The 71,885-nt window shown below is 45.9% G+C and overlaps 4 protein-coding genes across 4 annotated transcripts; 2 read left to right on the forward strand and 2 right to left on the reverse strand.

Moving 5' to 3' along the window:
• Nucleotides 1-20,471: 20,471 nt before the first annotated feature.
• Nucleotides 20,472-33,041, forward strand: LOC136551104 (cysteine-rich receptor-like protein kinase 5). The gene is made up of 6 exons (XM_066542688.1): nucleotides 20,472-21,416; nucleotides 24,844-25,608; nucleotides 26,735-26,955; nucleotides 28,368-28,599; nucleotides 28,753-28,990; nucleotides 32,451-33,041. Exons 1-6 carry the CDS (start codon nucleotides 20,594-20,596, stop codon nucleotides 32,863-32,865), a joined length of 2,694 nt encoding a protein of 897 aa, XP_066398785.1. The 5' UTR covers nucleotides 20,472-20,593; the 3' UTR covers nucleotides 32,866-33,041.
• Nucleotides 33,042-33,446: 405 nt separating this feature from the next.
• Nucleotides 33,447-35,755, reverse strand: LOC136551105 (F-box protein At3g07870-like). Its single transcript, XM_066542689.1, has 2 exons — nucleotides 35,640-35,755; nucleotides 33,447-35,534 (listed from the first exon to the last, which is right to left on the reverse strand). Exon 2 carries the CDS (start codon nucleotides 35,501-35,503, stop codon nucleotides 34,283-34,285), a length of 1,221 nt encoding a protein of 406 aa, XP_066398786.1. The 5' UTR covers nucleotides 35,504-35,534; nucleotides 35,640-35,755; the 3' UTR covers nucleotides 33,447-34,282.
• Nucleotides 35,756-44,369: 8,614 nt separating this feature from the next.
• Nucleotides 44,370-56,453, forward strand: LOC136548207 (cysteine-rich receptor-like protein kinase 5). The gene is made up of 6 exons (XM_066539814.1): nucleotides 44,370-45,030; nucleotides 48,456-49,220; nucleotides 50,346-50,566; nucleotides 51,981-52,212; nucleotides 52,366-52,603; nucleotides 55,863-56,453. Exons 1-6 carry the CDS (start codon nucleotides 44,370-44,372, stop codon nucleotides 56,275-56,277), a joined length of 2,532 nt encoding a protein of 843 aa, XP_066395911.1. The 3' UTR covers nucleotides 56,278-56,453.
• Nucleotides 56,454-57,596: 1,143 nt separating this feature from the next.
• Nucleotides 57,597-59,160, reverse strand: LOC136551106 (F-box protein At3g07870-like). The gene is made up of 2 exons (XM_066542690.1): nucleotides 59,035-59,160; nucleotides 57,597-58,929 (listed from the first exon to the last, which is right to left on the reverse strand). The coding sequence occupies exon 2, from the start codon at nucleotides 58,896-58,898 to the stop codon at nucleotides 57,678-57,680; it is 1,221 nt and encodes a 406-aa protein (XP_066398787.1). The 5' UTR covers nucleotides 58,899-58,929; nucleotides 59,035-59,160; the 3' UTR covers nucleotides 57,597-57,677.
• Between the last annotated feature and the right edge of the window lie 12,725 nt (nucleotides 59,161-71,885).

Consider the following 71,885-nt stretch of genomic DNA (forward strand, 5'->3'; position numbering starts at 1 on the left):
GGGAAAAGAGTCATCGTGGGAATTGAGGACAAGTCGGACATGTCAGAAGAATATGAAAAGGATGACCGAATTCCACCCTTCAAAGTGAACAAAGACCCTAGCATCTTGGTAAATGATGAGGACACTCCATGGTTACGAAGCGATCATAACCAAGGGACATACGTAAAGAAGAAGTTCACTTCTGTGCCCACTTGATGATATAGTGATTTAATATAGTGTGTGTTTGAGATATTATGTAATAATTGTGAATTCAGATGTTTATTATGTCATGTTTCAAATTAAATCAATGTTTGATTTGGTGGGATTTCTCTCTCAAAAAGGTAAATTAGGATACTGAGTGACGAAAAATTAAAATATTAACGTTAAAATGATGTGAAAACAAATTTCCTGTCCAAAACCAATAGTTTTAATAATTTTAATTAAACACTACATTTTTCATTAACGAAATAATAAATATTAGTTACATTATGTTTTATAATTCTAACAAAAAATAAAAAAAGTTAGGTTATAGATTTTTCCTATGTGCAATAAACAAAAACAAAATTCATATTTTTAACAAAATAATTTTATGCCTTTTATTTAATTTACTATGTATTTAACAAAAACTATTGCATTTCTATTATATTTAACAAGACTATTGCTTAAAACAGGCGGGAAACGAAACTGCAGCCCACCTTTACTCCCGGGTGGGAAGCCCACCCGGGAGTAAAGGTGGGCTGCAGTTTCGTGGCCCGCCAAAAATAACCCTTTACTCCCGGTTGATAATACGCACCGGGAGTAAAGGGTTTTTACTCCCGGTTGGTGGCTGGCACCGGGAGTAATTCTCTCTGATATATAACCTCCAGCGCCTGGCGCAGATCGATCCGCTCGTCTTCTTCCTCGTCGAACACCGCCGCCCTCTTCTTCCTCGCGCCGCGTCCGTTCGCCTTCCGTGACACCGGCGCCGCCCTCTTCTTCCTTGTGCGGCCTCCACCGCGCGCGCCCGTGCCCCTCCTCCGCGTGCACCCGTGGCCCTCCACCGCGCCCTCCTCCGCGCCCGAGGCCCTCCACCGCGCCCGTGGCCCTCCACCGCGCCCGGCCCTCCACTACCGAGCTCGAGGTGAATCTAGAACACTGCCTTTGCTCAATAGAAGAATTTTTTCTATCTTCATAGATCAATGTTTATTAACGAAATGTTATCCAAATATATTCATGTACAAATAGGAACTTTTTTTTATCCAAATAAATTTTATCCAAATATATTCATGTACAAATATATCCAAATAAATTTTTTTGAAGGATTTGTTGTAGGATATATAATGGTCAAATAGGAACTCAATTTGGATACCCAGTTTGTAAACTAAGCGTTTTTTAGTTTATAAAAAATATCACATGTGATGATGTAAGCAGTTTTGGTTGGACTTGCATGCATGGCTACAGACAAATGAAGGAAAACTTCAACGTTTCTTCATTTGTGAACTTTGAATATACAGATATAATATATTAATGTTGCTAAAGTAATATGAGCATTACATATTTTTTCCGGGAAGACTATCTTCAAACTTTATATCATAGCATCAGAGATCGCCTGTAGAAGAAGAAAATAAATTCTTATCATTTCGGAAATAGTAATGGTTATATTAGCAATAAGACACATATACTTACATTTCATAATGACTTATACTTACATTATCAACATAGAATTTTCTCATATGATGAATGACTACATGGTTCACATGGTACATAGGATCACAACATCACGCACCGACACCGCCCCGACCCGCCTCACGTCGTCGTCGTCGTCAGCACGCCGGCCCGCCTCACGTTGTCGTCGTCAGCACACCGGCCACCACGCCGACACGTATATATAAGTCATTTGTATTCATATGCATGTATACATACGTCGCGGAGCACCGCCGCCCTCGTTCGCCCATGCGTTTCTATGTATACGGCGGAGCACCGCCGCCCTCGTTCACCCTTGTGTACAGACATATATACGGTGGAGTGGAGCACCGCCACTATTGTCACACCGCCCTTTCTCGTGGCCTAGTTGATCAACATTCGTATTATCGTTATCGTTAATGCTAAACAATCACACCAGGGCGAACCGCGCTGTTGATGTCACCGACATGGTTCGCCCTAGTCACCGACGCAATTTGCCCTCGGCCGTTTATGTATAGCCCTAATTCGCCCTAGTACCGACGTAGTTCGCCCTAGTGTGGCGAATTGCGTCCGTGACCGAGGGGCAAGATTTAATAATGCATATTGTTCGTAGATTTTACGCATGTAAGCAAAGATTTGACGTACTATATATTGGTTTTGTTTTTTGAAGCTAGATGGCCGACCCGAGAAACATGGATGAGGAGGAGTTGATGATGAATTTGATCAACACTGGCACTCAAGTTGCCGGCGATGATGGTGCTAAAAATAACGTGCAAGAGGATGCAGATGACAGAAGTCAGTACTTAGCTCTTGAACAAAATGAGCAACAACATATTGGCCAAGTATATATTTTTTATTATTAGCTATATATATTATCATCATATGTCTTATGTGTGCTCATGACATTAAAAATAATGTTTATGTTTTGTAGCCCTCTGGATCGACATCAACAACTACAACGAAGAGTAAAAATGTTCGAGGTCCCAAAAAGCCATTGGAGGGCCGCTTCATCATCTCGGAGTTCAATGTGGATATAGGCGAACCGGGGGGGCCGAATAAAATGAAATTTGTGCACCACTGTGGTTACCTTGTACGGGACCGGCTCCCGATTAGTACCCGTGAATGGAAGAAGAAGACCAATGCTCCTCATATCAGTTTTGTCTCCGATTGTGACAAGGCGTTAATTTGGAAAGATGTCTTGGTACATTTCACGCTTCAAACAGATGGTTATGATGATATAATAGATGGTGATGAATTGAAGGAGCGAGTTAGGGATTGGGCAATGAAGAAGATGGCCACCCAGTTTCAGACTTGGAAGAAACACCTATACACGACGTATGTCAAGAAGAACATAGCACCAGATTTTACTGTCCCAGGCCCGATCTCAAAGCAGAGGCCCTATTGGGATGAGTTTGTACAATACAAGACTTCGGAAGAGGGTGTGAGTCGGGTGATAAAGAACCAACGTAATGCCCAACAAAAGACATACCACCATACCTTGGGATCAGGTGGCTACCCGACTACCATTAAGAAGTGGAACAAAATGGAAGCAGACCTTCTTGCCAAGGGTATCAGACCAGAATCACTCGAGTGGGGAGAACGTGCAAAGAATTGGTTTTTCGGTCATGGGGGAACACTAGACCAGGAGATAGGGAAGTGCGTTTATGGCGCAAGACTGCAAGAAGCAGCAGAAAGATTGTTTTATGCTCAGAGAGCTAATGCTAGTGGTGCGTTCAGGCCCAACAGAGAGAAGGATGAGCTGACATACGCCATCGGGACTATTGAACATGGTGGCCGAACTAGAGGCAAAGGAAGTGTCTTGTGGGAGCATGGATTCCCTCAGGACAGACCTTCCTACAGAAGTCGCCAGAGAAAGAAGGAAGAAGAGGCACAGCGGCTCCAGAGGTTGGAGGAAGCGGTGCGTGAAGCACAGGAGCGGGAAAAAAAACCTTGAAGCGAGAATGTAGGAGGAAATCAGAAGGCAAGTGCAAATAGCAGTGAGTGCAAGCAAGCAGGCATCAGAGCCAGGAATCAACATTAGCCAATCTGTTCAGTTGAAAAGTAGATGCGCTTCCACGGAGATACCAAATCAAGGGGACACAGGACTGCGCTTCCCTATGGATGACGTCACTGAACCTTGTACAACGTGTGAGCTACACATTCCGAAGGAGAATTCCACAATCAAGGTGGCTATCGGTCTTGTTAATCCTATCAACCAAACCAAGACACCAAGGATTCATGGGAATATAATCCAAGAAGGATATGCTACCATCTCGGTAGATAAAGCTGAAAAAGGTTTTAGTGATTTGCCTCTTGACATTCCTGGAGGTGATGGTGAGAAGACTCTAGGAGAAGCGGAGAAGACATTCATTCTATGGCGCAAGCGCTACATCATCATTCCAGGGATGTCAGCTCCACCTCCTCCTGAACTACCTCACCATAGGTACGTGCGGATGAAAACACTACATCATTAATTTGTATTGGCTTAAATAATTAATAATCTGCTCATAATAATATGTCATTCCTTTTTTTTGTAGCAGATCCTCCCCCAACCTAAATCCAATTGTTCAATTGCCAGATCATCATAGTGCTCTGTACGATGACATTGTGTTGGAAGGCAAGGCTGCATCCACACCATCTCCAAGGAGGTCTCCAACGCCGCAGCCGCCACCTCCAAGGAGGTCTCCAACGCCGCTGCCAACACCTCCAAGGAGGTCTCCAACACCTCCCCTGCCCCCGCCTACCAAGAAGCCTAGCAAGAGGCCAGCCCCTCAAATGAAGAACCAGTCCCCGCCTGCAAAGAAAGCCACCGTGAAACCAAGGGCTATTCCCAAAATAATATCTGAAGAGAAGGAAGAAGGAACTGATGCATATAAAAAAGACATGTCTAGATTCTATGACAAACTTAAAATGAATCAAGAAGCAAGGAGAAACCCGAAGAAACCGTACTTCTTCGTTGCTCCAGATATTCTAAGAAAAAAGGTGACTTCTTACCAGCAACAACAGCGGGAATCTCGTAAGCCGTCCAAATCAACGTTATCGGACTATGACCGCACTCTCACCAAGTCAATTGAAGCGACACAGAAAAAGAAGCGGGCAGGGAAAGGAGTTGCCCAACTCGGACAACAAGCGCACCAATCAATCCCCCCGCTAGTTGTTGGTAATGAATATGGTTCGAATTTAGGATTAATGCATCAGGCAAACATACCTCCGGATGTCGATTTGGATCACCTTGGTGAATTTCTTGATGAGACTGGTCTCGACCTTTACCAGATGTTTGGTGATGGAAACATTGAGAGTGCGGCGGAGGTTGATATTTGGAAGAAAAAATTTGTACTAGGCCAGAGTCTATACAACCCTCAAGCCTTATCTGATCTGGGGACGCAAATGTACCTGCTAAACAAGTGGTACATACAGGCGTCTACCAGTAGAGACTTCTGCGTTGGTGTCAGAATTAGAGACGAACATTGGTTCCGTGGCGATGATGTTATGTATGTTGACTTTGCAGAATTTCATCAACTATGCCACCTGACCTCTCTGGACAAAGTTATCATTAGTTGCTATTGCCTGTAAGTAATAATTCTTTCGATCTATTATTAAACTCATCATATGTGTGTATATGCTTATAAATTATCCTAACAAGTACTATATATATGCAGATTTACAATGACAGAGCTCAGAAAGGAAGGCTGCAATGAAATTGGTTTTGTTGATCCCCATATAGTATTCAAAGACCCAATTACTCCAAAGACTAATTGGAAGTCTGAGTCAGAGAGTAACCTCATGAACTTCTTAGTGAACCAACGCCACAAGAAGGATATACTCTTTCCCTATAACTTCAAGTGAGTGTTAATCATGTCGATCATATCCTTAATGGCTCATATGTTGATTCTAGTTAATTAATGAGTGTTATGCGTTATATCCTACAAACACATGCAGCAATCACTGGATATTGATGGACATCGATCTGGTGAAAAGTCACTTGATAATCTATGACTCGATGAGAAAACCACAACAAGACTACTAAGATATGATAGATATTATCCAGAGGTAATTTCGGGATCTCTAGCAACTATATACACACACAAACATGATGATTAACTATATCTGATGACGTGGCAAATTTTTTATTGGGCAGTGTTTGGAAAACCTTTATTGAGAAGCAACACATGGAAAAATGCAAAGCGCCACTGAATGTAATCCCTTTGAAAGTAAGTCCCCTGAATCGCATCATCTTTATTAATTAAACATATAGCTTTCATCGGATCACCAGATTGGATGACAAATCTTTTTCTCGTAAAGTGGTGTCTGAGGCAGGAACAGGGGAACAACTACTGTGGTTACTATGTTTGCAAGTTTATCAAGGTGCTTTCCCAAAGAACTCCTACAGAGAGACTCAAAGTACGTTAAAAATACACTATATATTCATTTAATTATTATTATTGATTGTGTTACTATGTCTTTATATATATATATATGTACATATATTAATTTATTTTCCTTTAATTCAAACCTGTAGACTCGATGGTTGGAGGAAAAGGTCATACGGCAAGACCAAATCAAAGCAATTCAAGAGTCTATAGCCAGATTTTTTAATGAGCAGGTCATCGATTCCAAGGGCGAGTTCTACTTCGACCCAACACTGCCATTGAAGCCAAGCTAGAGGATGAGAGGAAACTTGTTATGTCACAACAATTGTAATGCAATCTTTTGTAATATATGCACATGAAATAATATAATGTAAAATACACATATGCATGCATGCATGTAAATATATATATGATGCATGCATGCATATATATATATATATATATATATATATATATATATATATATATATATATATATATATATATATATATATATTTCTATGCTTGAATTGTGTGATTTAATATGTTCATTGTGCTTAACATACTATACGCGCGTATAAATGTATAATTAGCAGCGTACAATACGACTTCGAAAACCTATTTTGAAAAGAAAACAAAAAAATGAAAAGAAAACAAAAAGGAAAAAACCTTTAGTCCCGGTTCGTATTACCAACCGGGACTAAAGGTGCCGGCCATCGTGGCATGTCAGGAGGCACCTTTAGTCCCGGTTGGTGTTACCCATCGGGACTAAAGGTCCTCCTTTAGTCCCGGTTCCTGACCCGGGACTAAAGGACCCCCCCTTTAGTCCCGGATGCTTGCTCCCGGGTGGGGAACCGGGACTAGAGGGGGTTCCCCACCGGGAGTAAAGCTCGGTTCTCTACCAGTGACCACACTCTAGATGACTTAGGCTGTCTGCACTCATCGACCTCTATTTCCATCTCTTAAAAGAAATATTATATTCTAGTCATCAAGATTCTCTACTCTATACTCATTTCTCCCGCACCCGTGTTATCTCTATCTTATACTCTATACCACTATTCCATATTTTATTCTCCTCCCTCCCCCTTTCTCTCTCTCTCTCCAACTCTCTCTCTCGCTACAGTGTTTTAGCGTGCCCCCGCACGGCCGCCGGAAGTAGCGTTTCTCTGTTCGGCCGGTACGGTACCGGCTGCTTTACAGGCCTACGGTGCAGGCGCGCGGAACGGTACCACGTGCTGCAGGCCGGCTTCACAACTGCAGACGCCCTCTTTGCCGAGTGCTGGGGGCACTCGGCAAAGCCAGCCAAGCACTCGGCAAAGGCTTTGCCGAGTGCCGCACTCGGCAAAGGCCTCTCGGCAAAGACTTTGTCGGCAAAAATTTCTTTGCCGAGTGCCAAAAATCGACACTCGGCAAAGTCTTTGCCGAGTGCCAAGCCCGCACTCAGCAAAAAAATAACTGCCGTCAACATTTGACGTCGGCTTTGCCGAGTGCCTAGGGACTGGCACTCGGCAAAATTTGAATGTTTGCCGAGAGCCAGGGCTGAGCACTCGGCAAAGAAACAAATTTTTTTATAAAAAAAATATTTTTAAAAATAGTCTTTGCCGAGTGGTACCATCTGGCACTCGGCAAAATTGACCTCTTTGCCGAGTGCCAGGCTGTGGCACTCGGCAAAATTGACCTCTTTGCCGAGTGCCAGGCTGTGGCACTCGGCAAAACTGGGGAAGTGGCTGTTTTTTGCGGCATTTTTTCTCAGCTTTGCCGAGTGCCACACCCCTGGCACTTGGCAAAAATTCTTTGCCGAGTGTTGGCACTCGGCAAAGCTGGGAAATTTGCAATTTTTGTTTGTTTGTTGCTTTCCTTCGAAAGCAAACACGCAAAACTCATATATAATACATGAGACAGCACACAGGCATTTAGCATCACACAAAACGCATACATAATCCATAATACATCACAAGCACATCCTCCTGCATAATCCATCACACGCACATCCAATGTGCAAATCCATGACAACATCTAAGAAGTCTTCATCCAACACAAGTCCTAGATCAAGAAAAGTCAATGAAACATGAAGGGGCACCACCTATTGCCACTGATCCCAATGGGAGCCTGAAGGGGCACCTCCGTGCGGTGGTGGACCTGTCCAGCCGGGGTGTGTGTGCTGAGGCGAAGGAGTCGGGTTTGAACCCAACGACTGTTGCACAAAGGAGAATTGAATTCATTAGTATCTACACAAGCTAAAGGACTTGATCAACCATATATATATACTCACCGGAGTGCCTAGAGCCGGAGGAGTAGGAGGCACAACTGGAGCGAGCAGCGACTAGGGCACCACCACACCCGGGAGAGTGGTGCCGAGGCTCGACATGAATGAGAACATGTCCTGCATCCTCTGCGCCTCGGCCACCCTCTGGGCCCTCAGGACCTCCCACTCGGCCCTCTCGGCCTCCCTCTGGGCCCTCTCCCTCTCCCTCTCGACCCTCTCGGCCTCCATCCTCTCCACAGTGGCCTGCAATATTCAATCACCAATGTTTAAACAATGCAAATGCAAGGTACATGTGTAAAAGTAATGAACGGCGAATGAAATAGAACTAACCTGGAGTGCCGCCATCTGCTGCAGTGTGCTCGCCTACCGAGGTCGAATGGGGACGGAGGAGCTCGTGCTCTGTGCTCGGATATGGGCGAGGTTGGGCACAGAGGTCGAGTCGACCATGTTGGAGGCCATCCAGTACCGGCCGTGCTGCTTCCCTCCTCCGAGCCTCATCATGAGGTCGGTATCAAGGGGCTAGGTGGCGGGGTCGAAGTCCTCCCCATGCCGCTCGCGGGCCGCCGAGGCGTAGTCGGTGAGCTTGTTGTGGACGCTCGTGTTGCTGTACGCCTTGGGGCCGTCCTCCGGGTTGTAGACGGTGTCCGGGGCTGTCGCCTTGCCCTTGTGTGCCATGGCGTACGCCATGAACTCGTTGCATTCCTGGCCATCATGCGACTGGGACTGCGAGGAAAACACAAAGACGATTAGAAGTAATGAGAATTGAGTGTTAGAACAAATAAATAAATAAGTGCGTAGCGTGTACCCAGGCCTGGGCGTACGAACTGAGGGGCTGGTTGCCTTGGTGGTGCGCCGGCCCACCCATCTGCAGGCGGCACTCCCGATGGAGGGCGTGCCTCTCCGTCCACTCATCAGAGACCCACTTGTCCACGATGGCCGCCCAACAGTCTCTGTGCCTGGCGCACCAAGAAGGACACATCTGCATGCCATCAAGTATTGTATTAGAAATGTTAGAATATAAAATGAAGGCTACCTATTCTTCATGGAATGAGTCAGTAACAATGTTTTATAACTTACTGCAAGGTACTGCTCCCTGGTGAGTGTCATGGTCCTGGCCTCGTTCTTCCTCGGGTACCGACCAAGGACGTCGCACGAGTGGTTGATGTGGCACTGTAGCCTCGCCTCGTAGTACAGGTCCGTGACTCGGCCCCTGCATGCCCTATCCTGCACCTTCGTCACCCAGGCGGGGTCATGCCCCTCCTCCAACATGAAGAAGTCCTGCATACAGACATCATGTGTCCTTTCATTATTTCAAGAACATCTAATGATTCCATAGTATTGAGCAATGTAGTGTGATGTAGACTCACCCAGAACTCACGCCTGATCCGCTCCTGTACGGTGCCGTACACGGCGTCCACGGCGGAGTTGAAGTGGTCCCACGTCTAGGGAGGCGACTCAACCTGGGCGTGGGTGACCAAACCAGGGTAGTGTAGGCGGATTAGGCCGCCGAGGATCCCATTGCACTGCTGATGATCACCCTCGGACACAAGTTCCCAGTTCCTATAGGAGTCAGTAAGAAGAATTGTTAGTCCGCAGTTCGGTTTTCAGCATATGAACAAGACGAGATGCAAAATGAACGGATACTTACTTGTCGCCCTTGGGACGAATCAGCGTCCTCCTCTGAAACGGGATCGGCCGCGTCGGGAGCTGCGAGGACCCGCGCAAGTATGGTGCCGATGAGGTGCTCGAAGTGGAACCCCCCGCCACCCCCCCAGAGGAAGTGTCACCCCCCGCCTCCCCCCCAGAGGAAGTGTCACCCCCTCCTGTCTGGGGGGCCAGCTGCTGGTCCTCGTCGTCAGTGGTCGTCGTCCGGTCCTCCTCGGGCGGGGGGACGGCAGACGACTGCACCGCCCTCCTCGGGCGGCCGCGGGGGCGGTGGGTCGGACGGCTCCTCGCCTCCGCCTCCGCCTCCTGAGTCGTCCTCGCATAGAGCGAGTTGCAGGTCCGGGTCCGCCTACTGCCCGGCATTTTGTCGAGTGCCTGCAAATACAAAGAGTAAACCAGTTAGCACAATATAGACAAATATAGAGATGCAAAATGAACGAAACATAACTAGAAAATAATAATAATATAGTATTACATGAATTAGAAATAATCTTCAGGATTGGCAGCGGCCGGATCATAAGTGTCGTCATCGCTAACAATATTGTCTAACATTTCTGCCTCATCTCCATCGTTGTCATCAATGGCAACGCCAAACCGTAATCGCTCAAGCAGTGCTAAGTCTTTGGCATTTTGCACCTCTTCTCCATCGTCCTCATCTCCATCGTCCTCATCAATGTCATTGTCTACTTCCATGCCCATCAGCAAAAACATGTCTATGTGAAACATGCCATCTAGCCCCTCGGGTTGATAGAACTCTCCTGTATATGTGTTTGGGTCAAAGTTGTAATCCTCATCGTTTGGGACAGGCACTTTGCCATGCGGTGATACCAACTGCGCAAGGTACCAACCCTCAAGAGTGGGATCTTTTTGGCACGCCCATGGAAGATAATAAACTTGCGTGGCCTGTTGAGCCACAATATAGACATCGTCTCCTTGATAGAGGGAATCTTGTCGAATTTCAACTTGTCCAATCTCAGGGGCTCTTCTCGTGACATTGGGATCGAACCAATGGCATTTGAATACGACTGGCTTATGACCTCCGCGAAGCTCAAAGTTGAGCTCGTATATTTCTTCGACTATGCCGTAGTAGTTGCGGTCATCGGTGCCGGGCGTACGAACTCCAGTATTCATGGTTTTTCGATTGGGCCGACTGAGCTCGTGGCTTCTTGTGTGGAAGCGATAGCCATTCACATCATATACGGTGAATGACTTGACCCTATACGGGAAGCCTTTGACAACCTGTTTCAACTCTTCATCCATTTCCGCATCCGTGCGTGCCTGTAAGGTGAGGGCGGATAGATCATTACTCGCTCATAGGAGCAAAGTGGGATGTCATGGATGGAACGATGTAAATTGGATGGTACCTTCTTTTCGAACCATGAAATGAAATCGGGCACACCACCTTTGAGAAGACTATCTTGTTCTTGAGGGGAAGGATCCCTATTTCCTGTCCAGTATGTATTCAGAAATTCCCTGAAAAAGCAAGAGACAAGGGGGTTGGATAGATAGACGATAGTGACGGCATATGTAACAAGCTCATTGAGAACTTACTGCACATAAGGGTTCACTTCATCAAGGTTCAACAACACATACAACATGATAGTGCGCCACTCATCATTCCGCAAGGTCTTGGTGCTCGAAGCGCTTGCCCTGCCAAGTTGACCTTTGAAAAGGCTGAGATTTGATGACCTCTCGTCGGTGTTGTAACGAGGGATTGGATTGTGCACGCTGGGAAGGCTATCCTTATAGTATGATGTTGTGAAGTTTGACACATCCTCAAGAATGAATGCCTCTGCCATGGATGCCTCAATTCTGGCTTTATTTCTACACTTTTTCCAAAGAACCTTTAGACATCTCTCGATTGGATAGCACCAACGGGCTTGCACGGGCCCCCCCATTCGTGCCTCGTGAGGCAGGTGCAAAATTAGATGCTGCATTGAGAGGAAGAAGCCGAGTGGGAAGATCTTCTCCATCTTACAGAGCAACACAGGTGCCACTTTCTCTAAGTCATCAATCACGGCCTGAGATAGCTCTTTGGCACAAAGCTGGTGGAAGAAATAGCTCAACTCTGCCAGGACGCGCCACACATGCTCGGGGACGAAACCTCTGGTCATCGCTGGAAGGAGCCGCTCAATTCATATGTGGAAGTCATGACTCTTCATCCCTAACACTCGGCAAGTGGACACGTTCACTCCCCTCCTCAGATTCGCCGCATACCCATCAGGGAACATTAACGACTGAACCCACTGACATACTTCCCTCCTTTGGTCCTTCTTCAAAACGAAATCGACCAAAGTCCTTTTCCATTTCTTGCTAGGCGCGGGAGTCTTCATCACTTGCTTTGGTCTATCGCACAGTGCTGCCAGGTCCACTCTTGCCTTAACATTGTCCTTTGACTTTTCTGTGTCCATGAGTGTTCCCCAAAGTGCCTCGGCGATATTCTTCTCTGTGTGCATTAAATCAATGTTGTGTGGAAGAAGAAGATCGTTGAAATAGGGAAGCCTAGTCAAGCCCGATTTATGAGTCCACATGTGGTACTGACCATATCCATCAAAACGACCTTTCTCTTTATCAACTTTGAGAGCCTCTATCTCAGCGCGGATCTCAGCAGCGGTCATCATCTGAGGTGCAGGATCGGTGACTTCAACACCTTTCGTGAAGTTCTTGATGTCTCGTCTGAATGGATGGTCAAGGGGGAGGAACTGACGATGTTGGTTGAACGAAGAAAACTTTCCACCACTCTTCAGCCAAGTGAACCTCACACTTGCCTTGCATATTGGGCATGGGAACTTCCCGTGAACACACCACCCGTAGAATAGGCCATACGCTAGGAAGTCATGCAGGGAGTAGTGGTACCACACATGCATTGTGAAGTTTCTCTTTGTAGCTCGGTCATATGTCAGTACCCCCTTTTCCCAAGCATCGATCAAATCATCGAACACAGGCTCCATGAACACACCCATATTATTCCCCGGATGTCCAGGAATTATCAGCGACAAAAATATGTTCTTGGGTTGAAAGATGACACCAGGGGGGAGATTCAGGGGTATCACGAACACGGGCCAACAAGTGTATGGGGCCGCGGACAATCCATACGGGTTGAACCCATCTGTTGCCAACGCTACATGTACATTGCGAGCCTCCTCAGCTTTAACATGATGTATGCCATCGAAATGGGTCCAGGCGTCGCCATCCGATGGGTGTACCATCTTGTCCGGATTGTACCTTTTGCCATTTTTGTGCCATGTCATCTGTTTCGCGGACTCCTCTATCATGTACAGCCATTGGATCCTCAGTATGAAAGGAAGGTACCGTAGGACCTTCGTAGGGATACTCAGTTGTTCCTTCTTGCCATCACTAGTGTCGACCTCCAGGTACCTAGAGGATTTGCACTTTGGACAGTGCGTTGCTCCCTCGTGATCTTTCCTAAAAAGGACGCATCCATTCGGATAAGCATGGATCTGCTCATACGGCATCTTAAGTGCACGAAGAAGTTTCTGTGACTCGTACAAGTTCTTCGGCAAGATGTGATCCTCCGGAAGCAGGGATCCAAAAACTGCCAACATACCATCGAAGTTGTCCTGACTCATGCTAAACTGCGACTTCAACCCCATGATGCGTCCAATTGCATCCAGCTGCGATACCGTTGTCTTTTCGTGCAAGGGCTTCTGTGCTGAAGACAGCATATCATAGAACGTCTTTGCGCTTTCCTCTGGCTTCTCCTCTAATCCTTCACCGAACCGTGCCTGCTGAATGTCATCCATCCAGTCTGCTACCCCGCCATCTCCATCATAATCCTCGAGACGCTGTCTCACCACCTCCTCTCTAATACGATCGGCTTCACCATGGTGGATCCAGCGGGTATAGTTTGCCGTGAATCCATACTTGATAAGATCTTCCCCCACGAGCCTCTTAATTTTTCTTTTCTTGTTCCCACATCTGCTGCACGGACACGGCATCCGGGCTGACCCTTTAGCAGCCTCACCAAATGCATGCTCCAGGAAAGCATTGGTCTTGGTCATCCATTCTGGGGTCATACTTGCGTGGTCCGTGTACATCCACTCACGGTTATCCATCCTCTGGCACATGCATATGTAAGCGAGTAATAAAAACTACAGGTAAATCCACAAGGCGTTCCTACTATACATCTAATAGGTGAAGGATAGGTCCTAATCCCACCCGAGGATGCGTAGATGAGGTTGGCTTCCATGGTCCACTCCTATCCAAGACAGAATTTCGGCAGCACCTCCCCGCTGTTCTCCCGATACACGTCCTGACAGGGAGATTGTGTATCAGGAGAACAACGAGGAGGTGGTGCCGAAACTCTGTCTTGGACAGGAGCGGGCCACGGAAACCAACCCATCTACGTATCCATGGGCTGTCCAAAAAATATGGACAATCCAAAACAGGTACAGAATTTGGTATGCAAAGATCTGCATACCAACGACCGTATCTCTTTCGGACAAGAGACGCCTAACTAGGGTTACACGAGATGCAAGTATGCAAGATGGGTTATACCTAGGGTGTCGGTGAGGTCAGGCTAGTGGGGCGGTGGTGAGTCGCTGCAGTGGTGAGGCGATGCGGTGCAGGCAGAACCGCAACGCCAACGCAGACGATCGGGGTCACCGAGTGCCTCCCAACGGTCCTCGTCCTGCAAAGAAAAGGCAAATGGTTAGACTCCATTGAAAATTTCGGCAGCACCTCCCCTGCACGGAGAGGTTCCCAAAACCTGCAGAAAACATTGGCACGAAGGCCAACAACCACATGTATACCAAACATAGGCACGAAGGCCATCAACCACATACATACAACAATAACTACTACTAACACTAAAACTATGAACAACAACTACAACTACTACGGTCACTACGACTTACTAACTAATACTAACACTACTAATTAACTACTACTACTAACACTACTACTTACTAACTAATACTAACATTAGGGCATACCTTGCCAGCGAGAATGCGAAGACCGAGGGCCGGCGACGACAACGGGGATGACCACTACGGCGTGAGGGTCGACGAACTGAGGCGGCACCTTTCTTCTCCTCTTCTCCTCTTCTCCCCTTCTCCTTCTCTCCTCCCTTCTCTTTCTTCTTCTTCCTCCTCCCCTTCTTCTCCTTCCTGCTTTCCTTCCTCCTCTTCCTCCAACCTCCTCCTCCTTCCTACAGCGGGCGCGCGGGCGCACGGGCGCGGGGCCGGAGGCGCACGGGCGCGGCGGGCGCGGGGCCGGCGGCGCGCGGGCACGGCGGGCACGGGGCCGGAGGCGCGCGGGCGCGTGGGCCGGGGAGCCGACGGGGCGGGCACGCGGGGAGCCGACGGCTGTGTCGCGGCAGCTCTGGCGGCGGCGGCGCAGCGGCGGCTACGGCGCGGCGGCGGGCGGCTACGGCGCGCGTGTGTGTGCGTGTCTGGTGTGTGCGTGGTGTGTGTTGTGTCCGGTTTTTTTTATATATTTCAAACCTCTTTGCCGAGTGCCAGATCCGGGGCACTCGGCAAAGAAAGTATTTTGCCGAGTGCCCCCGATCTGGCACTCGGCGAAATAAAAAATTAAAAAAAAATCCTGTCCTGGCTTTGCCGAGAGCCTAGGGCTAGCACTCGGCAAAATATTCACTTTGCCGAGTGCCAAACCTTGGCACTCGGCAAAATAAAAAAATTTTGTTTTTTGCCACCAACTTTTTTTCTTAGATTTGTATTTGTACCATGAACAACATGTTCAAATTTGGCACAATTTCATTGCTGTTTGCTATATTTCTTAACTTTATTTCGTTTTCTTGCAATTTTCCAGAAAATGTAGGTTTGAACTGCAGGTGCATCGAATAATAGTTTTGATCCATTCCAAAAATGTAAGAAAATGTAGTTTTTGATCCATTCCAAATTTGAACATGTTGTTCATGGTACAAATACAAATCTAAGAAAAAAAGTTGGTGGCAAAAAACAAAAAAAAAATTATTTTGCCGAGTGCTAAGGTTTGGCACTCGGCAAAGTGAATATTTTGCCGAGTGCTAGCCCTAGGCACTCGGCAAAGCCAATATTTTGCCGAGTGCCAAACAGAAGGCACTCGGCAAAGAGGCCAGCGTCGGGTACCGTTATCCCGGGCGCCTCTTTGCCGAGTGCCCAACTTTGCCGAGTGTCTGGCACTGGGCAAAGTTTGGCTTTGCCAAGTGCCTTATTTTGCCGAGTGCCAGACACTCGGCAAAGCCCTATTTGCCGAGTGCCAAGTTTCGCCGAGTGCGGCACTCGGCAAAGGTGGCCTTTGCCGAGTGCCCGATATTTGGCACTCGGCAAAGATTCCAGCACTAGGCAAAATCCCGGTTTCCTGTAGTGCTTCCAGGTGCGCGGTGCGGTTAGTGCTTGTTTAGTTCCCAAAAAGTTTCCCAAAAAGTGCTACAGTAGCCATCACATCGAATCTTGCGATACGTGCATGGAGCATTAAATGTAGACGAAAAAAAACTAATTGCACAGTTTGGTTGGAAATTGCGAGACGAATGTTTTGAGCCTAAGGGCAGTCCCAATGGTGCATTGATGATGGTTTCTATCCTCATTAAATGACTTACCACGTAGGCAAAACGCTGACATGGCAACGTAATTAATGAAGAAAGAGAGCAAAAATCATAGAAATGGTTTCTTCATGAAGAAATCAGGTCTACTCTTGACCCAATGCACCAAGAAACCATGAAATCGCCATTAGGGAGAAACCACCAGTTTATAGGGAGCTTGTGTCGCACTCCCATTGGAGAAAGAAGATAGAGTTGGGAGAGAGAAAGAGAAAATAATTATTACTCATAGAAACCATAGGTTGGAAAGCAGTATTTTTTGGTGTGGTATCCTATGTTATAGAAACTACTAGTTTCTTTCATTGGGACTGCCCTAATTAATCTATGATTAAACACTAATTGTTAAATAAAAATAAAAGTGCTATAGTAGCCAAATTCTCAAAATTCGCGAACTAAACACAGCCTTAGTCTCATAGTCTGGACGCCTACATAGATACTGGGCAGTAAGCCACCGTATTGCGTTGAGGAAGCCCTTGACTAGTAGACTGCTGGAGGAGGGGACATGACTACAACGCATTCACATGCCCTTGTACTGTGACAAAGGATACGCCAAGCCTTCACATGCGAGGGAATCTGAGTATACCTGGAGGTGGGAACATGACTTCAACGCGTCAATCTTGTCCCATGCGATGGGTTTAATTAAATTAATCGTCCTGTTCATTTGGCGGCTGATAAGTCATAACTAAAAGTATTATTGACTGATTTGTTATGAAAAAAAAATATATTATTTATTCGTTAAAAAAATATGGATTATAAGCAACGAACTGGACGAATACTCCCTCCGGACAGATTTGAGCTCAGTTTTCATGCATGCCGCCATGCAGCCTTAACTTTAGCCCACTACTCAGCGGCGCGCTTCGTCCTATTTCACGTGTCACGTCCCATAAAACTGCCAAAATGAAAAATAGAAAAGCGCCCTGCAAAGCTGTCCGGAGGTAGTGACCAGCTTTCGCTTGACAGGAGTAGTGTACTACTACTACTGGAGGTGGGAACACAAGCTTCAACGCGTCAATCTTTTTTCCACGCGATGGGCTTAATTAATTAATTAATTAATTAATAGTACTAGTTTCCCATACCAGTAGACGTATTATTATGTGGTACTACGAGACAATTACGGAGCTCATGTGAACTCACGACTCCCGGGGGTGCATATGCGCATGAATTATGCCCAGCTTGCCCGGCAGCCGCGGCGATCGAAATAGCCAAGAACTTGCCTATTAGGCAAAGCACAATATTGCTAAAGGCATATTTGGGTCGATTAGTCCTAATAACTAGCTTGCTAAGGGAAATCGCAAATGGAAGACACTAAACATCGTGTCCAAAGAACACATGTCAATATCAAACACTCATAGAAAACACTCTCCAATGCATGGTTTCTATGATAAAAAAATAAATATTTTATTATACTGCTTCTTCACTAGTACTTTGTAATAAATATTTAACTTTCAGGTAGTTTTTTTTTTCGACAAACTTTCCAGTAGTTGACGCTGTCAGTTACTCCTACGAGTAGGACATTTTATGCATTTGTATTTTATGTTATATGGTTGGTTTTTGCGGAAGTATGTTAAATTAATTATACAAGAAACCATGAAATCGCCATTAGGGAGAAACCACCAGTTTCTAGGGAGCTCGTGTCGCACTCCCATTGGAGAAAGAAGATAGAGTTGGGAGATAAAGAGAAAATAATTATTACTCATAGAAACCATGGGTTGGAAAGCAGTATTTTTTGGTGTGGTATCCTATGTTATAGAAACTACTAGTTTCTTTCATTGGGACTGCCCTAATTAGTCTATGATTAAACACTAATTGTTAAATAAAAATAAAGATGCTATAGTAGCCAAATTCTCAAAATTCATGAACTAAACACAGCCTTAGTCTCAGAGTCTGGACGCCTACATAGATACTGGGCAGTAAGCCACCGTATTGCGTTGAGGAAGCCCTTGACTAGTAGACTGCTGGAGGAGGGGACATGACTACAACGCATTCACATGCCCTTGTACTGTGACAAAGGATACGCCAAGCCTTCACATGCGAGGGAATCTGAGTATACCTGGAGGTGGGAACATGACTTCAACGCGTCAATCTTGTCCCATGCGATGGGTTTAATTAAATTAATCGTCCTGTTTGTTTGGCGGCTGATAAGTCATAACTAAAAGTATTCAGCCTGTTCGCTTGCTCGTAAACGATCGTAAATTTCCAGCCAGAAACAGTGTTTTTCTTTCACACCAAACCAGCCAGCAGTAAATAATCCACGATCGTTTACGGCCTCCCGAACAGGCTGATTGTTGACTGATTTGTTATGAAAAAAAATATATTATTTATTCGTTTAAAAAATATGGATTATAAGCAACGAACTGGACGAATACTCCCTCCGGACAGATTTGAGCTCAGTTTTCATGCATGCCGCCATGCAGCCTTAACTTTAGCCCACTACTCAGCGGCGCGCTTCGTCCTATTTCACGTGTCACGTCCCATAAAACTGCCAAAATGAAAAATAGAAAAGCGCCCTGCAAAGCTGTCCGGAGGTAGTGACCAGCTTTCGCTTGACAGGAGTAGTGTACTACTACTACTGGAGGTGGGAACACAGCTTCAACGCGTCAATCTTTTTTCCACGCGATGGGCTTAATTAATTAATTAATTAATTAATAGTACTAGTTTCCCATACCAGTAGACGTATTATTATGTGGTACTACGAGACAATTACGGAGCTCATGTGAACTCACGACTCCCGGGGGTGCATATGCGCATGAATTATGCCCAGCTTGCCCGGCAGCCGCGGCGATCGAAATAGCCAAGAACTTGCCTATTAGGCAAAGCACAATATTGCTAAAGGCATATTTGGGTCGATTAGTCCTAATAACTAGCTTGCTAAGGGAAATCGCAAATGGAAGACACTAAACATCGTGTCCAAAGAACACATGTCAATATCAAACACTCATAGAAAACACTCTCCAATGCATGGTTTCTATGATAAAAAAATAAATATTTTATTATACTGCTTCTTCACTAGTACTTTGTAATAAATATTTAACTTTCAGGTAGTTTTTTTTTCGACAAACTTTCCAGTAGTTGACGCTGTCAGTTACTCCTACGAGTAGGACATTTTATGCATTTGTATTTTATGTTATATGGTTGGTTTTTGCGGAAGTATGTTAAATTAATTATATATGATTGGGGACCCGATCATATATAATATATACATATGGCTCGTGATGTGAAATAGCCACAATTAAATACGAGTATGTAAACGAACCAACATCTAGTGCACGGTACGTTCTTTTATTTAAGATCCTTTGAAACGCACTTGCGTTTTAGCTAGTACACAATAGAAAAAAAACTACTAGTACATCTCATTGCTAGCACGCTTTCTTATTACTGCCAATCACTGATTACTCGTTATCCTCAAGTGTATACAGAGAGTATTAGGCTTTGAACAGCATCTATGAAGAAAGGAAAACTACAAAAACAGGATGAACCAATATTGAGTACAAACCAAACTGAGCCCATGTGCAATATATATATATATATATATATATATAGAACTACTATTCTGTAGCTGGCCATAGAATAACTTATTCTGTAGCCACTTTGAGTTACGATAATTACTATGTTAATTTACGAGATTTACAGTAACTCCTTACTAAGTGGTTTACTATAATGTTATGGTAAATATTCCCATGTGTTATAGTAACCCAACTATCGTAAATATGTATTGACATTATGGTAAATTAGTATATAAAATTATGATAAATAGAGGTGGCTACAGAATAACTTATTTTGTAGCCGGCTGCTGAATAGTCTCTCCCTATATATATATATATATATATATATATATATATATATATATATATATATATATATATATATATATATATATATATATATATATATATATATAGAGTCGAATTGTTCAAAGCCAATCCCAGGTCAACTCGTTATAGTCATCACACAGCAGATATGCCGTGGTCTACTCTTAAAATAGGGGCTCACTTATGCTTGCCTTCTCATCCCAAAGTACCGCGCGCCGAATGCTTCATGCAAGCAACTCAACACAGCTAGCTAGCTCCCAGCTGCCTTCCCCTCCAGTTTGGTAAACTAAAACCCACTGTAGCCATGCCGGGTTCCATTGTAGCCTCTCTCATCTTCCTTCTCATCCCGCTAACACTTCTCCAGAGGTGTGGCGCTGCCGACAGCATCTCGGACTATCATCAAAACTACACGCAATGCTCCAACTCCGTAAACTTCAGCAGCGGCGGAGGCTTCATCGACTACGTGATGAACCTCCGCCGGTTCCTCGCCACGCTCCCGTCAAATGTCATCAACAACGGTGGATTCTTCAACGGCTCGGTGGGATCCACGAACGCCGTGTTCGGGATGGCCATGTGCCAAGCCGACTTGCGGTGGCCAGACCGCTGCGAGGGCTGTCTCCAAGCGGCCACCGCCCAGGCGCCCAAGGCCTGTCCATCGAGCTACAACGCAATTGTCGCGTACCGGGGCTGCGTGCTCCGGTACTGGGACACGCCCGTTCACGCCGATGCCATTGACAACATCTTCGGCGACACCATTGGGCTATGCCATCTCAACGCCGTCCGGGTTCCTGATTCCACTGCCCTTAATCAGACGCGGACGGATCTGTTGAAAGATCTGAGCAGCGAAGTTGCTACCTCGCCCTTGATGATTGCATCGGACAACCGCAAGTTCAACAGCACGCACAACCTCTATGGTCTGGCGCAGTGCTACAGGGACTTGCCAAAGGAATTATGTTCCTCGTACATTTGGGGGGTCGTCCCCGATTATATTCCGAAGTTAGCACCTGATGCACAATCGTCGTCGGGGCTGACTATGATAGGGCCTGCCTTCTACGTCAGGTACGACTTGACGCCCTTCCAAGTTTACGTGCCAGACAACAGCAGTGAGCCTACGGAAACAGCAAAAGGTAAACATTCAGTGTTCATTGCTATACTATTAATATCACTCGATCACTTCATTGGCAACTACTCCTCTAGTCCTCATCTCCAAGAGTACCTAATATTTTCCTCCTAAAAACAGTGGTTTTCAGCTCCTAAAAAAGTTTTAGGAGGAATAAATAGTACATACAATGTCTAGCGTAAACCATAGCAAGAGACATTTATAGATCCTGTGATATATAAACACCGAAATCCAGAAGTTTCAAATTATAGTTTGGATTTGTTTTTTCTATCTCCCAAGTAAGCTAGGGCTCTTACCATCAGCTGCCATCTTTGCATGTCTGAAAGATTATTATTTAGTTTTGGTACGTTTCCCTATATCTTTGACCTCCTTATATATTATCAGTATATGCAAATAGGAGTATAGACAGGTTCACAAATAGAAATGTCATTATTAATTGATGAGTAACTTCCGCAAAAACTACGGATAGATTAGTGAAACCCTTTTTTTTCTTTTTTCTTTTTTTTTTTTGCCAAAACTGATACAATGAAGGACACTCACAAATACCCTTGCACAGTCACCTTCTATGAACACAAGCAAGAACATCCAAACCCTATGAGCACCTCTTAAAGGTTGGACTCATGGATCTCAATATTGATGGAGAGGGGGTCTCATTGTTGACGGGCACATCCTCTACTACTACAAAAATAATTAATATATAGTGCCACCAATTCCTAGCTTAAATGAATGAAGATGCTAGCATCCATGTTGAGTAGAGTACTCCCTCCGTATCAGTAAATAATGATATATACTCATGGATAGGATTAACGACCTTGATCAACACCAAGGAGTGTTACTAGACCCGTCTTGGTAGATGGACCTACATGCCACCATGGTAACAAATGCTAACAAAATCAATAAAATAATTTGACACACCATCATTGCGAATTTCTCTTTATGACATGGCAACTATTGTCACAATATATATTTGGACTAGCTTTAAGACATTTTTTGTGACATACATTCATTTATGTCACTAAATTGAGAGGCCTCTAGAAAAAACGTCATAAAGTAGCTGATGCAGTGATATTTTAATTAACCTAATGTCATGCCACAAACGTCATAAACCGGCACATTTCTTGTAGTTAAGGGTGCGACATCGTTTGCGCAAATGAAGTCGCTTTAGTTGCGCTAAGCTAGTTTTGGACGCCCCTGACTCTTCGTTTCCTAATGCGCTCATTCATTCACGGGAGTAAATTACGCCGCGGTCCCTTCCGCGTCCCCTTCCTTCCTTGCTCGCTCGCACGCACGGGGTCCGGGAGTGGACGGACGCGCTCAACGGCTGCCATCAGCTCCGCGCCCGCCATCGTCGGACTAGCCGCGCTGCTTCCTTCCTTGCCTACGCTCGCTCGCTCGCCTCCGCTTCCTTCGTTGCCTCCACTCGCTGCACGCATGGACGCCAGGCAATAAGCCAATAAATCGCACGTCCGTCGAATGAAGTCTCGGCGGAGGCCGTCGCGTCGAACGAAGTCTCGGCGGAGGCCGTCGACGTCGTGCCCGAGTCCGTCGAGCCGAACTCTGTCGCGTCCATGCAATCGCTGCATATACTCCGGCACTAGGAACACATTGGTACTATTTCTTCGATCTATGAAACGCACATATGAAAAAGAAAGAAGATGCAAAGATCACGCATCAAGCCCTGTAAAAACAAAATCACACGTAGCAACTCGGCACGTACAGAGCCATGCAAAATCATGCGGCAAGCCCTGTCAAAAAAAAAATCACACGTCATGCAAAAATACAGCTCCAGCAATGGATCGAACCGTGCCCTCCTGCATCTGGCCCGGGCGCGCTAGCCACTAAAGCTATGAAACGTTTGCTGCACAGGACATACCCAAAGACCTATTTTATAAGGGCGAACGGGGGAAAATTCACCCTAATTAATCACTCCTTGGGTATTCTAAATGTTGTCCAAAACGACCTTAATTACCGGTATGGAGGGAGTATAAAACATGGAACTGCATGGATAGAACCACCAAAAGAAACCTAATTAACAAACAGAGGTAGCCATGGTTCACAGTGAAACAATTATTATCGGGTTCATAAACCCAGGGTCCCCGATGGGCCCGGTTCCGAGCAAAAGCTCGGCCCAGCAGACGGCGTTACAACAACGCGCGACTCCTGGACCGGCCCAGATACCTAACGACAGGCCGGAAGAGCGATCTAGTCTTCGACCGGAAGGCCTGGCCAAGGAGGGAACGACGCTCGCTTCCGACTCCGACCCACTTTTCCGACCGGGAATACGCCGAACCTCTGCTTACAGCTCTCCTCCGACCGACGTGGTCGGAGCCGACTGGAAACGACCGACCGGGGACGCCCGCTCGGTGAGGACCCAAGAATCAGGCAGAGCAGATAAGGCAAGGCGCTCAAGTCAACCGTAATTCCGAAGACCATACCATGCATACCTGCAGGACAGTACCGCCAGGGCATACCAGAAGGGTGTTTTCAACCTTTCAGGCATATCAGAACCCAAACAGTGTTGTGGGCGTCGATATTTGCCTTACAGTGTTGTGGGTGCCGTCATTTGCCATACCAAGCGAACACGGTAAAGCTGCCACATGCGTCTGACATAAACAGTATTATGGGCGCCAATGACCGTCTTGTACCCGGCGGCGTGGGCAACAAGACTACGTGCACACTCTCTCTCCCTCTCTTTCACTTGTAAGGCCATCCCCTTTATCTATAAAAGGGGATGCGCTCTCTTCCAACGGAGGACGGTCATTCTGACTCTCTCTCTCTCTCTCTCTCTCTCTCTCTCTCTCTCTCTCTCTCTCTCTCCGCTAAGCTTTAGACATTCTGAGCACTCGAACAGCTCCACAGCTCTAGAACTCCAAAGCTACACGGAGCATATGTTTCAATACTTAGCGCACGTTTGAGCTCCCGTCACTCTTGGCCCTTCGGTTCAGAGTCTGACCGGACCTCTAACACCCCCTTCTTACTATCACTCGTTTGTAACACAAAGCAAACTTCGAGCACCTGGGTTCAGGAATAAAGTCACCGACCGACTAGAACTGGACGTAGGGCACGTTGCCTGAACCAGTATAAACCCTGTGTCATTGAGTGTTAGGCCACATCCGATTACAACGCACGGCAAAACTATAAATATTTACTTGTTGGTCACTTTTTGCACCGACAATTATTAAATATACTCCATGTTTTATCACGCAAAAAATCATTTGGTACTTGGGTAGCTAGGCATAAATCGAAAAAGGTAATCCCTACATCCCAAATAGGTCATCAGTTTATTTATTTCGTGATATGTCATCATCGGCATTAGTTTATTTCGTGATATGTCATCACCAGCCGACTACGAAATGAACATGAACATCATATGAAAATGCATGCTTTCCAATGTGAATCTAATGTTGACACGTACTCCCTAAAATTTGGAACAGATGTGGTACAATACAAGGATTGCTCCGGAAACGTCAGCACCAGCAGCGACCCCTACCAGTTGAACCTCCACCAGTTTCTCGACGCACTCCCCTCGAATGCCATCAACAACAGCGGGTTCTTCAACGGCACGACGGGGTCGGCGAACAAGGTGTTTGTGACGGCCATGTGCCACGCCGACATACCATTGTCGGACCAGTGCAAGAACTGCCTCCAGGCGGCATCCGCCGGGGCGCCCAAGGCCTGCCCGGAGAGCAACAGCGCAAGCGTCGCGTACCAGGGCTGCGTGCTCCGGTACTCGGACATACCCATTCTCGCCGCCGCAGACGACGACGAAGCTTCCAATAGCATTGCCTTCTACACGCAGAACCACGCGGCCAGCGTGCCTGATACCATTGCCTTTCAGCAAACCCGCCAGGATCTGCTGACGGATCTGGCCGGCGCAGCTGTGAGCTCGCCCATGATGATTGGGTGGGGCAACCGCACGTTCAACAGCACGCACAAGCTCTACGGTCTGGCGCAGTGCAACAGGGACTTGCCGAGGGAATTATGCTCCAGCTACATTAAATCGGTCGCGCAGAAATTAGCGGCCGAGGTACAGTGGTCGGAGGGGGTGTCCATCACTGGGTTTAGCTTCTACATCAGGTACGACCTGACGCCCTTTGAAGTCTACGTGCCCCCCACCGGTACCTGCTGTTTGCGACCGGAAGCAGCAAAAGACGTGCCCCCCACCGGTACCGGCCCTTGGCAACAGGAAACAGTAAAAGGTACTCAAATGTAACCTTCGCTTTTCCTTTTTTTTTTTTGTTCTTTCCTTGTTATTAGTCAATTCTGCACCAATATTATTCTAGTAAATCAACTTTATGCATGCACTTGATTAATTTATTCTTACATACTGGATTTCACTATATATAATTGATGCCATAGATAAAAACTACACAAGTTTCATAATGCTTATTGCTTCAATATATTATGTACCAAATGTAATTTCTAGTAAAGCATCTTCAGTGGGGTTTCTGTTCACTTTTGAGGTCCAAGAAAATAAAGAAAGGTTTAGCACGGGTCCATCCTAACATGCGAAATAGAAATGCTCTCTGATTCCCTATCCCCACAAGCGACGCATCCCACCCCAACTTTGTTGTTTACGCCATCTCCCATCCCCTCCTCCTTACCCTCACCACACCCCCACTCCCCTTTCCCCTCGCACGAGAGAGTTGCCAAGCCACTGCTTTGCATCGGCGCCGGTGCGCGCCCTCCTCGTGCTCCTGCTCCCTCAGTCCCTCTGCTATATGGAGGCTTGCTATCCCCTGTGGCCAAGCCCAACCCATGGCTCTCTAGAGCCTATCCGCCTCGCCAAAACACAATAGGGCCAAGTCGAGATCCTCTGCTACAGAATCTCTGTAGGTCGGATGCTTCTCTATCGTGGTTTAGATGCCCTTTACCTTTCCTGTAGGAGGCCTGCTGTCACCTGTGCTTGAGCCATAGCCACTCGAGTCTATAGAGATGAGCCTCAAATTCCCTAGCACCACATAGAGGCGGTGGCACGGACATCAAGGGGGTAGGAGTGCGAACATGGGAGCAATATTGGAGCTAAGAGAGAGAAGTTGGATTAAAATGAGAGGATAACCACTAGTGAGAGGTCCCACTTTTTAGTCTAAAAATAGTGGCTGAGTTGCGCTGGGGCTACTGCTAGAGAATATTGATGTTCTCGATATTGTGTGTTATTTGTGTATGTTTTTCATTACATACCTGATCCGCCTTCTTTTAGAATTAACACATTTTCTTGAAAAAGTTTGCATAATCATATTGTTAAAAGGTAAATTTGAAGAATATGTGGGTCCCTAACTAAAAAGAGGGTGCTTATATTTCTACTAATGGTGAAACCTTTTACAGGTGGATTGGTCCAGCGAGTGGAGATAGTTATCCCTGTTTCCTTTTCAATAATAATTTTTCTTGTGGCATTCCTAGTTATGAGACATTATGAAAAGAAACGGAGACATTTCCAAAATGTAGCCGGTCTAAAGGATTTTCCTTTTGGCCATATAAAGAGTGCCACCAAGAACTTTGATAAAGATGAATTACTTGGAGAAGGTGGATTCGGGAAGGTCTACAAGGTATGTGTATGAGTAGCATTTTTGAATTTTAGATACCTGCACACAATTAGTATACATGTTGATGTAGAGAAAGCATTCTCTTAACAATATGTAAATCAAATCCTATTGATAAAATCTGTTTCTAGAGCAGTGAAATACCAACCATGGAGGGAACTATCAAACACACAGTGGTAACACAACAATGGAGGAAAAAAATATAAAACTAGAAAGATGACATAGTCAGTCCCCAAATTAATAGACAACGTTGGTCCTATTATTTCTAGTCGGGTTTAGGATACACACTGTACAGGGCTGGACAAAAAGCTCATTGAGTTAGGGGGTGTTTGGTTATTTAGTTGCTCCTAAAATTCATGTCACACCGAATATTTAGATACTAATAAGGAGCATTAAATATAGATTAATTACAAAACCAATTACATAGATGGAGGCTAATTTGCGAGACGATTTTTTAAGCCTAATTAATTTGTCATTAGCACATGTTACTGTAGCACCATGTTGTCAAATCATGGACTAGTTAGGCTTAAAAGATTCGTCTCGTAAATTAGTCGCAAGTTGTGTAATTAATTTCGTAATTAGTCTATATTTAATACTCCATGCATGTGTCCAAACATTCGATGTGACAGAAATTTTAGGAGCTCCTGTAGAAACCAAACAGACCCTTAGATCGGTGGCTCATTTGAAAATTGCCCCTGCCTCTCATCAGCATGACACGTAGGAACGAATTTAGCTCCCTCACCGACAGGTAGGTCCCACCTTCCCTGTTTACATCAGCGCCAGCCCCTGCCTCTCATCAGCATGACATGTAGGAACGACGTGGACGCTCACATCAACGCCATGTTCGATGTATGATCTGTGACCTCCCCCATTAGTCCGTCATAGATTTACTATAGAGTGCCAAAATGATTGGTGACGTCCAACCATGACGATAATTTAACCAATCGTCATATATCTATCACCTTAGGTTGAACCGTCACAGATGACTTCATTCTATGATGATTTGCTGGAAGGTCATGGGTAAACCGTCATGTATAAGGGTTTTTGTTGTAGTGTTGGTTCGTGATGTTCGGTTTGAAGTTGGATCCAAACAACACAGGACGCTATAATAGATAAGAACATATCTATATTTTGAAGAAAACTAAAAAAAATAGTTGGCTTATTATCCATCCCTACACGTACTCCATCATTGTTTTTTTTTTTTGAAACTCGTACTCCATCATTGGGAGGGGCTGGGAGGCTGTTTGTTCTAGATATAATATATAATCTGATTGGCAATAATATTATAAACAAAACAAATGGGACTTAAAATGCTTCTGAACTTATATTTTATTTGATTTAAGTATGCTGCATTATGTTTTTTTTCAATTTTTTCATTTAGACAATACTTGTGACTCAAAATGATTATTATAATCTAGGGTACCTTCAATATTGACCACAATACGAAGGAACTTGCTGTCAAGTGCGTTACAAATCCTTCAATGGCAAAAGAGCTCAAGGATGAACTAAAGATACTCGCAAAACTACAGCATAAGAATGTGGTTCGACTGGTAGGGTTTTGTAACAATGACGGGTGGTTTCGGCGTGGCAGGGGACTGTACATTTGCAGTGAACTTATCAGTAATGGCCCTCTTGATAAAAAAATATTTGGTACGTTGGCTTCCCTCTCTCTGCTGGTCATGCTCTTCATATATATTGCACGCACACTTTGGCAACTACACAATACAATCAAACCTTTATATATGTGTTGCATTTTTTATACGCTTGTTTGCTTATTGAATTGTGTATATGTTTATTGATCAGCTTCATTGGGGCAATCTGTTATTGAATGGCCAATTCGTTACGAGATTATACGTGGAATTTGCGCTGGATTGCAGTACCTACATCAGGATCATAACAATAAGATTTTGCACATGGACTTAAAGCCCAGCAATATCTTGCTCGATGAGGAAATGAAGCCAAAAATTGCAGATTTTGGTCTATCAAGAGCTTTTCTGAACCCGAAAACTCATACTTACACACGGATCGTGAAAGGTTCACTGTAAGTATCTGTACAGTGTACTGATGTGCATGCGTTTATTAGTTTCACTACTGGACTCGCATGCTTTGCCGAGGGCCTCTGGCCCTCGGCAAAGACTCCTCGGGGAATTTTTAGACGGCGAAGGGGTCTTTGCCGAGGGCCAGGACGGCCCTCGGCAAAGAAAAGAAGCCGTCACGCGCCGGTGCCGTTGGCGGTTTCTTTGCCGAGGGCCGACCCTCGGCAAAGAAATGGTTTTTTTTAATTTTTTTTGCCGAGGGCCTGCCCTCGGCAAAGATTTTTTTTTAAAAAAAATCTTTGCCGAGGGCCTCCTCCCTGGCCCTCGGCAAAGAAATTTTCAGGATTTTTCCCAAAAAAAACCTTTGCCGAGGGCTATTGCAAGGGCCCTCGGCAAAGGTTTTTTTTTTTAAAAAAATTGTTTACTGAGGGCCGGCCCTCGGCAAAGAAATAGTTTTTTTTTGAAATTTTTTTTAAAACCTTTGCCGAGGGCCTGGTCCCTGGCCCTCGGCAAGAGAAATTTTCAGGATTTTTTTAAAAAAATCTTTGCCGAGGGCTATTGCTAGGGCCCTTGGCAAAGGACCCTTCTTTGCCGAGGGCCTTGGTCATTGCCCTCGGCAAAGAGACAGAAATTTAAATTTGTTTTTTGTTTTTTGCATTCCATCGACACAAACATTTCATATATATACATATATATATATCACACAGAACCTATTTTCTCACAATATATCACAACCATAATTGTGAACCACAAATCACAATATATTACAACGACAAGTCACATGTTCATCATCATTCACATGTTTATTACGACAAGTTAATGAAATCCAAGCACAAGTCACAACCATAAATCACAAATCACGCTAAAGTCCAACCACATCACCTAGCACAAGATCCGCATACCTACGACCGTATCTCTTTCGGACGGGAGACGCCTAACTGGGTTACGCGCGGGCTACGACAGACATGCGCAAAAAGAGGTTATTTATACATAGGGTGTCGGTGAAGTAAGGCTAGCGGGGCAGTGGCGAATCGACGCAGTGGCGAGGTGACGCAGTGCAGGCAGAACCGCGACGTCGACGAAGACGATCGGGGTCCTCCGGGTCCCCTCCGACGTACTCTTCTCCTGCATAAAAAGACAATAGGTTATTTTTTGTTCAAAATTTCGGCAGCACCTCCCCTGCACGGGGAGGTTTCCAAAACCTGCAAAAAAACGACACGATGGTCGACATTCACAATGGCACGAAGGCCGACAACCACAACGGCACGAAGGCCCTCATATCAACTTACGGCACGAAGGCCCACACAACCACATACGGCACGAAGGCCGACAACGAGAGTTTTACCTAGGGTTGCGGTGGAGTCGGGCGTCGCGGTGCGGGGGTCACTTTCTTCTCCGGCGAGGTCGAGCGAGTTGCGACGTCGGATGCCTGAAACCTGCTCGAAACCTTCTCAATTTTTTACCACAGCCTACACATGCGATAACATGACATCTTGCCAAGTTTCGTGATTTTTGGACTTCGTATGGATTTTATATAATTTTAAAACACTTTTCCGGCAAGTCGGTCGTCATGTTACACGAACAAGATGCGTGAAATTTGATGCGAGTTCGTGGATAGGGACTCAACATGCACCAATAACATGAATAACATTTTTCGAAACACTACATTGCAATATTCCATGCACCTGCAGTTCAAATTTGACATATTCGAAAAAAATCAAAGAATCAAAATAAATTAATAAAATATACAAAACAAAATCAAAATTAGCCTAAATTTAAAAATTGAGTTCAAAACAATGTATTGTAGCACCACAAAAAAACTGGGCTAAAAAACCAAAAAAAATTGCCGAGGGCTCTTTGCCGAGGGCGTGGCCCGTGGCCCTCGGCAAAGAATTTAAAAAAAATAAAAAATCTTTGCCGAGGGCCTATCCTGGCCCTCGGCAAAGGGTTTCTTTGTCGAGGGCTTAGCCTCGGTCCCTCGGCAAAGGCGATTTATAAAAAAAATTTGGCCGAAAAACTGGTTTTAAAAAAATCTTTGCCGAGGGCCTGGTCTAGGACCCTCGGCAAAGACTTAAAAAAAATTGCCGAAAAAGCTGGTTTCACAGAAAAAAAAAAACCTTTGCCGAGGGCCTAACGGGTGGCCCTCGGCAAAGCTTGACGGGAAATGGCCGCCGTGACCCAACGGGCCTAATTTGCCGAGGGCATCTTTGCCGAGGGCCGCGGCCCTCGGCAAAGATTTGATTTGCCGTGGGCCTGTCTTTGCCGAGGGCCATACCCTCGGCAAAGGCCTCTTTGCCGAGGGCTCCTGTGGCTGGCCCTCGGCAAAGAGTGTCTTTGCCGAGTGCCCGAGATTTGGCCCTCGGCAAAGCCTCAGGCCCTCGGCAAAGCACGCGTTTCCAGTAGTGTTTATTTATTATTATATGTTCGGTGAAGTATAGAGGCTTGCATTGACGAGATGAAAGTAAATAACAAACAAATCCAATATATGCCCTCTCGGCAAGAGAGGAAAAAAGGAAATGAAAACTATTTCATATGTTTCAAATTATAGTTCACTTCACCTTTGTTCTAGGTCAATTTTTTTTTCTAATTTGATCTAATTTTTAGAATAATGTACTAACACCTACAGGTTCAAATAAATGCACTATCAAGATATATTCTCCTTTAGAACTTAATGAAACTAATTAATTTGAGTTGCAGGTGTGGGTGCATATTTTTATATAAACTTGGATAAGGTTAAAGAAAGAATAAACTTAGAACAAGCCTTGTTCGCTTCTCTTATAATCCGTACTTTTCACCTTGTTTTTTCAGCCGCGGAGCAGTGTTTTTCTCTCACAACAAATCAGCCGGAACAGTGTTTCGGCTTATTTTTTCAGCGAAGCGAACGGGACCAAACTAGAAGAGCTATATAGACACCTCGTAGCCCATGCCTTTGCCGGGCAGCTCTACATCAGCTGAAACCAAAATTATTATAATTTAGAACGGAGTGAGTACATCTCAAACAAACCCTTTTACATGACTAATCAAGAGTTGATTGATTCAGTACACGTACAAGTAGAGAAGAAAATTAAACTCAGGTCGACCTAATGGACAAAAAGCTAGGATTCTCTTTTTCTTCCTCAGTATATATTTCTAGCTAGCTCGTGGAATTATCAGTTGTGTTCTATACTCCCACTATCCCCAAATACAAGGCGCAAACACACTTAAAGATACAAACACGTGTTCTTTGACTACAAATTAGTCTAACAAATTTTCTTTTGCTAAAAAGTTATTACAATAAATCTGTATTTATTTAGAATACTTTCTAATAGTCAAACTTTTATTGCCACAACAAATGATGCTACAAGATGTAGGCGGTTAAAGCGTAAATATAAAGATTGCCAAATCAAACCACGTCTTATATGTGTTTTAATTAAGAAAGGGGGAGTACTTATTATGTCTATGGCAACTATTTGGATTGCCTTGCAGCGGATACATGGCGCCCGAGTTTGTTGACAACGGGAGGGCGAGCCGCCATTGCGACATATACAGTCTTGGTATCCTCATCCTGGGGATAGTTATGAGAGTTGGGCCTCCTAGTACTAGTCGTGACCCCTGTGGTGTATCGTTCATCAACAAGGTCCGCGAGAAGTTTATCGTAGACTTGGAAACAACTACGAGTCTCAAGAGATGCAGCGCTAAGGATCACGAGCAGCTGAAGAAGGATGCATCCTTGCAGGATGATGACAGCATTGAGGATGTGGAAAAATGCGTTGGTTTAGCTTTCGAGTGTGTCAATGAAGAACCAAAAAAAAGGCCTGAAGCCGCGGACATATGCACTCGCCTCAACCAAGATAATCGAGCCCACGTAATCTCATTACAAGTGAACCAGCTGCAGAAGTAATTTGCTCTTGGGTGGGAATTAAAGTCTGCTCAGTCCCTCTGTCGTCAGGGAGAAGAATAAATACTAGGGAAACGAACTATTTGCTGATAGCTATTACGCATGCTGCATTCAACATGGATTGGTCTCCAAAAGATTTGACAGAACTTGGTTTGTAATACCTACATTTTTCGATTGGTAGCTTGTAACGAATAATGTTACCGTTCGCATTGGTTGATCAAAGCTTATGGAATTACTATATTTTTGTTCTTCAGAGGATGAATATTATTGACCTATTTATATTCGATGTGATGAGCAGGTTAGATACAAATTTATCTTCTTCCCAACTTGTGTAGCTAAATCCTATCACTACTAGAAACCGAAGTATCCCTGTCCAAAATATATTGAGTGAAGAAAAATAGACTCAGCTGGTGAGAATCTGAAATTTGCTTTGAAGCGTCAGAAATCCAACTTGAGTTTACACAAAGCATGTAGAGAACATTCGCATATATTTATAGATGAAGGAAGCTTTATTTCAAGATTCTGGGCTCGATCTATACATTTAAGGTAGTGCACCCACCATTACAACGACAAAACGGAGAAGGAAAACGCACTCAATGCACACCAAGCAACAGAGTATCATCAAACCGTTCTCGTAGTGACAATCCTACAATCCTATATTTAAACAGAGAGGCTAGTTTGCTGCACCAGCATCTCTATCCTCATGCATGGCGCGGTAAGGTAAGAGCAATTTCAATACTTTAGCCCATATGCCCTTTTTACCATGGGACGAAAAACTACTCACATAGAGCCCTTACTCGAACAATTAAAAAGTAGAAGACCACCACTAATGTTTTCTATTATATCCTTGCGCCTGTGGGGTCTCCACGGGGGCCCTAATTTTTATTTTATTTTTGAAAGTAGGCCCTACTTTTTAGTTTACCATTCCCATCCATCTCTTTCTCATTCCGCAGGTAAGGAACACCCTCCATCCCTCCCACTCGTTCACCACCTCTAAATTCAGGCCCTGTTCACTTCGTTGAAAAGACTGGCTAAAAAGTACTGTTCGCTGATTTCTTATGAGAGAAAAACATAATACCGTGGTTAATAAGGCAGGCTGATAAGTTAGGGCCGTTGATCACCACTTCTTCCATCCATGCCGACCGGGAATCAGGTCCCCGGCCTCCTCTGCTCTACTCACACTGGGCATGCATCAGTTATATTTGCGGATTATTATTGATACAATTACCTCCTTCCCACCAGTAAATGTATCCGTAACAGAACACAGAACACAAAACGAATCCACCAGTTGTCCTTAGTGATGCCATCACAGTAAAAAAATAAAATAATAAGGACAATATATGCATGGCAATGCTCACCTGTCACCTCATTAGGTTTTTCCGCTGACCATGTCTGAGCATGTATTTCATTAAGAGAGAGGTTAGTTCTCACTATGTAGGCTCAACAAGCTTCCAGCATGCACACTAACTCGAGAGGAATGCCTTAACATCATCAGACTCGCGAATGTACTTGTTCTTGGGTCATAAATCTGCAGCAGTCCCATGGATCTAATAACCGTGACAATCCTGCCGTCCTCTAACACCAACAAAGGATGCATGGGTGAAAGGTGTCCAGAACGTTCAATCTGCACACTATACTGCTTGACCCAAAGGCCTTCCTCGGAGTCCTTCAGGAACCACAGGTCCATGACGCGGCTTGAACCATGAACAATGACCAAGGAACCATTCAGGTTGGCCAATGTAACCTGCTTCAGATACAAATTGTGCCGGCCGCCACCACCAACGAGGTCGCTGGGTCCCTTGATTCTTGGCCTCCATTCCTCCGCCTCGAGATCGAACCGGACTATCCAGCCTTGCTCATCGGCTCTGCGATTCACGACGGCGAAATACGCCGCCACGCTTAAGCAGTAGACCACCCCACCGACGACCACCCTGGTCCATTCATTCCACACGAAAGACCTCGGAGGTCCCTGCATTCCCCTCCACCGTGCACTGCTGCTGAATGTGCAGACCTCAAACAGGTCGTCACGGTCGCTGCCACTGCCGTCGTGCCGTTGTCGAAATGGAAGCATCCGCAGCACCTTGAGCTCGCATGTTCCGGCGACCTGCCCAAACATGTGCACGGGCTCCCCATAGTCGCGCAGGCTGAACCCTCGCGCAGCGTGCTCTGGTGCGAGCCTGTCTGATAAATTGTGCACGGCTCCGGTGACCGGGTCGGGCAACCGGAAGCTGCCGCTGTTGATCGTCTTGACGCAGACGAGACCGGAGGCCGCCACGCTCACGACCATGTCGCTCGCGTTCCCTGCCGCCACGTGCCTGACGATCTGGCCCGACGACATGTCCAGGACGTCGACGAGGCTGTCGCGGTCCAGGTCCACGTCGTCGGCGTAGGACGCAACGATGTAGGGCTCCGGGCGTCGCGCGGCGTGCGCGGCGGCGAACCACGGGGCGGAGAGGAGGGACCGCCACGCCCGGCACACGGTGCGCAGCCGGCAGAGCTGCTTGCCCGGGAGACGCAGCAGGATCTCGCACAGCGCGTCCAAGGGCAGAGCGCCGGCGTTGCCGCCGCCACAGACGGCGGGAGTGGCGGGCGCGGGAAGCCTGCGACGTTGCTGTGCGCGGCGCGGCTCCGGCGACGACATGCTGGATACGATCGAAGGCCTCGAGACGTACCTGCAGCATACAGTGACACGAGAGGTCGGATCGTATCGCGCAGGCTCGCTGTAGTTCGGCCGATCGGGAAGGCACGGTCGCGAGGGCCGAATGAAGAGGGCATACCAGCGGATCGTGATGGATGTCGGTGCCGATCCCACCGACGGCGGCAGGGAGCGCGCCGCGCGCGGCGTTGTCAGGGGAGTTGGGACTCCGTACGTCGAGCGTCGTGGCAAGGCGGTGGCTCGGTGTTGATCCGCTATCTAGTTGATTCTGGGGATCTGGGACGAAACTGCCGCCGAAAGTCTCTCATGTAGCAGCATCTTGTGCCGTCGAAGCGACGAAAACAAAATGGACCTTGTGGGCCGGGAGAAACGGTCAAGCGCACACAGACACGAAGGCCTGCAGTGGATGGAATCCAGCCTGATATGCGCGCAGTGCGCTGGCAGGCCGCAGTGGCATTTTTGGTTTGTTGAGTTTGCCTGCCACGGGCTCATGCTGGGCCGGCGTTGGCAAAAAAAAAAAAAAAAGCTTTGGCAAAAAAAATCGTCTAAACGACATTAAAAAAACCGCCTAAACTGTACTAAGCGTTGCTTCCCTTAAAAAAAGATAATCATACGCCCGTCCCATCGGGATGGGCTGCTTCGCACGCCCCGTGCTGCCGGCCTACGCGCCGTTGCTCGCTCCCGCTCGCGCCCTCATCCACCTCGTCTATCATGGAAGGGGAGGCTAGGGAGGCCTACGCCTGCACCTGCGTTTGTGCCCCCATCCACCTCACACTGTTAGTAAGAAGGGGAGGCCTGCGCCACCGCAGTTCCCAACCAGGTTGGTCGTGACCGCCGGCGACAATGTGTTTCAAGTATTTCAGGCGTTTTCAGACATGTTGCAAGCCTATGTTTCAAGTGTTTCAGTTGTTTCCGACGTATGTTTTAAGTGTTTCATCTGGATGTTGCATATGTTGCTATGGTTATACACGCATGTTTCAAGCATATGTTTCATATGTTTTTCAGATTTATGTTGCAAGTGTTTCATCTGGATGTTGCATATGTTGCTATGGCTGCACACGAATGTTTCAAGTGTTTATCTATTTTCAGGACGTATATTGCAAGTGTTTTATCTGGATGTTGCATATGTTGCAAATGACTATGTTGCAAGTGTATGTTCTAAATGTTTCATCTGTTTTAGGCGTATGTTGTAATTGTTTTGTCGATGCGAAAAGTGACCAACTAGTAAATATTTGTCGTTTTGCCATACGTTGTGATCGGATGTGGCCTAGCACTCAATGACACATGGTTTATACTGGTTCAGGCAACGTGCCCTACGTCCAGTTTGAGTCGGTCGGTGACTTTATTCCTGAGCCTAGGTGCTTGAAGTTTGCTGTGGGGTTACAAACGAGTGAGAATAAGATGGGGGTACCAGAGGTCCGGTCGGACTCTGGACCGAAGGGCCGAGAGTGACGGGAGCTTCTACGTGCGCTAAGTATTGGAACGTATGCTCTGTGTTGCTTTAGAATGTCTAAAGCTAGCAGAGAGTGAGTCGGAATGATCTGTGTGTTGTCTTTTGTTCGTTGAATCGATCCTCTTTTAGGAGAGAGCGCATCTCCTTTTATAGATGAAGGGGACGGCCTTACAAGTGAGACAGAGGGAGTGTGTGCTACCTAGTCTTGTTGCCCACGCTATTGGATACGAGATGGTTTGTCGATGCCTACAATACTGTTGACGCCCTGATGCATGTGGTTGGTTCCATCCTTTTCTTCTATTTTGGCAAATGTCGACGTCTACCATCACTACTAGAGAACAGACTTTAGAACGATGTCCTAATTTAGCATTAGCCTCGGCATTTTTTTGTCCCCGTGACTAAAGGACCTTTAGTCCCGGTTGGTAATACCAACCGGGACTAAAGGTTCCTTTACTCCCGGTTGGAGCCACCAACCGGGACTAAAAAGTCCTTCAACCTTTAGTCCCAATTGGTAATACCAACCCGGACTAAAGGTACACCCTTTAGTCTCGGTTGGTAACACCAACCCGAACTAAAGGACCCTTTAGTCCCGGTTAATAACACCAACCGGGACTAAAGGTCCCCCGATGGGTTAGTTCAAAAGGAAAGCATTCCATCCATTGTTAGATGTGTTGTGTAGGTGGGGTGGTAAGCTCCGCGCGAGGCAGTGCATGAGGTCTTGGGTTCGAATCTCACGGGGCGAAGCGGTGGGAGACATTATTTTTTTTAAGCTGGGAGGATCTTTAGTCCCGGTTGTAGCAAACCGGGACTAAAGGTCCCCACCATTAGTCTCGGATTCATAGTCCCGGTTGGGAAACCGGGACAAAAGCCACGTTGTGTAGTAGTGCATACTGTAGGACAAATATCGACGCCCACAACACTGTTCGCGTCCTGACATGTTTGGAAGTTTGCAAAGTACCCTTTTTGACATGGCCTGATAGTACTGTCCTACAGATGTGCATGGTACCATCCTCAGTATTGCGGTTGACTTGTGCGCCTTACCTTATCTGCTCCACCTGATTTCTCGGGTCCTCACCGAGTGAGTGTCCCTGTTCGGTCGTTCCCAGTCGGCTCCGACCGCGTCGGTTGGAGAAGAGCCGCAGGCAGAGGTTTGGTGCCTTTGGGTCGAAATCGGAAGCGAGCGTCGCCCCTCCTTGGCCAGGCCTTCCGGTCGGAGAGAGCGGGTCGGAGTCGGAAGTGAGCGGCGCCTCTCCTTGGCCAGGACTTCCGGTCGGAGAGAGCGGGTCAGAGTCGGAAGTGAGCGGCGCCTCTCCTTGGCCAGGCCTTCCGGTCGGAGAGAGAGCGGGTCAGAGTCGGAAGCGAGCGTCGCCCCTCCTTTGCCAGGCCTTCTGGTCGCAGAGAGCGGGTCGGAGTCGGAAGCGAGCGTCGCCCTTCCTTGGCCAGGCCTTCCGGTCGGAGACTGGATCACTCTTACGGCCTGTCGTTAGGTATCTAGACCGGCCCAGGAGTTTCTCGTCGTCCGCAACGTCGTCTGCTAGGCTGAGCTTTTTGCTGGGAAGCAGGCCCATTAGGGACTCCGGGGTTATCAACCCGACATGTTTCTTCTGAGTGTTGCAAAAGTAGATCGTAGGGGGGAGAAAGCCTAAGCCCTAGGTGGTTCAGCTGCTTCGGCTCCCTGGTGTGGCGAAGATGGAGGTCGCGAACACGAGAGCTGCGGGGACGTGATACTGTGGCGGATCGGTCGGGATGTGGAGCGGGATGGGCGCAAGCACGTATCATCTGGCAGGATGGGTCACAGGCCTCCATGTTGCGTGCATTGGCCCAAAAACAACTTTGGTAAAAAAAACGGCCTAAACTGTAGTAGCGTTGTTTTCCTTAAAAAAAACTAGTCATCAAAAACTTGATACCCTACATCATAGAGCATAGATCAACGTGGAATGTAGTTCCTATATTATTTCTACGCGTTTTCGAGTATAAATACTAGTAGCGGCAGCCGCAGTAGAGTGGTGATACGGGCACACTGTCCAAGGTTTGTTGGTGAACATTCAGAGCATTACTCAGTTGCCCGTCTCAAAGTCGACTTTGAGCTGTCTGATAAATACCCAACCAAGCATTTGCATGGATTGCAACAGGTCCTGACCATCTATAATCACAACTTGTTGCAACTAGCCCGCTTGTGAGCGTTGGATTTGATTGCAGAATGCAACCGCTAGAAGATGCCGTTTCTTGGCGTGTCATCAATTGAACTAATGTCATAATTGTGACCGTTTCGAGTCCAGGCCCACACAGTTTGATCCATTTCATTCCATCAGAACGGTTGGCTGAAAAGACAGTTTATTTGTCCCTATTATTTGATTCGAGTAAAACATTTACGACGGTGCTAACGTGGATAAGATGCTTAATTGTGAGACCCCACTAATGGGCCAAAGTTGGGCCGGTCCGATGGGCCCGGCCGAATGATGCAAACACTGTGGCATTGCGGAATACTGTTGCTGCAGGACTTTAATATCAGAACCTCAAGGGATACCGAACCAACTTAAAAGTCTCGGTCTGGGAAGCTGTTAACTCCGGTCTGAACCTTTTGCGCGATCGGCAAAGAGGCCAGCGTCGGGTACCGTTATCCCGGGCGCTCTTTGCCGAGTGCCCAACTTTGCCGAGTGTCTGGCACTGGGCAAAGTTTGGCTTTGCCAAGTGCCTTATTTTGCCGAGTGCCAGACACTCGGCAAAGCCCTATTTGCCGAGTGCCAAGTTTCGCCGAGTGCGGCATCGGCAAAGGTGGCCTTTGCCGAGTGCCCGATATTGGCACTCGGCAAAGATTCCAGCACTAGGCAAAATCCCGGTTTCCTGTAGTGCTTCCAGGTGCGCGGTGCGGTTAGTGCTTGTTTAGTTCCCAAAAAGTTTCCCAAAAAGTGCTACAGTAGCCATCACATCGAATCTTGCGATACGTGCATGGAGCATTAAATGTAGACGAAAAAAAACTAATGCACAGTTTGGTTGGAAATTGCGAGACGAATGTTTTGAGCCTAAGGGCAGTCCCAATGGTGCATTGATGATGGTTTCTATCCTCATTAAATGACTTACCACGTAGGCAAAAACGCTGACATGGCAACGTAATTGAAGAAAGAAGAGAGCAAAATCATAGAAATGGTTTCTTCATGAAGAAATCAGGTCTACTCTTGACCCAATGCACCAAGAAACCATGAAATCGCCATTAGGGAGAAACCACCAGTTTATAGGGAGCTTGTGTCGCACTCCCATTGGAGAAAGAAGATAGAGTTGGGGGAGAGAGAAAGAGAAAATAATTATTACTCATAGAAACCATAGGTTGGAAGCAGTATTTTTTGGTGTGGTATCCTATGTTATAGAAACTACTAGTTTCTTTCATTGGGGACTGCCCTAATTAATCTATGATTAAACACTAATTGTTAAATAAAAATAAAAGTGCATAGTAGCCAAATTCTCAAATTCGCGAACTAAACACAGCCTTAGTCTCATAGTCTGGACGCCTACATAGATACTGGGCAGTAAGCCACCGTATTGCGTTGAGGAAGCCCTTGACTAGTAGACTGCTGGAGGAGGGGACATGACTACACGCATTCACTGCCTTATGCCCTTGTACTGTGACAAAGGATACGCCAAGCCTTCACATGCGAGGGAATCTGAGTATACCTGGAGGTGGGAACATGACTTCAACGCGTCAATCTTGTCCCATGCGATGGGTTTAATTAAATTAATCGTCCTGTTCATTTGGCGGCTGATAAGTCATAACTAAAAGTTATTGACTGATTTGTTATGAAAAAAAAATATATTATTTATTCGTTAAAAAAATATGGATTATAAGCAACGAACTGGACGAATACTCCCTCCGGACAGATTTGAGCTCAGTTTTCATGCATGCCGCCATGCAGCCTTAACTTTAGCCCACTACTCAGCGGCGCGCTTCGTCCTATTTCACGTGTCACGTCCCATAAAACTGCCAAAATGAAAAATAGAAAAGCGCCCTGCAAAGCTGTCCGGAGGTAGTGACCAGCTTTCGCTTGACAGGAGTAGTGTACTACTACTACTGGAGGTGGGAACACAACTTCAACGCGTCAATCTTTTTTCCACGCGATGGGCTTAATTAATTAATTAATTAATTAATAGTACTAGTTTCCCATACCAGTAGACGTATTATTATGTGGTACTACGAGACAATTACGGAGCTCATGTGAACTCACGACTCCCGGGGGTGCATATGCGCATGAATTATGCCCAGCTTGCCCGGCAGCCGCGGCGATCGAAATAGCCAAGAACTTGCCTATTAGGCAAAGCACAATATTGCTAAAGGCATATTTGGGTCGATTAGTCCTAATAACTAGCTTGCTAAGGGAAATCGCAAATGGAAGACACTAAACATCGTGTCCAAAGAACACATGTCAATATCAAACACTCATAGAAAACACTCTCCAATGCATGGTTTCTATGATAAAAAATAAATATTTTATTATACTGCTTCTTCACTAGTACTTTGTAATAAATATTTAACTTTCAGGTAGTTTTTTTTTCGACAAACTTTCCAGTAGTTGACGCTGTCAGTTACTCCTACGAGTAGGACATTTTATGCATTTGTATTTTATGTTATATGGTTGGTTTTTGCGGAAGTATGTTAAATTAATTATACAAGAAACCATGAAATCGCCATTAGGGAGAAACCACCAGTTTCTAGGGAGCTCGTGTCGCACTCCCATTGGAGAAAGAAGATAGAGTTGGGAGATAAAGAGAAAATAATTATTACTCATAGAAACCATGGGTTGGAAAGCAGTATTTTTTGGTGTGGTATCCTATGTTATAGAAACTACTAGTTTCTTTCATTGGGACTGCCCTAATTAGTCTATGATTAAACACTAATTGTTAAATAAAAATAAAGATGCTATAGTAGCCAAATTCTCAAATTCATGAACTAAACACAGCCTTAGTCTCAGAGTCTGGACGCCTACATAGATACTGGGCAGTAAGCCACCGTATTGCGTTGAGGAAGCCCTTGACTAGTAGACTGCTGGAGGAGGGGACATGACTACAACGCATTCACATGCCCTTGTACTGTGACAAAGGATACGCCAAGCCTTCACATGCGAGGGAATCTGAGTATACCTGGAGGTGGGAACATGACTTCAACGCGTCAATCTTGTCCCATGCGATGGGTTTAATTAAATTAATCGTCCTGTTTGTTTGGCGGCTGATAAGTCATAACTAAAAGTATTCAGCCTGTTCGCTTGCTCGTAAACGATCGTAAATTTCCAGCCAGAAACAGTGTTTTTCTTTCACACCAAACCAGCCAGCAGTAAATAATCCACGATCGTTTACGGCCTCCCGAACAGGCTGATTGTTGACTGATTTGTTATGAAAAAAAATATATTATTTATTCGTTTAAAAAATATGGATTATAAGCAACGAACTGGACGAATACTCCCTCCGGACAGATTTGAGCTCAGTTTTCATGCATGCCGCCATGCAGCCTTAACTTTAGCCCACTACTCAGCGGCGCGCTTCGTCCTATTTCACGTGTCACGTCCCATAAAACTGCCAAAATGAAAAATAGAAAAGCGCCCTGCAAAGCTGTCCGGAGGTAGTGACCAGCTTTCGCTTGACAGGAGTAGTGTACTACTACTACTGGAGGTGGGAACACAGCTTCAACGCGTCAATCTTTTTTCCACGCGATGGGCTTAATTAATTAATTAATTAATTAATAGTACTAGTTTCCCATACCAGTAGACGTATTATTATGTGGTACTACGAGACAATTACGGAGCTCATGTGAACTCACGACTCCCGGGGGTGCATATGCGCATGAATTATGCCCAGCTTGCCCGGCAGCCGCGGCGATCGAAATAGCCAAGAACTTGCCTATTAGGCAAAGCACAATATTGCTAAAGGCATATTTGGGTCGATTAGTCCTAATAACTAGCTTGCTAAGGGAAATCGCAAATGGAAGACACTAAACATCGTGTCCAAAGAACACATGTCAATATCAAACACTCATAGAAAACACTCTCCAATGCATGGTTTCTATGATAAAAAAATAAATATTTTATTATACTGCTTCTTCACTAGTACTTTGTAATAAATATTTAACTTTCAGGTAGTTTTTTTTCGACAAACTTTCCAGTAGTTGACGCTGTCAGTTACTCCTACGAGTAGGACATTTTATGCATTTGTATTTTATGTTATATGGTTGGTTTTTGCGGAAGTATGTTAAATTAATTATATATGATTGGGGACCCGATCATATATAATATATACATATGGCTTCGTGATGTGAAATAGCCACAATTAAATACGAGTATTAAACGAACCACATCTAGTGCACGTGTACGATTTCTTTTAGTTTAAGACCTTTGAAACGCACTTGCCGTTTTAGCTAGTACACAATAGAAAAAAAACATACTAGTACATCTCATTGCTAGCACGCTTTTCGTATTACTGGCCAATCACTGATTACTCGTTATCCTCAGTGTATACAGAGAGTATTAGGCGTTTGAACAGCATCTATGAAGAAAGGAAAACTACAAAAACAGGATGAACCAATATTGAGTACAAACCAAACTGAGCCCATGTGCAATATATATATCTATCTATATCTATCGAACCTACTATTCTGTCGCTGGCCATAGCCATCACTTCTTCTGTAGCCCTTTGCGTTACGCTTCCTATGTTTTTCCGAGATTTACGTAACTCCTTACTAAGTGGTTTACTAATGTTATGGTACTATTCCCGTGTTATCGTACCCCAACTCGTAAACCTATGTATTGACATTATGGAAAGGAGGAGAGAAAAATTGAGGATGAAAGAGAGGGGCTACAGAAGAACGAGGGGGGTAGCCGGCTGCTGAAGAGCGGCCCGAGAGAGCGATAGAAGAGAGCGAGAGAGAGAGAGAGAGAGAGATAGAGAGAGAGAGGAGAGATATAGATATATATCATATATATATATATCTATATATCTTATATTATCTATATTACTATCTCTATCTCTATATATCACTACGTGGAATTGTCACAGCCACTCCAGGTCCCCTCGTTATAGTCCTCACACAGAGCGAGCAGATATGCCTGGTCACTCTAAATAGGGGCTCACTTAGGCTTGCCTTCTCAATCCAAATACCCAGCCCCGCCGCGCCGAATCTCATGCAAGCAACTCAACACAGCTAGCGAGCTCCCAGCTGCCTTCCCATCCAGTTTGGTAAACTAAAACCCACGTGTAGCCATGCGGGTTCCATTGTACCTCTCTCATCTCTTCTCATCCCGCTAACACTTCTCCAGAGGTGTGGCGCTGCCGACAGCATCTCGGACTATCATCAAAACTACACGCAATGCTCCAACTTCCGTAAACTTCAGCAGCGGCGGAGGCTTCATCGACTACGTGATGAACCTCCGCCGGTTCCTCGCCACGCTCCCGTCAAATGTCATCAACAACGGTGGATTCTTCAACGGCTCGGTGGGATCCACGAACGCCGTGTTCGGGATGGCCATGTGCCAAGCCGACTTGCGGTGGCCAGACCGCTGCGAGGGCTGTCTCCAAGCGGCCACCGCCCAGGCGCCCAAGGCCTGTCCATCGAGCTACAACGCAATTGTCGCGTACCGGGGCTGCGTGCTCCGGTACTGGGACACGCCCGTTCACGCCGATGCCATTGACAACATCTTCGGCGACACCATTGGGCTATGCCATCTCAACGCCGTCCGGGTTCCTGATTCCACTGCCCTTAATCAGACGCGGACGGATCTGTTGAAAGATCTGAGCAGCGAAGTTGCTACCTCGCCCTTGATGATTGCATCGGACAACCGCAAGTTCAACAGCACGCACAACCTCTATGGTCTGGCGCAGTGCTACAGGGACTTGCCAAAGGAATTATGTTCCTCGTACATTTGGGGGGTCGTCCCCGATTATATTCCGAAGTTAGCACCTGATGCACAATCGTCGTCGGGGCTGACTATGATAGGGCCTGCCTTCTACGTCAGGTACGACTTGACGCCCTTCCAAGTTTACGTGCCAGACAACAGCAGTGAGCCTACGGAAACAGCAAAAGGTAAACATTCAGTGTTCATTGCTATACTATTAATATCACTCGATCACTTCATTGGCAACTACTCCTCTAGTCCTCATCTCCAAGAGTACCTAATATTTTCCTCCTAAAAACAGTGGTTTTTCAGCTCCTAAAAAAGTTTTAGGAGGAATAAATAGTACATACAATGTCTAGCGTAAACCATAGCAAGAGACATTTATAGATCCTGTGATATATAAACACCGAAATCCAGAAGTTTCAAATTATAGTTTGGATTTGTTTTTTCTATCTCCCAAGTAAGCTAGGGCTCTTACCATCAGCTGCCATCTTTGCATGTCTGAAAGATTATTATTTAGTTTTGGTACGTTTCCCTATATCTTTGACCTCCTTATATATTATCAGTATATGCAAATAGGAGTATAGACAGGTTCACAAATAGAAATGTCATTATTAATTGATGAGTAACTTCCGCAAAAACTACGGATAGATTAGTGAAACCCTTTTTTTTCTTTTTTCTTTTTTTTTTTTTGCCAAAACTGATACAATGAAGGACACTCACAAATACCCTTGCACAGTCACCTTCTATGAACACAAGCAAGAACATCCAAACCCTATGAGCACCTCTTAAAGGTTGGACTCATGGATCTCAATATTGATGGAGAGGGGGTCTCATTGTTGACGGGCACATCCTCTACTACTACAAAAATAATTAATATATAGTGCCACCAATTCCTAGCTTAAATGAATGAAGATGCTAGCATCCATGTTGAGTAGAGTACTCCCTCCGTATCAGTAAATAATGATATATACTCATGGATAGGATTAACGACCTTGATCAACACCAAGGAGTGTTACTAGACCCGTCTTGGTAGATGGACCTACATGCCACCATGGTAACAAATGCTAACAAAATCAATAAAATAATTTGACACACCATCATTGCGAATTTCTCTTTATGACATGGCAACTATTGTCACAATATATATTTGGACTAGCTTTAAGACATTTTTTGTGACATACATTCATTTATGTCACTAAATTGAGAGGCCTCTAGAAAAAACGTCATAAAGTAGCTGATGCAGTGATATTTTAATTAACCTAATGTCATGCCACAAACGTCATAAACCGGCACATTTCTTGTAGTTAAGGGTGCGACATCGTTTGCGCAAATGAAGTCGCTTTAGTTGCGCTAAGCTAGTTTTGGACGCCCCTGACTCTTCGTTTCCTAATGCGCTCATTCATTCACGGGAGTAAATTACGCCGCGGTCCCTTCCGCGTCCCCTTCCTTCCTTGCTCGCTCGCACGCACGGGGTCCGGGAGTGGACGGACGCGCTCAACGGCTGCCATCAGCTCCGCGCCCGCCATCGTCGGACTAGCCGCGCTGCTTCCTTCCTTGCCTACGCTCGCTCGCTCGCCTCCGCTTCCTTCGTTGCCTCCACTCGCTGCACGCATGGACGCCAGGCAATAAGCCAATAAATCGCACGTCCGTCGAATGAAGTCTCGGCGGAGGCCGTCGCGTCGAACGAAGTCTCGGCGGAGGCCGTCGACGTCGTGCCCGAGTCCGTCGAGCCGAACTCTGTCGCGTCCATGCAATCGCTGCATATACTCCGGCACTAGGAACACATTGGTACTATTTCTTCGATCTATGAAACGCACATATGAAAAAGAAAGAAGATGCAAAGATCACGCATCAAGCCCTGTAAAAACAAAATCACACGTAGCAACTCGGCACGTACAGAGCCATGCAAAATCATGCGGCAAGCCCTGTCAAAAAAAAAATCACACGTCATGCAAAAATACAGCTCCAGCAATGGATCGAACCGTGCCCTCCTGCATCTGGCCCGGGCGCGCTAGCCACTAAAGCTATGAAACGTTTGCTGCACAGGACATACCCAAAGACCTATTTTATAAGGGCGAACGGGGGAAAATTCACCCTAATTAATCACTCCTTGGGTATTCTAAATGTTGTCCAAAACGACCTTAATTACCGGTATGGAGGGAGTATAAAACATGGAACTGCATGGATAGAACCACCAAAAGAAACCTAATTAACAAACAGAGGTAGCCATGGTTCACAGTGAAACAATTATTATCGGGTTCATAAACCCAGGGTCCCCGATGGGCCCGGTTCCGAGCAAAAGCTCGGCCCAGCAGACGGCGTTACAACAACGCGCGACTCCTGGACCGGCCCAGATACCTAACGACAGGCCGGAAGAGCGATCTAGTCTTCGACCGGAAGGCCTGGCCAAGGAGGGAACGACGCTCGCTTCCGACTCCGACCCACTTTTCCGACCGGGAATACGCCGAACCTCTGCTTACAGCTCTCCTCCGACCGACGTGGTCGGAGCCGACTGGAAACGACCGACCGGGGACGCCCGCTCGGTGAGGACCCAAGAATCAGGCAGAGCAGATAAGGCAAGGCGCTCAAGTCAACCGTAATTCCGAAGACCATACCATGCATACCTGCAGGACAGTACCGCCAGGGCATACCAGAAGGGTGTTTTCAACCTTTCAGGCATATCAGAACCCAAACAGTGTTGTGGGCGTCGATATTTGCCTTACAGTGTTGTGGGTGCCGTCATTTGCCATACCAAGCGAACACGGTAAAGCTGCCACATGCGTCTGACATAAACAGTATTATGGGCGCCAATGACCGTCTTGTACCCGGCGGCGTGGGCAACAAGACTACGTGCACACTCTCTCTCCCTCTCTTTCACTTGTAAGGCCATCCCCTTTATCTATAAAAGGGGATGCGCTCTCTTCCAACGGAGGACGGTCATTCTGACTCTCTCTCTCTCTCTCTCTCTCTCTCTCTCTCTCTCTCTCTCTCTCCGCTAAGCTTTAGACATTCTGAGCACTCGAACAGCTCCACAGCTCTAGAACTCCAAAGCTACACGGAGCATATGTTTCAATACTTAGCGCACGTTTGAGCTCCCGTCACTCTTGGCCCTTCGGTTCAGAGTCTGACCGGACCTCTAACACCCCCTTCTTACTATCACTCGTTTGTAACACAAAGCAAACTTCGAGCACCTGGGTTCAGGAATAAAGTCACCGACCGACTAGAACTGGACGTAGGGCACGTTGCCTGAACCAGTATAAACCCTGTGTCATTGAGTGTTAGGCCACATCCGATTACAACGCACGGCAAAACTATAAATATTTACTTGTTGGTCACTTTTTGCACCGACAATTATTAAATATACTCCATGTTTTATCACGCAAAAAATCATTTGGTACTTGGGTAGCTAGGCATAAATCGAAAAAGGTAATCCCTACATCCCAAATAGGTCATCAGTTTATTTATTTCGTGATATGTCATCATCGGCATTAGTTTATTTCGTGATATGTCATCACCAGCCGACTACGAAATGAACATGAACATCATATGAAAATGCATGCTTTCCAATGTGAATCTAATGTTGACACGTACTCCCTAAAATTTGGAACAGATGTGGTACAATACAAGGATTGCTCCGGAAACGTCAGCACCAGCAGCGACCCCTACCAGTTGAACCTCCACCAGTTTCTCGACGCACTCCCCTCGAATGCCATCAACAACAGCGGGTTCTTCAACGGCACGACGGGGTCGGCGAACAAGGTGTTTGTGACGGCCATGTGCCACGCCGACATACCATTGTCGGACCAGTGCAAGAACTGCCTCCAGGCGGCATCCGCCGGGGCGCCCAAGGCCTGCCCGGAGAGCAACAGCGCAAGCGTCGCGTACCAGGGCTGCGTGCTCCGGTACTCGGACATACCCATTCTCGCCGCCGCAGACGACGACGAAGCTTCCAATAGCATTGCCTTCTACACGCAGAACCACGCGGCCAGCGTGCCTGATACCATTGCCTTTCAGCAAACCCGCCAGGATCTGCTGACGGATCTGGCCGGCGCAGCTGTGAGCTCGCCCATGATGATTGGGTGGGGCAACCGCACGTTCAACAGCACGCACAAGCTCTACGGTCTGGCGCAGTGCAACAGGGACTTGCCGAGGGAATTATGCTCCAGCTACATTAAATCGGTCGCGCAGAAATTAGCGGCCGAGGTACAGTGGTCGGAGGGGGTGTCCATCACTGGGTTTAGCTTCTACATCAGGTACGACCTGACGCCCTTTGAAGTCTACGTGCCCCCCACCGGTACCTGCTGTTTGCGACCGGAAGCAGCAAAAGACGTGCCCCCCACCGGTACCGGCCCTTGGCAACAGGAAACAGTAAAAGGTACTCAAATGTAACCTTCGCTTTTCCTTTTTTTTTTTGTTCTTTCCTTGTTATTAGTCAATTCTGCACCAATATTATTCTAGTAAATCAACTTTATGCATGCACTTGATTAATTTATTCTTACATACTGGATTTCACTATATATAATTGATGCCATAGATAAAAACTACACAAGTTTCATAATGCTTATTGCTTCAATATATTATGTACCAAATGTAATTTCTAGTAAAGCATCTTCAGTGGGGTTTCTGTTCACTTTTGAGGTCCAAGAAAATAAAGAAAGGTTTAGCACGGGTCCATCCTAACATGCGAAATAGAAATGCTCTCTGATTCCCTATCCCCACAAGCGACGCATCCCACCCCAACTTTGTTGTTTACGCCATCTCCCATCCCCTCCTCCTTACCCTCACCACACCCCCACTCCCCTTTCCCCTCGCACGAGAGAGTTGCCAAGCCACTGCTTTGCATCGGCGCCGGTGCGCGCCCTCCTCGTGCTCCTGCTCCCTCAGTCCCTCTGCTATATGGAGGCTTGCTATCCCCTGTGGCCAAGCCCAACCCATGGCTCTCTAGAGCCTATCCGCCTCGCCAAAACACAATAGGGCCAAGTCGAGATCCTCTGCTACAGAATCTCTGTAGGTCGGATGCTTCTCTATCGTGGTTTAGATGCCCTTTACCTTTCCTGTAGGAGGCCTGCTGTCACCTGTGCTTGAGCCATAGCCACTCGAGTCTATAGAGATGAGCCTCAAATTCCCTAGCACCACAGAGAGGCGGTGGCACGGACATCAAGGGGGTAGGAGTGCGAACATGGGAGCAATATTGGAGCTAAGAGAGAGAAGTTGGATTAAAATGAGAGGATAACCACTAGTGAGAGGTCCCACTTTTTAGTCTAAAAATAGTGGCTGAGTTGCGCTGGGGCTACTGCTAGAGAATATTGATGTTCTCGATATTGTGTGTTATTTGTGTATGTTTTTCATTACATACCTGATCCGCCTTCTTTTAGAATTAACACATTTTCTTGAAAAAGTTTGCATAATCATATTGTTAAAAGGTAAATTTGAAGAATATGTGGGTCCCTGACTAAAAAGAGGGTGCTTATATTTCTACTAATGGTGAAACCTTTTACAGGTGGATTGGTCCAGCGAGTGGAGATAGTTATCCCTGTTTCCTTTTCAATAATAATTTTTCTTGTGGCATTCCTAGTTATGAGACATTATGAAAAGAAACGGAGACATTTCCAAAATGTAGCCGGTCTAAAGGATTTTCCTTTTGGCCATATAAAGAGTGCCACCAAGAACTTTGATAAAGATGAATTACTTGGAGAAGGTGGATTCGGGAAGGTCTACAAGGTATGTGTATGAGTAGCATTTTTGAATTTTAGATACCTGCACACAATTAGTATACATGTTGATGTAGAGAAAGCATTCTCTTAACAATATGTAAATCAAATCCTATTGATAAAATCTGTTTCTAGAGCAGTGAAATACCAACCATGGAGGGAACTATCAAACACACAGTGGTAACACAACAATGGAGGAAAAAAATATAAAACTAGAAAGATGACATAGTCAGTCCCCAAATTAATAGACAACGTTGGTCCTATTATTTCTAGTCGGGTTTAGGATACACACTGTACAGGGCTGGACAAAAAGCTCATTGAGTTAGGGGGTGTTTGGTTATTTAGTTGCTCCTAAAATTCATGTCACACCGAATATTTAGATACTAATAAGGAGCATTAAATATAGATTAATTACAAAACCAATTACATAGATGGAGGCTAATTTGCGAGACGATTTTTTAAGCCTAATTAATTTGTCATTAGCACATGTTACTGTAGCACCATGTTGTCAAATCATGGACTAGTTAGGCTTAAAAGATTCGTCTCGTAAATTAGTCGCAAGTTGTGTAATTAATTTCGTAATTAGTCTATATTTAATACTCCATGCATGTGTCCAAACATTCGATGTGACAGAAATTTTAGGAGCTCCTGTAGAAACCAAACAGACCCTTAGATCGGTGGCTCATTTGAAAATTGCCCCTGCCTCTCATCAGCATGACACGTAGGAACGAATTTAGCTCCCTCACCGACAGGTAGGTCCCACCTTCCCTGTTTACATCAGCGCCAGCCCCTGCCTCTCATCAGCATGACATGTAGGAACGACGTGGACGCTCACATCAACGCCATGTTCGATGTATGATCTGTGACCTCCCCCATTAGTCCGTCATAGATTTACTATAGAGTGCCAAAATGATTGGTGACGTCCAACCATGACGATAATTTAACCAATCGTCATATATCTATCACCTTAGGTTGAACCGTCACAGATGACTTCATTCTATGATGATTTGCTGGAAGGTCATGGGTAAACCGTCATGTATAAGGGTTTTTGTTGTAGTGTTGGTTCGTGATGTTCGGTTTGAAGTTGGATCCAAACAACACAGGACGCTATAATAGATAAGAACATATCTATATTTTGAAGAAAACTAAAAAAAATAGTTGGCTTATTATCCATCCCTACACGTACTCCATCATTGTTTTTTTTTTTTTTGAAACTCGTACTCCATCATTGGGAGGGGCTGGGAGGCTGTTTGTTCTAGATATAATATATAATCTGATTGGCAATAATATTATAAACAAAACAAATGGGACTTAAAATGCTTCTGAACTTATATTTTATTTGATTTAAGTATGCTGCATTATGTTTTTTTTCAATTTTTTCATTTAGACAATACTTGTGACTCAAAATGATTATTATAATCTAGGGTACCTTCAATATTGACCACAATACGAAGGAACTTGCTGTCAAGTGCGTTACAAATCCTTCAATGGCAAAAGAGCTCAAGGATGAACTAAAGATACTCGCAAAACTACAGCATAAGAATGTGGTTCGACTGGTAGGGTTTTGTAACAATGACGGGTGGTTTCGGCGTGGCAGGGGACTGTACATTTGCAGTGAACTTATCAGTAATGGCCCTCTTGATAAAAAAATATTTGGTACGTTGGCTTCCCTCTCTCTGCTGGTCATGCTCTTCATATATATTGCACGCACACTTTGGCAACTACACAATACAATCAAACCTTTATATATGTGTTGCATTTTTTATACGCTTGTTTGCTTATTGAATTGTGTATATGTTTATTGATCAGCTTCATTGGGGCAATCTGTTATTGAATGGCCAATTCGTTACGAGATTATACGTGGAATTTGCGCTGGATTGCAGTACCTACATCAGGATCATAACAATAAGATTTTGCACATGGACTTAAAGCCCAGCAATATCTTGCTCGATGAGGAAATGAAGCCAAAAATTGCAGATTTTGGTCTATCAAGAGCTTTTCTGAACCCGAAAACTCATACTTACACACGGATCGTGAAAGGTTCACTGTAAGTATCTGTACAGTGTACTGATGTGCATGCGTTTATTAGTTTCACTACTGGACTCGCATGCTTTGCCGAGGGCCTCTGGCCCTCGGCAAAGACTCCTCGGGGAATTTTTAGACGGCGAAGGGGTCTTTGCCGAGGGCCAGGACGGCCCTCGGCAAAGAAAAGAAGCCGTCACGCGCCGGTGCCGTTGGCGGTTTCTTTGCCGAGGGCCGACCCTCGGCAAAGAAATGGTTTTTTTTAATTTTTTTTGCCGAGGGCCTGCCCTCGGCAAAGATTTTTTTTTAAAAAAAATCTTTGCCGAGGGCCTCCTCCCTGGCCCTCGGCAAAGAAATTTTCAGGATTTTTCCCAAAAAAAACCTTTGCCGAGGGCTATTGCAAGGGCCCTCGGCAAAGGTTTTTTTTTTTAAAAAAATTGTTTACTGAGGGCCGGCCCTCGGCAAAGAAATAGTTTTTTTTGAAATTTTTTTTAAAACCTTTGCCGAGGGCCTGGTCCCTGGCCCTCGGCAAAGAAATTTTCAGGATTTTTTTTAAAAAATCTTTGCCGAGGGCTATTGCTAGGGCCCTTGGCAAAGGACCCTTCTTTGCCGAGGGCCTTGGTCATTGCCCTCGGCAAAGAGACAGAAATTTAAATTTGTTTTTTGTTTTTTGCATTCCATCGACACAAACATTTCATATATATACATATATATATCACACAGAACCTATTTTCTCACAATATATCACAACCATAATTGTGAACCACAAATCACAATATATTACAACGACAAGTCACATGTTCATCATCATTCACATGTTTATTACGACAAGTTAATGAAATCCAAGCACAAGTCACAACCATAAATCACAAATCACGCTAAAGTCCAACCACATCACCTAGCACAAGATCCGCATACCTACGACCGTATCTCTTTCGGACGGGAGACGCCTAACTGGGTTACGCGCGGGCTACGACAGACATGCGCAAAAAGAGGTTATTTATACATAGGGTGTCGGTGAAGTAAGGCTAGCGGGGCAGTGGCGAATCGACGCAGTGGCGAGGTGACGCAGTGCAGGCAGAACCGCGACGTCGACGAAGACGATCGGGGTCCTCCGGGTCCCCTCCGACGTACTCTTCTCCTGCATAAAAAGACAATAGGTTATTTTTTGTTCAAAATTTCGGCAGCACCTCCCCTGCACGGGGAGGTTTCCAAAACCTGCAAAAAAACGACACGATGGTCGACATTCACAATGGCACGAAGGCCGACAACCACAACGGCACGAAGGCCCTCATATCAACTTACGGCACGAAGGCCCACACAACCACATACGGCACGAAGGCCGACAACGAGAGTTTTACCTAGGGTTGCGGTGGAGTCGGGCGTCGCGGTGCGGGGGTCACTTTCTTCTCCGGCGAGGTCGAGCGAGTTGCGACGTCGGATGCCTGAAACCTGCTCGAAACCTTCTCAATTTTTTACCACAGCCTACACATGCGATAACATGACATCTTGCCAAGTTTCGTGATTTTTGGACTTCGTATGGATTTTATATAATTTTAAAACACTTTTCCGGCAAGTCGGTCGTCATGTTACACGAACAAGATGCGTGAAATTTGATGCGAGTTCGTGGATAGGGACTCAACATGCACCAATTAACATGAATAACATTTTTCGAAACACTACATTGCAATATTCCATGCACCTGCAGTTCAAATTTGACATATTCGAAAAAAATCAAAGAATCAAAATAAATTAATAAAATATACAAAACAAAATCAAAATTAGCCTAAATTTAAAAATTGAGTTCAAAACAATGTATTGTAGCACCACAAAAAAACTGGGCTAAAAAACCAAAAAAAATTGCCGAGGGCTCTTTGCCGAGGGCGTGGCCCGTGGCCCTCGGCAAAGAATTTAAAAAAAAATAAAAAATCTTTGCCGAGGGCCTATCCTGGCCCTCGGCAAAGGGTTTCTTTGTCGAGGGCTTAGCCTCGGGCCCTCGGCAAAGGCGATTTATAAAAAAAATTTGGCCGAAAAACTGGTTTTAAAAAAATCTTTGCCGAGGGCCTGGTCTAGGGCCCTCGGCAAAGACTTAAAAAAAATTGCCGAAAAAGCTGGTTTCACAGAAGAAAAAAAACCTTTGCCGAGGGCCTAACGGGTGGCCCTCGGCAAAGCTTGACGGGAAATGGCTGCCGTGACCCAACGGGCCTAATTTGCCGAGGGCATCTTTGCCGAGGGCCGTTCTTTGCCGAGGGCTCCTGTGGCTGGCCCTCGGCAAAGAGTGTCTTTGCTGAGTGCCCGAGATTTGGCTCTCGGCAAAGCCTCAGGCCCTCGGCAAAGCACGCGTTTCCAGTAGTGTTCATTTATTATTATATGTTCGGTGAAGTATAGAGGCTTGCATTGACGAGATGAAAGTAAATAACAAACAAATCCAATATATGCCCTCTCGGCAAGAGAGGAAAAAAGGAAATGAAAACTATTTCATATGTTTCAAATTATAGTTCACTTCACCTTTGTTCTAGGTCAATTTTTTTTTTCTAATTTGATCTAATTTTTAGAATAATGTACTAACACCTACAGGTTCAAATAAATGCACTATCAAGATATATTCTCCTTTAGAACTTAATGAAACTAATTAATTTGAGTTGCAGGTGTGGGTGCATATTTTTATATAAACTTGGATAAGGTTAAAGAAAGAATAAACTTAGAACAAACTAGAAGTGAGCTATATAGACACCTCATAGCCCATGCCTTTGCCGGGCAGCTCTACATCAGCTGAAACCAAAATTATTATAATTTAGAACGGAGTGAGTACATCTCAAACAAAACCCTTTTACATGACTAATCAAGAGTTGATTGATTCAGTACACATACAAGTAGAGAAGAAAATTAAACTCAGGTCGACCTAACGGACAAAAAGCTAGGATTCTCTTTTTCTTCCTCAGTATATATTTCTAGCTCGTGGAATTATCAGTTGTGTTCTATACTCCCACTATCCCCAAATACAAGGCGCAAACACACTTAAAGATACAAACACGTGTTCTTTGACTACAAATTAGTCTAACAAATTTTCTTTTGCTAAAAAGTTATTACAATAAATCTGTATTTATTTAGAATACTTTCTAATAGTCAAACTTTTATTGCCACAACAAATGATGCTACAAGATGTAGGCGGTTAAAGCGTAAATATAAAGATTGCCAAATCAAACCACAGTCTTATATGTGTTTTAATTAAGAAAGGGGGAGTACTTATTATGTCTATGGCAACTATTTGGATTGCCTTGCAGCGGATACATGGCGCCCGAGTTTGTTGACAACGGGAGGGCGAGCCGCCATTGCGACATATACAGTCTTGGTATCCTCATCCTGGGGATAGTTATGAGAGTTGGGCCTCCTAGTACTAGTCGTGACCCCTGTGGTGTATCGTTCATCAACAAGGTCCGCGAGAAGTTTATCGTAGACTTGGAAACAACTACGAGTCTCAAGAGATGCAGCGCTAAGGATCACGAGCAGCTGAAGAAGGATGCATCCTTGCAGGATGATGACAGCATTGAGGATGTGGAAAAATGCGTTGGTTTAGCTTTCGAGTGTGTCAATGAAGAACCAAAAAAAAGGCCTGAAGCCGCGGACATATGCACTCGCCTCAACCAAGATAATCGAGCCCACGTAATCTCATTACAAGTGAACCAGCTGCAGAAGTAATTTGCTCTTGGGTGGGAATTAAAGTCTGCTCAGTCCCTCTGTCGTCAGGGAGAAGAATAAATACTAGGGAAACGAACTATTTGCTGATAGCTATTACGCATGCTGCATTCAACATGGATTGGTCTCCAAAAGATTTGACAGAACTTGGTTTGTAATACCTACATTTTTCGATTGGTAGCTTGTAACGAATAATGTTACCGTTCGCATTGGTTGATCAAAGCTTATGGAATTACTATATTTTTGTTCTTCAGAGGATGAATATTATTGACCTATTTATATTCGATGTGATGAGCAGGTTAGATACAAATTTATCTTCTTCCCAACTTGTGTAGCTAAATCCTATCACTACTAGAAACCGAAGTATCCCTGTCCAAAATATATTGAGTGAAGAAAAATAGACTCAGCTGGTGAGAATCTGAAATTTGCTTTGAAGCGTCAGAAATCCAACTTGAGTTTACACAAAGCATGTAGAGAACATTCGCATATATTTATAGATGAAGGAAGCTTTATTTCAAGATTCTGGGCTCGATCTATACATTTAAGGTAGTGCACCCACCATTACAACGACAAAACGGAGAAGGAAAACGCACTCAATGCACACCAAGCAACAGAGTATCATCAAACCGTTCTCCTGTAGTGACAATCCTACAATCCTATATTTAAACAGAGAGGCTAGTTTGCTGCACCAGCATCTCTATCCTCACGGTAAGGTAAGAGCAATTTCAATACTTTAGCCTATATGCCCTTTTTACCATGGGACGAAAAACTACTCACATAGAGCCATTACTCGAACAATTAAAAAGTAGAAGACCACTAATGTTTTCTATTATATCCTTGCGCCTGTGGGGTCTCCACGTGGGCCCTAATTTTTATTTTATTTTTGAAAGTAGGCCCTACTTTTTAGTTTACCATTCCCATCCATCTCTTTCTCATTCCGCAGGTAAGGAACACCCTCCATCCCTCCCACTCGTTCACCACCTCTAAATTCGGGCCCTGTTCATTTCGTTGAAAAGACAGGCTGAAAAAGTACTGTTCGCTGATTTGTTATGAGAGAAAAACACAATACCGTGGTTGATAAGGCAGGCTGATAAGTTAGGGCCGTTGATCACCACTTCTTCCATCCATGCCGACCGGGAATCAGGTCCCCGGACTCCTCTGCTCTACTCACACTGGGCATGCATCAGTTATATTTGCGGATTATTATTGATACAATTACCTCCTTCCCACCAGTAAATGTATCCGTAACAGAACACAGAACACAAAACGAATCCACCAGTTGTCCTTAGTGATGCCATCACAGTAAAAAATAAAATAATAAGGACAATATATGCATGGCAATGCTCAGCTCATTAGGTTTTTCTGCTGACCATGTGTGAGCATGTATTTCATTAAGAGAGAGGTTAGTTCTCACTATGTAGGCTCAACAAGCTTCCAGCATGCACACTAACTCGAGAGGAATGACTTAACATCATCAGACTCGCGAATGTACTTGTTCTTGGGTCATAAATCTGCAGCAGTCCCATGGATCTAATAACCGTGACAATCCTGCCGTCCTCCAACACCAACAAAGGATGCATGGGTGAAAGGTGTCCAGAACGTTCAATCTGCACACTATACTGCTTGACCCAAAGGCCTTCCTCGGAGTCCTTCAGGAACCACAGGTCCATGACGCGGCTTGAACCATGGACAATGACCAAGGAACCATTCAGGTTGGCCAACGTAACCTGCTTCAGATACAAATTGTGCCGGCCGCCACCACCAACGAGGTCGCTGGGTCCCTTAATTCTTGACCTCCATTCCTCCGCCTCGAGATCGAACCGGACTATCCAGCCTTGCTCATCGGCTCTGCGATTCACGACGGCGAAATACGCCGCCACGCTTAAGAAGTAGACCACCCCACCGACGACCACCCGGGTCCATTCATTCCACACGAAAGACCTCGGAGGTCCCTGCATTCCCCTCCACCGTGCACTGCTGCTGAATGTGCAGACCTCAAACAGGTCGTCACGGTCGCTGCCACTGCCGTCGTGCCGTTGTCGAAATGGAAGCATCCGCAGCACCTTGAGCTCGCATGTTCCGGCGACCTGCCCAAACATGTGCACGGGCTCCCCATAGTCGCGCAGGCTGAACCCTCGCGCAGCGTGCTCTGGTGCGAGCCTGTCTGATAAATTGTGCACGGCTCCGGTGACCGAGTCGAGCAACCGGAAGCTGCCGCTGTCGATCGTCTTGACGCAGACGAGACCGGAGGCCGCCACGCTCACGACCATGTCGCTCGCGTTCCCTGCCGCCACGTGCCTGACGATCTGGCCCGACGACATGTCCAGGACGTCGACGAGGCTGTCGCGGTCCAGGTCCACGTCGTCGGCGTAGGACGCAACGATGTAGGGCTCCGGGCGTCGCGCGGCGTGCGCGGCGGCGAACCACGGGGCGGAGAGGAGGGACCGCCACGCCCGGCACACGGTGCGCAGCCGGCAGAGCTGCTTGCCGGGGAGACGCAGCAGGATATCGCACAGCGCGTCCAAGGGCAGAGCGCCGGCGTCGCCGCCGCCACAGGCGGCGGGAGTGGCGGGCGAGGGAAGCCTGCGACGTTGCTGTGCGCGGCGCGGCTCCGGAGACGACATGCTGGATACGATCGAAGGCCTCGAGACGTACCTGCAGCATACAGTGACACGAGAGGTCGGATCGTATCGCGCAGGCTCGCTGTAGTTCGGCCGATCGGGAAGGCACGGTCGCGAGGGCCGAATGAAGAGGGCATACCAGCGGATCGTGATGGATGTCGGTGCCGGATCCCACCGACGGCGGCAGGGAGCGCGCCGCGCGCGGCGTTGTCAGGGGAGTTGGGACTCCGTACGTCGAGCGTCGTGGAAAGGCGGTGGCTCGCTGTTGATCCGCTATCTAGTTGATTCTGGGGATCTGGGACGAAACTGCCGCCGAAAGTCTCTCATGTAGCAGGCGACGAAAACAAAATGGACCTTGTGGGCCGGGAGAAACACAGACAAGGCCTGCAGTGGATGGAATCCAGCCTGATATGCGCGCAGTGCGCTGGCAGGCCGCAGTGGCATTTTTGGTTTGTTGAGTTTGCCTGCCACGGGCTCATGCTGGGCCGGCGTTGGCAAAAAAAAAATAGCTTTGGCAAAAAAAAATCGTCTAAACGACATTAAAAAACCCGCCTAAACTGTAGAAAGCGTTGCTTCCCTTAAAAAAAAGATAATCATACACCCGTCCCGTCGGGATGGGCTGCTTCGCACGCCCCGTGCTGCCCGCCTGCACGCCGTTGCTCGCTCCCACTCGCGCCCTCATCCACCTTGTCTGTCGTGGAAGGGGAGGCTAGGGAGGCCTACGCCTGCTCCTACGTTTGTGCCCCCATCCACCTCACACTGTTAGTAAGAAGGGGAGGCCTGCGCCACCGCAGTTCCCCACCAGGTAGGTCGTGACCACCGGCGACAATATGTTTCAAGTGTTTCAGGCGTTTTCAGACATGTTGCAAGCCTATGTTTGAAGTGTTTCAGTTGTTTCAGACGTATGTTTTAAGTGTTTCATCTGGATGTTGCATATGTTGCTATGGTTATACACGCATGTTTCAAGCATATGTTTCATATGTTTTTCAGATTTATGTTGCAAGTGTTTCATCTAGATGTTGCAAAGGTAGATCTGGATGTTGCATATGTTGCTATGGCTACACACGAATGTTTCAAGTGTTTATCTGTTTTCAGACGTATATTGCAAGTGTTTTATCTGGATGTTGCATATGTTGTAAATGACTATGTTGCAAGTGTATGTTCCGAATGTTTCATCTGTTTTAGGTGTATGTTGTAATTATTTTGTCGGTGCGAAAAGTGACCAACTAGTAAATATTTGTCATTTTACCGTACGTTGTGTTCAGATGTGACCTAGCACTCAATGACACAAGGTTTATACTGGTTCAGGCAACGTGTCCTACGTCCAGTCTGAGTCGGTCGATGACTTTATTCCTGAGCCTAGGTGCTTGAAGTTTGTTGTGGGGTTACAAACGAGTGAGAATAAGATGGGGGTACCAGAGGTCCGGTCGGACTCTGGACTGAAGGGCCGAGAGTGACGGGAGCTCCTACGTGCGCTAAGTATTGGAACGTATGCTCTGTGTTGCTTTAGAATGTCTAAAGCTAGCAAAGAGTGAGTCGGAATGATCCATGTGTTGTCTTTTGTTCGTTGAATCGATCCTCTTTTAGGAAAGAGCGCATCCCCTTTTATAGATGAAGGGGACGGCCTTACAAGTGAGATAGAGGGAGTGTGTGCTACCTAGTCTTGTTGCCCACGCTGTCGGATACGAGATGGTTTGTCGACGCCTACAATACTGTTGACGCCCTGATGCATGTGGTTGGTTCCATCCTTTTCTTCTATTATGGCAAATGTCGACGTCTACTATACTGTAGGATAAATGTCGACACCCACAACAATGTTCGCGTCCTGACATGTTTGGAAGTTTGCAAAGTACCCTTTTGACATGGCCTGATAGTACTGTCCTACAGATGTGCATGGTACCATCCTCGGTATTGCGGTTGACTTGTGCGCCTTACCTTATCTGCTCCACCTGATTTCTCGGGTCCTCACCGAGCGGGCGTCCCTGTTCGGTCGTTCCCAGTCGGCTCCGACCACGCCGGTCGGAGAAGAGCCGCAGGCAGAGGTTTGGTGCCTTTTGGTCGAAATCAGAAGCGAGCGTCGCCCCTCCTTGGCCAGGCCTTCTGGTCGGAGAGAGCGGGTCGGAGTCGGAAGTGAGCGGCGCCTCTCCTTGGCCAGGCCTTCCGGTCGGAGAGAGCGGGTCAGAGTCGGAAGTGAGCGGCGCCTCTCCTTGGCTGGGCCTTCTGGTCGGAGAGAGTGGGTCAGAGTCGGAAGCGAGCGTCGCCCCTCCTTTGCCAGGCCTTCCGGTCGCAGAGAGCGAGTCGGAGTCGGAAACGAGCGTCGCCCCTCCTTGGCCAGGCCTTCCGGTCGGAGAGAGTGGGTCGGAGTCGGAAGCGAGCGTCGTCCCGAGAGCGGGTCGGAGTCGGAAGCGAGCGTCGTCCCTCCTTGGCCAGGCCTTCCGGTCGGAGACTAGATCACTCTTACGGCCTGTCGTTAGGTATCTAGGCCGGCCTAGGAGTTTCTCGTCGTCCGCAATGTCGTCTGCTAGGCCGAGCTTTTTACTGGGAAATAGGCCCATTAGGGACTCCAGGGTTATGAACCCGACATGTTTCTTTTGAGTGTTGCAAAAGTAGATCGTAGGGGGAGAAAGCCTAAGCCCTAGGTGGTTCAGCTGCTTCGGCTCCCTGGTGTGGCGAAGATGGAGGTTGCGAACACGAGAGCGGCAGGGGCGTGATACTGTGGCGGATTGGCCGGGATGTGGAGCGGGATGGGCGCAAGCACGTATCATCTGGCAGGATGGGTCAGGGGCCTCCATGTTGCGTGCATTGGCCCAAAAAAAGCTTTGGTAAAAAAAACCGCCTAAACTGTAGCAGCGTTGTTTTCCTTAAAAAAAAACTAGTCATCAAAAACTTGATACCGTACATCATAGAGCATAGATCAACGTGGAATGTAGTTCCTATATTATTTCTACGCATTTTCGAGTATAAAAACTAGTAGCGGCAGCCGCAGTAGAGTGGTGATACGGGCACACGGTCCAAGGTTTGTTGGTGAACATTCAGAGCATTATTCAGTTGCCCGTCTCAAAGTCGACTTTGAGCTGTCTGATAAATACCCAACCATATACTCTAGGCATTTGCATGGATTGCAACAGGTCCTGACCATCTATAATCACAACTTGTTGCAACTAGCCCACTTGTGAGCGTTGGATTTGATTGCAGAATGCAACCGCTAGAAGATGCCGTTTCTTGGCGTGTCATCAATTGAACTAATGTCATAATTGTGACCGTTTCGAGTCCAGGCCCACACAGTTTGAGCCATTTCATTCCATCAGAACGGTTGGCTGAAAAGACAGTTTATTTGTCCCTATTATTTGATTCGAGTAAAACATTTACGACGGTGCTAACGTGGATAAGATGCTTAATTGTGAGACCCCGCTAATGGGCCAAAGTTGGGCCGGTCCGATGGGCCGGGCCGAATGATGCGAACACTGTGGCATTGCGGAATACTGTTGCTGCAGGACTTTAATATCAGAACCTCAAGGGATACCGAACCAACTTAAAAGTCTCGGTCTGGGAAGCTGTTAACTCCGGTCTGAACCTTTTGTGCGAAGTGAGGACGAAAGCGCAAGAGAGTTAATTAGCAGGTATGATCCATTCAACGTGTAGAATGGATCTTAGCCGTCTTTCCAAGTTGGGGCGTTACAAATGGTATTCAGAGCCAATTCTCGCGGTTTCATGGACTTATGGCTTGGGAGCTCGGACAGGCTGCGCTTGACACTTGGGTCGGGGAGCTGGGAATATGGACGTGGCCACGAGAGTCGATCCTGAACATTTGTCCCGTTTGGGTAGGTTGGTTCGGCCCTCGATGAGGACGTCGAGTCCTAAGGGTGGGTGTATGTGAGACCCTGCTAATGGGCCAAAGTTGGACCGGTCCGACGGGCTAGGCCAAATGGACGAGTACAGTAGCGAACTGTGATGCGAGTACTGTAGCTGCAGAAACTTTAGTCCCACATCGGAACCTGAAGGGATACTGAACCAATTTAAAAGTCTCGGTCTGGGAAGCTGTTAACTCCGGTTTGAATCTTTTGCGCGAAGCGAGAACAAAAGAGCAAGAGAGTTAATTAGCAGGTGTGGTCCATTCAATGTGTAGAGCGGATCGAAGCCGTCTTCCCAGACTAGAGCGTTACATTAATTAAGTGTGTTCCTACTTATTGTTTGCTAACATGATAACGGAGCCTACTTAAGCACCAATAATTTGCAGTGTAATATAATGTATTCTAAAAAAATTTAGACAACTTAAAAGGAAATCCTCAAATGACGTATGTGCCATAGATTAAACCCAATTAAGGTGTTTCTCTTCAAATTATGGTTTTCTTCTTAACAATTTTGTCAAATCTAGACATTAACACCATGTAGAATACGCTATATTTCAGTATAAATTTTAGAGGACGGAGAGAGTAGGGACTAATTTTTATACAGATGCTTAATTTATTTATATAATAATATTTTCTTATTAAGAGCTTGCGTACTAATAGTTTGGAATTAATCATTTTGCATGAACTTTGCAAAGTTGCTCCCCCTTCTTGTAAAGTTTGCATTTTTTTTTGTTGCTGTGCTGTTGTCGTTGTTGTCGCTATGCTGCACACACGCCAGCCTCCTCCATGCCGTGCCGCGCATGACCTCCACAGCAAGCCCACGTGAGCTCCTCCACGGTGAGCCCATGCTAGCTCCTCCATGGCGAGCTCCACAACGCTGCAAATCTCGTCGGAACGAGAGAGACGGAACCTGCGGGGTTGCGGGGAGTCGAGCAGAGATGCTGCCGGCGATGGTGATGGAGACCAAGTAGTATAGGCACCATGGTCGATTCGTGTTGCGGGAGAAGAACTCGTGTAGTCGGCCATGGCTGTTGATCCGATCCGAGGGAGAAAAAGGACCGCAGGCATGGCCATCGATCCGATATCAAGGGAGAAAAAAGATGAGAAGAAAACAAAAAATAAATAAAATAATCTCTGATACGTGGTTCCCATATATTGGGGGTTTATTGGTGATCTGTTGCAGCATCTTCTTCAGTAACCCAAAAATAGTATTGGTGATCACTAATACCATCCTATTGAAGATAAAGTATTGAAAATTTGTTGGAGATGCTCTTAATACACTACCGGACTCCTGTAGTTTGCCGAGTGTCCGAAACACTCGGCAAAATACATAAAACACTCGGCAAATGGTTCGCAGCACTCGCCAAAAACAGTGACGGCAAAGCCAACTTTGCCGAGTGTCTTTTATCGGGTACTCGGCAAAGCCTTTGCCGAGTGCCCGACACTCGGCAAAGTTGAAACCGAAAAAAACCCGAAAAAATGGGATTTTTACCCAAATTTTTTTTTTATCGATGGAGGCCCCCACCGGCCAGCGCCCACCCATCTCTGACATTTTCCGCGTGAATTTCATGGCTACGTGGCCGACGCGATTCGAACCCGAGACCTCCCGCTATGCACGTACCTCCTCTACCACTACACCACACTCTCACTTGTGTCTGGATTCCGTTTTAGTTCCCAATATATTATACTAAACCGAGTGTAAATTGCATGTTTGTGGCCCTAAACGAATTCAAATAAAAAAGTTGTAAACTACAAAGTTTCATAACTTTTCGAGATCTACACTTTTAGTTTAGGAAGTTTTTCCATCCGAGGTCGTTTACAAAATTTGAATTTTAAAATTTTGAAATTCAAACACAGTTTTGCATGACAAGATGTTTTCAAATCAAAAAGTTGTAAACTACAAAGTTTCATAACTTTTCGAGATCTACACTTTTAGTTTAGGAAGTTTTTCCATCCGAGGTCGTTTACAAAATTTGAATTTTAAAATTTTGAAATTCAAACACAGTTTTGCATGACAAAATGTTTTCAAATCAAAAAGTTGGCAATTACAAAGTTTCATAACTTTTCGAGATCTACAAAGTTTATTTTGGTTGTTTGGTCATCTGTTCATCCGACATGGTCGTTCTAACATTGTTCACAAATCTTATATATCTCTATTGCAGTTTCATAAACTACCAGAGAGATATGTTAGATTTATGAACAAATTTATTTTCACTTTGTCGTATAAAGAAAAGACCAAAACAAACATTGTACATCTTGATGAGTTATACAACTTTGTAGTTGGAAACTTTTTGATTTGAATTAATTTACTGCTTCAAAATGTGCTTTGAAATTTTCTTTGCCGAGTGTCAAAAAAAAATAACACTCGGCAAAGAAGCTCTTTGCCGAGTGTCAAAAAAAACACTCGGCAAAGAGACTCTTTGCCGAGTGTTAAAAAAAAACACTCGGCAAAGAGCCTCTTTGCCGAGTGTCAAAAAAAACACTCGGTAAAGACGTCTTTGCCGAGTGCCCGAAAAAAAACACTTGGTAAACCACGTGGCACTCGGCAAAGAGCCGGTCTCCGATAGTGATAAGATGTCTTTATCTGCACTTACTATTAGTACAACAGCAGAGGCAGATGTTTTTAATTTTCGCAGGCGGATAAACCAACCGCTTCTAATAAATTATCATTGTTAATGGTTATGGACGGAGGCAGAGGCAGATGTTTTTAATTTTCGCAGGCGGATAAACCAACCGCTTCTAATAAATTATCATTGTTAATGGTTATGGACGGAGGCAGTCAACATGTCCATCTTTTTGGGACAGAGCAAAAACTGCCGATCGGAATGAATCGTCTTCGGTGTAATTTGCCGTACTCCTAGTACAACAAAAAAAGAATATCAAGCAGATGACTTTCACGGTCCGCATATTGGTCCATACATATTCCGGCGAGCCCCATCAGCAAATTATTATTTTCTCAAATGAAAGCCGGACTTATATTAAATCTTAGCACAGTACATTCTCAAATTAAATATAAAAAATTAGAAACAAAAAAATGCATAATACTATCTAGATCTTTCATCATCTTCTTCCACAATGGCTTCCCTCAAATGCCGTGGTCAAAGTGTAATCCTTGTGCCGAATCCAACGACCGCCCAAAACATTAGGCATGCCGTAAGATCCAACGGTTCGGAACTAGTCTAAAATGCATCTAAATCGCTAAAAGTATATCGACAGTTGCATCGTCGGGTACGACGTAGGCAAATTATTAACTCTACACATATCTCAAAGCAGCCATCTGATTAATTAAATATTCTCTATGAATTAGCCAGTCATCCGGTGCCCGTTCCTTTGGTTTCCATGAGGGCGTCCTCAACGGGAGAGGAGAAATCGTCAGCTTACCTGGCCTAGTGTGGAAATAAAAAGGTGCAAAATATATCAGCCATGGAGGTGGGTCAAGTAGCCAGAGACAGTACAGTTACCGGGAACTGTGCGAGACTAGCGAGATGCCAAGCGCTAGCGGCGAGTTTCCATTCCCTCTCTCTCCTCCACGTGATCCTTCCGGCTAGCTCCGAGCCCCTCGTTGGGACGCCCTGAGGTCCGGCAAGGCGACAACACTGTGCTGTGCGCTCGCCGTCGTGGCGTCGCTGCACGCCGCCACCAAACAGAGCTCATGCATGTGATCGAGTAGGTCCGACTCTCTTGCTGACGAATGACGATGTGCCGTAGCGCATAAGTCGTTGAGAAACCGGCACACGCGGGCAGCGTCGTCCAGTCTCCGGTGCTCACTGGTATTCTTGCGCTCGCTCGCTCTTCCACCAGTTCATATGTTTTTCATATTTATGTTGCAAGTGTTTTATCTGGATGTTGCAAAGGTAGATCTGGATGTTGCATATGTTGCTATGGCTACACACGAATGTTTCAAGTGTTTATCTATTTTTAGACGTATATTGCAAGTGTTTTATCTGGATGTTGCATATGTTGCAAATGACTATGTTGCAAGTGTATGTTCTGAATGTTTTATCTATTTTAGGCGTATGTTGTAATTGTTTTGTCGGTGCGAAAAGTGACCAACTAGTAAATATTTATCGTTTTGCCGTATGTTGTGATCGGATGTGGCCTAGCACTCAATGACACATGGTTTATACTGGTTCAGGCAACGTGCCCTACGTCTAGTCTGAGTCGGCCGGTGACTTTATTCCTGAGCCTAGGTGCTTGAAGTTTGCTGTGGGGTTACAAACGAGTGAGAATAAGATGGGGGTACCAGAGGTCCGGTCGGACTCTGGACCGAAGGGCCGAGAGTGACGGGAGCTCCTACGGGCGCTAAGTATTGGAACATATGCTCTGTGTTGCTTTAGAATGTCTAAAGCTAGTAGAGAATGAGTCGGAATGATCTGTGTGTTGTCTGTTGTTTGTTGAATCGATCCTCTTTTAGGACAGAGCGCATCCCCTTTTATAGATGAATGGGATGGCCTTACAAGTGAGACAGAGGGAGTGTGTGCTACCTAGTCTTGTTGCCCACGCTGTCGGGTACGAGATGGTTTGTCGACGCCTCCAATATTGTTGACGCCCTGATGCATGTGGTTGGTTCCATCGTTTTCTTCTATTATGGCAAATGTCGGCGCCTACCATACTGTAGGACAAATATCGACGCCCACAACATTGTTCGCGTCCTGACATGTTTGAAAGGTTGCAAAGTACCCTTTTGACATGGCCTGACAGTACTGTCCTGCAGATGTGCATGGTACGGTCCTCGGTATTGCGGTTGACTTGTGCGCCTTATCTTATCTGCTCCGCCTGATTTCTTGGGTCCTCACCGAGCGGGCGTCCCCGTTCGGTCGTTCCTAGTCGGCTCCGACCGCGCCGATCGGAGAAGAGCCGCAGGTAGAGGTTTGGTGCCTTTGGGTCGAAATCAGAAGTGAGCGTCGCCCCTCCTTGGCCAGGCCTTCCGGTCGGAGAGAGTGGGTCGGAGTCGGAAGTGAGCGGCGTCTCTCCTTGGCCATGCCTTTCGGTCGGAGAGAGCGGGTCAGAGTCGGAAGCGAGCGTCGCCCCTCCTTTGCCAGGCCTTCCGGTCGCAGAGAGCGGGTAGGAGTCGGAAGCGAGCGTCGCCCCTCCTTGGCCAGGCCTTCCGGTCGAAGAGAGTGGGTCAGAGTCGGAAGCGAGCGTCGCCCCGAGAGCGGGTCGGAGTCGAAAGCGAGCGTCATCCCTCCTTGGCCAGGCCTTCCGGTCGGAGACTAGATCACTCTTACGGCCTATCGTTAGGTATCTAGGCCGGCCCAGGAGTTTCTCGTCGTCCGCAATGTCATCTGCTAGGCCGAGCTTTTTGCTGGGAAACAGACCCATTAGGGACTCCGAGGTTATGAACCCGACATGTTTCTTCTGAGTGTTGCAAAAGTAGATCGTAGGGGGAGAAAGCCTAAGCCCTAGGTGGTTCAGCTGCTTCGACTCCCTGGTGTGGCGAAGATGGAGGTTGCGAACACGAGAGCGGCGGGGGCGTGATACTGTGGCGGATCGGCCGGGATGTGGAGCGGGATGGGCGCAAGCACCTACCATCTGGCAGGATGGGTCACGGGGCTCCATGTTGCGTGCATTGGCCCAAAAAAAAAGCTTTGGTAAAAAAACGCCTAAACTGTAGTAGCGTTGTTTTCCTTAAAAAAAACTAGTCATCAAAAACTTGATACCCTACATCATAGAGCATAGATCAACGTGGAATGTAGTTCCTATATTATTTCTACGCATTTTCGAGTATAAATACTAGTAGCGGCAGCCGCAGTAGAGTGGTGATACGGGCACACGGTCCAAGGTTTGTTGGTGGACATTCAGAGCATTACTCAGTTGCCCGTCTCAAAGTCGACTTTGAGCTGTCTGATAAATACCCAACCAAGCATTTGCATGGATTGCAACAGGTCCTGACCATCTATAATCACAACTTGTTGCAACTAGCTCGCTTGTGAGCGTTGGATTTGATTGCAGAATGCAACCGCTAGAAGATGCCGTTTCTTGGCGTGTCATCAATTGAACTAATGTCATAATTGTGACCGTTTCGAGTCCAGGCCCACACAGTTTGATCCATTTCATTCCATCAGAACGGTTGGCTGAAAAGACAGTTTATTTGTCCCTATTATTTGATTCGAGTAAAGCATTTACGACGGTGCTAACATGGATAAGATGCTTAATTAAGTGCGTTCCTACTTATTGTTTGCTAACATGATAACAGAGCCTACTTAAGCACCAATAATTTGCAGTGTAATATAATGTATTCTAAAAATTTTTAGACAACTTAAAAGGAAATCCTCAAATGACGTATGTACCATATATTAAACCCAATTAAGGTGTTTCTCTTCAAATTATGGTTTTCTTCTTAACATTTTTTGTCAAATCTAGACATTAACACCATGTAGAATGCGCTATATTTCAGTATAAGTTTTAGAGGACGGAGAGAGTAGGGACTAATTTTTATACAGATGCTTGCGTACTAATAGTTTGGAATAAATCATTTTGCATGAACTTTGCAAAGTTGCTCCCCCTTCTTGTAAAGTTTGCATTTTTTTTGTTGCTGTGCTGTTGTCGTTGTTGTCGCTATGCTGCACACACGCCAGCCTCCTCCATGCCGTGCCGCGCATGACCTCCACAGCAAGCCCACGCGAGCTCCTGCACGGTGAGCCCGTGCTAGCTCCTCCATGGCGAGCTCCACAATGCCACAAATCTCGTCGGAACGAGAGAGACGGAACCTGCGGGGTTGCGGGAGTCGGGCAGAGATGCTGCCGGCGATGGTGATGGAGACCAAGTAGTAGGCACCATGGTTGATTCGTGTGGTTGCGGGAGAAGAACTCGTGTAGTCGGCCATGGCTGTTGATCCGATCCGAGGGAGAAAAAGGACCACGGGCATGGCTATCGATCTGATATCCAAGGGAGAAAAAGGTGAGAAGAAAACAAAAAATAAATAAAATAATCTCTGATCCGTGGGTCCCATATATTGGGGGTTTATTGGTGATCTGTTGCAGCATCTTCTTTAGTAACCCCAAAAATAGTATTGGTGATCACTAATACCATCCTGTTAGAGATAAAGTATTGAAAAACTGCTGGAGATGCTCTTAATAAGATGTCTTTATCTGCACTTACTATTAGTACAACAGCAGAGGCAGATGTTTTTAATTTCCGGAGGCGGATAAACCAACCGCTTCTAATAAATTATCATTGTTAATGGTTATGGACGGAGGCAGTCAACATGTCCATCTTTTTGGGACAGCAAAAACTGCCGATCGGAATGAATCGTCTTCGGTGTAATCTGCCGTACTCCTAGTACAACAACAAAAAAAGAATTACCAAGCAGATGACTTTCACGGTCCGGATATTGGTCCATACATATTCCGTCGAGCCCCATCAGCAAATTATTATTTTCTCAAATGGAAGCGGGACTTATATTAAATTTTACCATAGTACATTCCCAAATTACATATAAAAAATCAGAAACAAAAAATACATAATACTATCTAGATCTTTCATCATCTTCTTTCCCAACGGCTTCCCTCAAATGCCGTGGTCAAAGTGTAATCCTTGTGCCGAATCCAACGATCAACCATAAAACATTAGGCATGCCGTAAGATCCAACGGTTCGGAACTAGTACAAAACGCATCTAAATCGCTGAAAGTATATCGGCAGTTGCATCGTCGGCACCACATAGGCAAATTATTAACTCTACACATATCTCAAAGCAGCCATCTGATTAATTAAACATTCTCTACGAATTAGCCAGTCATCCGGTGCCCGTTCCTTTGGTTTCCATGAGGGCGTCCTCAATGGCAGAGGAGAAATCGTCAGCTTACCTGGCCTAGTGTGGAAATAAAAAGGTACAAAATATATCAGCCATGGAGGTGGGTCAAGTAGCCAGAGACAGTACAGTTACCGGGAACTGTGCGAGACTAGCGAGATGCCAAGCGCTAGCGGCGAGTTTTCATTCCCTCTCTCTCCTCCACGTGATCCTTCCGGCTAGCTCCGAGCCCCTCGTTGGGACGCCCTGAGGTCCGGCAAGGCGACAACACTGTGCTGTGCGCTCGCCGTCGTGGCGTCGCTGCACGCCGCCACCAAACAGAGCTCATGCATGTGATCGAGTAGGTCCGACTCTCTTGCTGACGAATGACGATGTGCCGTAGCGCATAAGTCGTTGAGAAACCGGCACACGCGGGCAGCGTCGTCCAGTCTCCGGTGCTCACTGGTATTCTTGCGCTCGCTCGCTCTTCCACCAGTTCATATGTTTTTCATATTTATGTTGCAAGTGTTTTATCTGGATGTTGCAAAGGTAGATCTGGATGTTGCATATGTTGCTATGGCTACACACGAATGTTTCAAGTGTTTATCTATTTTTAGACGTATATTGCAAGTGTTTTATCTGGATGTTGCATATGTTGCAAATGACTATGTTGCAAGTGTATGTTCTGAATGTTTTATCTATTTTAGGCGTATGTTGTAATTGTTTTGTCGGTGCGAAAAGTGACCAACTAGTAAATATTTATCGTTTTGCCGTATGTTGTGATCGGATGTGGCCTAGCACTCAATGACACATGGTTTATACTGGTTCAGGCAACGTGCCCTACGTCTAGTCTGAGTCGGCCGGTGACTTTATTCCTGAGCCTAGGTGCTTGAAGTTTGCTGTGGGGTTACAAACGTGTGAGAATAAGATGGGGGTACCAGAGGTCCGGTCGGACTCTGGACCGAAGGGCCGAGAGTGACGGGAGCTCCTACGGGCGCTAAGTATTGGAACATATGCTCTGTGTTGCTTTAGAATGTCTAAAGCTAGTAGAGAATGAGTCGGAATGATCTGTGTGTTGTCTGTTGTTCGTTGAATCGATCCTCTTTTAGGACAGAGCGCATCCCCTTTTATAGATGAATGGGATGGCCTTACAAGTGAGACAGAGGGAGTGTGTGCTACCTAGTCTTGTTGCCCACGCTGTCGGGTACGAGATGGTTTGTCGACGCCTCCAATATTGTTGACGCCCTGATGCATGTGGTTGGTTCCATCGTTTTCTTCTATTATGGCAAATGTCGGCGCCTACCATACTGTAGGACAAATATCGACGCCCACAACATTGTTCGCGTCCTGACATGTTTGAAAGGTTGCAAAGTACCCTTTTGACATGGCCTGACAGTACTGTCCTGCAG

This window comes from Miscanthus floridulus, chromosome 4 (genome assembly GCF_019320115.1).
Source record: "Miscanthus floridulus cultivar M001 chromosome 4, ASM1932011v1, whole genome shotgun sequence".
NCBI classification, from domain to species: Eukaryota; Viridiplantae; Streptophyta; class Magnoliopsida; order Poales; family Poaceae; genus Miscanthus; species Miscanthus floridulus.

Coding starts and splice junctions, on each gene's coding strand:
- LOC136551105 (XM_066542689.1), bottom strand. CDS start 35,503: ATGTCGTCGCCGGAGCCGCGCCGCGCACAGCAACGTCGCAGGCTTCCC.
- LOC136551106 (XM_066542690.1), bottom strand. CDS start 58,898: ATGTCGTCTCCGGAGCCGCGCCGCGCACAGCAACGTCGCAGGCTTCCC.
- LOC136548207 (XM_066539814.1), top strand. CDS start 44,370: ATGAACCTCCGCCGGTTCCTCGCCACGCTCCCGTCAAATGTCATCAAC. Junction 45,031..48,455: donor GCCTACGGAAACAGCAAAAG/GTAAACATTCAG, acceptor AATTTGGAACAG/ATGTGGTACAATACAAGGAT. Junction 49,221..50,345: donor GCAACAGGAAACAGTAAAAG/GTACTCAAATGT, acceptor AACCTTTTACAG/GTGGATTGGTCCAGCGAGTG.
- LOC136551104 (XM_066542688.1), top strand. CDS start 20,594: ATGCCGGGTTCCATTGTAGCCTCTCTCATCTTCCTTCTCATCCCGCTA. Junction 25,609..26,734: donor GCAACAGGAAACAGTAAAAG/GTACTCAAATGT, acceptor AACCTTTTACAG/GTGGATTGGTCCAGCGAGTG. Junction 26,956..28,367: donor GATTCGGGAAGGTCTACAAG/GTATGTGTATGA, acceptor ATTATAATCTAG/GGTACCTTCAATATTGACCA.